This window comes from Hordeum vulgare, chromosome 7H (genome assembly GCF_904849725.1).
Source record: "Hordeum vulgare subsp. vulgare chromosome 7H, MorexV3_pseudomolecules_assembly, whole genome shotgun sequence".
Classification (NCBI taxonomy): Eukaryota; Viridiplantae; Streptophyta; class Magnoliopsida; order Poales; family Poaceae; genus Hordeum; species Hordeum vulgare.
The window spans coordinates 608,826,786-608,898,874 of record NC_058524.1 but is presented as its reverse complement, the minus strand read 5'-3'; the positions used below and the strand labels follow the sequence as shown (position 1 = coordinate 608,898,874).

At 43.0% G+C, this 72,089-nt stretch overlaps 1 protein-coding gene, 1 non-coding gene and 1 pseudogene across 2 annotated transcripts; all 3 read left to right on the top strand.

Moving 5' to 3' along the window:
- Positions 1-951: 951 nt before the first annotated feature.
- Positions 952-1,024, top strand: TRNAE-CUC. Its single transcript has one exon. It is a non-coding gene; the product is annotated as a tRNA-Glu (tRNA).
- Positions 1,025-9,386: 8,362 nt separating this feature from the next.
- LOC123413200 lies at positions 9,387-10,705 on the top strand (annotated as a pseudogene).
- Positions 10,706-45,010: 34,305 nt separating this feature from the next.
- LOC123413199 (two-component response regulator ORR24-like) lies at positions 45,011-49,358 on the top strand. The gene is made up of 7 exons (XM_045106146.1): positions 45,011-45,169; positions 45,289-45,457; positions 45,551-45,703; positions 46,923-47,282; positions 47,377-47,453; positions 47,775-49,028; positions 49,122-49,358. Exons 2-7 carry the CDS (start codon positions 45,310-45,312, stop codon positions 49,155-49,157), a joined length of 2,028 nt encoding a protein of 675 aa, XP_044962081.1. The 5' UTR covers positions 45,011-45,169; positions 45,289-45,309; the 3' UTR covers positions 49,158-49,358.
- The last annotated feature ends 22,731 nt before the right edge of the window (positions 49,359-72,089 follow it).

Genomic DNA, 72,089 nt, shown 5'->3' with positions numbered 1-72,089 from the left:
CTGATAATGTGCTATCACATGGAAGCTCATTCTCTTTACATGCTCACTGTTTTATCCAGAATACGAAATGCACTACCTGACCATTTGGACTCTCCTAGTTGATATAGGAACGACAGTTTCATCCTGAACCTAAATCTCATTCATCTGTTCGGTGTTGTTGAGGCTCGAGGATGGTTCAGCCAGTGATGGACATTTATATCCATTTTGAGTTTGCTTCCAGCTAATTTTTTGTTTCTGGGTCAAAGCAAATGCGTGTAAAAGCTACTCCCTCTATCCCAGTGGCGAATCTTGAACGGAAATGAAGGGCAGGCTCAACTTCTCATTACAAGGGTTCGAATGGGTAAATAATAGTTAGACACTAGATAATGTGCTGAGATGGGCTAGAAACTAGTAATAAATTTTCATTCTTAAAATTTAGAGGGCAGGCTTGAGCCTGTTGAAGCATGCCCACTCGAACCGCCACTGCTCTATCCCATAATATAAAAGGTTTGTGTCAAAAATGCAGTGTCGAAAACGTTCTTATATTATGGAACGGAGGAAGTAAAACTTAGCAAGCTAGATGCTTGAGAGCTGATTGAAGGCCAACTTTCAGGTGTTTTTGTCTGGATCAAGAAAATCTGCGGTTCGGTTTGTGCCCACTAGCAGTGGCGGTGCCAGGATCCGAACCCTGTGTTGTCAAAAATTATACATGGAAAATTTTGTGGATTACGAACCTGTTTTCTTAGCGGCAGAAGATACACAGACGACGTGGTGGTCTTCGACGACCTGCCAAATTGTTGTGTAGTCATTTGATTACTCAGATATAGCGTGGCTTCGCCACTGCCCACTAGATGTTTTGTGGTGGAAAGACTTAAGACTGGCTGGCCTCCCAGTCCAAGTGACGTGCAGTTTTCTCTGGATTGTGTACCGCGTACGAGTCAGCTAAGCTAATATGTCTTTCGTGCCGTCGTTTCCGTCGTAGTCTAGGTGGTTAGGATACTCGGCTCTCACCCGAGAGACCCGGGTTCAAGTCCCGGCGACGGAGTTTCTTTTTGGAAATTTTTGACCGACCTACATGTCTGAATCTGATGCAGTTTCAGTTGATTCTGACCATCCGGGATGAAGACGTAATGAAACAAATTGATCTGATCAAATTCATGAAGATTCTCACACGTGGATAGCTAACTTTTAAGTACTTCTGCCCATGGCTAGTTATTTGATGACATTTCAGTTGTTTAGATTTCGCGTAACGGATTCCTTTCATGTTAAGTTTTGTCTACCCTAATTATTTTTAGGAAAACGTTTGTTTTCTACCGGATGAAAACATCTTGACGTAAACCGGGTTCCCTATGCGGCACGTGTCTTCTGCATCAACAAGTCCACCGCATCTCCCCCGATCCTTATCTCTTTCACACGGCTGCTTGGCCACTCGTTCTTCCTTTCGTCTTTTTTTTCCTCTTTCCATTGCATCTGGAAGGGAGGACGATGGTCGCCGGTGCACATGACAACGTTGATCACCAGCAGCCCCTGCGGCGAGCCAGGAGGGAGGAAGACGGCCGTCGGTGTTGCATCACAGCACAGGGACCCGAGATGGGCCTCACTCGCCACCGGTGTTGTTGCTGTTGCATCCTCACCATGGTTGTTTCTTTTGTGACGGGGCATCGCCGTCAACTTCGACTACAGTGGAGCACCATTGGTGTTGCCGGTGCTGCGTCGGAGCTTCGCTACGTGCACGGTGCAGGCAATTGAGCTCCATCTGTGCTGCATTGCAGCGCCGTTGGTGCTGCAACGAAGCCTCGTCGGCGCATCATCAGGATCGTTAGGCTGCAATGGAGCTCCGCTGGTGCTGCATTGGAGCCTCGTCGGCGCATCCTCGGGGTTGTTAGGCTGCAATGGAGCTCCGACGTTGCTGCACCGGAGCGCCGTTGGTGCTACAATGGAGCTTTCGCCGGCGTCGCCGGCAGCATTGCAGATTTGTCTCACCGTCAGTGGTTGAAATGGAGCTTCCCCGGGGGGAGGAGGGGGTCCTCTGCTGCAGTCTTCTGTTTTTGCAGCGGGGTGAATGTCATAGGAAGAAGGAAAAAGACCGCTGAGCAGGATGGATGCGAGAGAAAGCAGAATAAAGACTGTTGCGTTTGGTGGGATCGGACGACCTACTTATGTCCAATCAGACGGCTGGACAGGCGGCTGATCTTTCCCTAAAATCATTCGGCTGATACGTAGCAGCCGCCTTATTTTTAACATTATCAACAGATTTTAACTATCCACCATGTAGTTTTTTGAAAAGAACACTGATGCATTCCATTACATAAGTTTGTTGGAGAAGTCGCTAGCTACACAATCGTTTACAATATCTTGGAATTGGACAAGCCAACATTCAAAGGTGCCTACATACATGACTGTGCCGTGCGCAACTTGGTTATGCGACCTTGAAACATGCTTGATACATACTCCCTCCTTTCCTAAATACTCCCTCCGTCTCAAAATTATTGTCTGGAATTTGTCTAGATATGGATATATCTAGTCACTTTTTAGTATTTAAATGGATTCATATCTAAAAACATCTAAGACAAGAATTTTGGGACGGAGGGAGTATAAGTCTTTTTAGAGGTTCCACTAAAAGACTACATATGGATGTATATAGATATATTTTAGAGTACAGATTTACTCATTTTGTTTCGTATGTAGTTCCCTAATAAAATCTCTAAAAAAACTTATATTTAAAAACGAAGGGAGTACATCATACACCGACTTGTAATTGAAACTTGATCTTACTAAACACAACACTAAGGCTGATAGGTTGTAGGCTTCAGATGTGATAGCCTCGAAGGAATCATTTTCAAGAATCACTCGATCACATCCCAACTGAATTGCTACAGTGCGGCATGGAGCATAGCTAGTGCTTCTGAATGCAGAGGCTCAACCACATGCTCCGAATTATCTGCTCCCGCTGCGAGAAGCTCGCCTCTATGTATTGACAGTTCTGGAGGCATGTGTTGTATATGTTAAACCATCTTACATGATGTTGGAAAAACTTTTTTTTAATCGATGCTATCCCAACTCTATAATATATATCATTATTCCAGACTCGATCATTCCTTGTGTAGACACATATCAATCTCAATACATGCATCTCTCCTACACCTAACTGTTAAATATGTCGCTTTTTAGTTGGGAAACATTCAGCGCCATGCAACATCACAAGTTGAATCATCATCCCATATAACCTGCCTTTTAATTTTTGTGGCATTCTCCGGATAATAGAAGTTTGGCTCCACTTCATCCATTCATTTTGATTTGATGACTAACATCTTCATCGATATCACAATCCTTCGACAACATTGATCCTAAATATCAAAAGATGTCCCTCCGAGGTACTACTTGCTCAACAAGGCTAAACTCCTTCTCATGCCCAAGAATACAAAAACCACACTTCATGTAGTCATTTTTAGAAAATGAACTGTCTATATAGCTTGGACTTTTCATTAATCACTATATGACTATCATCGACTAACACCACATCATATGCAAAGAGCATACACCATGAATATCTCCTTGTATATCCTCCGCGTCCTCATCCATCACCAAAGCAAAAAAAGATAAGTCTCAAAGTTGACCCTTGGTGAAGTTTTGTTTTAACCGAGAAGTCATCAATATCACTATCACTTGTTCGAATACTTGTCACAACATTATTCTACATGTTCTTGATGAGGGTAATGTACTTTGTTGGGACTTTATGTTTCTTCAAAGCCCTCACATGACATTTTGTGGTATCTTATCGCATGCCTTCTCCAAGTCAATGAACACAATATGAAGGTCCTTCTTTTTCTTCCCGCATCTCTTCATAAATTGTTGTACCAAGAAGATGGCTTCCATGGTCCACCTCCGATGCTGAGGCATGCAACCAAACTTATTTTTGGTCATGCTTGTCATTTTTCTTAAGCGATGCTCAATGACTATATCCCATGGCTTCATTATATGGCTCATCAGCCTAATTCCACGATAGTTAGTACAACTTTAAACACCCCCTTGTTTTTAAAGATTGGTACTAAAATACTTCACCTCCATTCTTCAAGCATCTTGTTTGACCAAAAAATGATGTTGAAAAGCTGAGTTAGGATCTCGTAGGAACAAGCAAGGCCAAAATAGATGAAGAATCACGGAAGTTAGTGTGATTCCCGTCTCGTAGAACATCTAGTGTGACCGTGTGCCATTGTACCACACTTTGTCTTCTCTTTTGGAGGTTGCGCATCAAGTTTAGTATTTTGGTCGTTATGTGCTCATACAAACTCCGATTTGATCGTTCTTGGGCTCATTGGATTTGTATGGAGTAGCCCGATAACCTTTTGGTATTGGTTCTTCTGTTTTGGCTTGATGAAAAATCTTCTTTTGAAAATAATCCATGAAATACCTCTATGTGGTGCTTATAATTCCGTCATATTGACCCCAACCTTGGTCCTTTCATCGTGCTAAGTCCATGGGAGTTCCAAATCATCTGCAAAAGTGCTCCTACCCACCATGGGGCATCATAGCATGCCGGGAATAGGGTGACATGTTGGACGTCACTGCACCTATCAGTTGGGGGCTCTGTTGCACTGCCTTTTGATCTATTAGTTTATCACTTGAAACAAAATCATGGATTTTCAGGATACTTCCTTCATTGAATAGGAATTGGATCCTTGAGTGATCTACTTTTATTGTTGCTTTATAAGAGTGCTACCGATCATCGCCTCAGTAAAATATTGCCACACCAACTTCCTAATCAGACATGAGCCCCTCCTTGGGCAGATTTCTTCTTTTGCTCCTCAGCCAATGGTATATTATCAATTGTTTCTAGTAGTTGTGACCAATCATAAGAAAGCAAACTAATACCAACTAAAGACTATGCAATGCTCACGAGGAAATGAGTGCAAACCGAAAATCGTGCATAAATGAAATTGGATCAATTAGACATGATATAATGAATTTTGATGCTAGAAATGAGCTCTAAAATGGGTCAAAAAATAGAGGCATCACATGGTAGTAGGGGCACGGGAACATGCCGAGGCACACACGGAGACGAGGTACACGTAGCGCTATGCTTCTTCGCTGTGGTGGCGGGGCATGAAGTACAGTGACGCTCGGCTGCATGCTACCACACACGGTGACGGCTCGCGGTCAGGCTTGGCTGGACGGTGACCAGCAGGGTCATGATGACGGGCTTAGCAAAGCAGTGGTGGCAAATAGGGCGCGACTATGGTTCCTCTAGGCATGCAAACACATTAAGAGATGCGTCATATGGATGCCATGTTTGATCGAATATCAACGTGTGCACATAGAGTAGATCATGGCGACGTGGTGCTCATTCGAAACACTAGCATTGTGTCCTTAGGGTGTAGTCAACAAATTTCTCGTGAAGCGAGACTGATCCACATTATGCCGGCAACATCAATTCCACAGTGTTCTCATAAGAAAAATCCACACTAGGTAAAAAAAATAAAAAAAATATACTAAACACAAAAATGAAATCATAATAACATGAGGAATTTATTTTTATAAGAAAAGGAATCGAATTTTTATACCTCCACAGGATCGCCAAATCCTTCTTTATGCAGGCTCGAAGGAGAGATAGTGAAGCGGACATGCTTATAACGTTCCGCAAACTTTGCCGACGAGTCCAGTGTAAGGGTTGCGGAGTGGTAGTTGCTTAGACATGGAAGAAGTAGTTTATCAACGCAAAGTACCAAAACTAAAATGGACACGTAGAAGTAGGGGTAGAGACATATAGCGTTGTTTATTAATCATTCATCAATTATACATACAATCAAAAGCTCTTCTCTTTATATAACTATTATGGGGTGGGAGGATTACATCCCACTTTAACATTATGTGGTAAAACGTTCAGCCAACATAGGAGAGGTGGGGCGAGTTGGGACCCATCCACCTTAATGGGTTGTCGTTTTTCCAACATACACATCATGAAAAACATACATGCTCCATGTCTCTTATTGGTTGATTGTTTTATTCATGTAAAAAAACTAAAAATAAGATGAAAATTAATGAACCGTGTCTAAACATTTTGGAATTATTTGATTTTCGTAAAAGACTTATGCACCAGGACGGAGGGAGTAGTGATGTTTGGCTTCGTGAAGGACTCGATCACGTCACTGCCATATTCAAGCAACATGTCATCATTAGCGGTTGTTATGTTTTTTCGATTGCGCTGCTCCATGGGCTCGTGCTTGAAGGTCTCGGTGGATACCGTGCCGACGTATCCTCTGTTGGAGTTAATCACGTCTTGTGATTCCCTAGCCGGGTCGGACTAGGACACACTCATCGTATAGGAATTGTATTGGTTGTAGCTAACTAATATATATATCTATGTACCCTTACCCCTTGTAACACCAGATCATGAGGAAGCAATAAAATTATTCATCGGACACGATACGTGCCCGTGGCAAACTATTGTTTCGAGTGTTTCGCGTACGTGAGCTACTAGCAAGAATCGATCAACCTGATCGTTTACCTAGGCTAGCTTCAGCCGTAGTCCAGTTAGTACTGGTACGTCTCTGTATCAAAAGAATCGATCAGGGGGCATGTGGCGCTAGCTTGCTACGTGCGCGTCGAGCCGACTTGGGGGAGGAACCAAGTCAACCAACGTTGCTTCGTTCGTCGTCGGTCGTGACGTGTCGTTGGAAAGTACTCAGTGACGGGGTTTGGGCCAACATCCTCTAATAATCTCACATATGTTCTTGATCTGGAGAATTACTTACTCCTTGTCCAAATCTTGAGTTGCCATCATGGTGATGGGACTAGAGAAAGGTGTGAGACAAAAGAAGAGGTGTTGGTTATTGTTCTTTGTGTTCGTGATGGAGCCTGGCGCCCGGTTAATGGCCTACATTCATTGACTTTCTAGTGGACCCTTTGGCCAAAGGGTGGCCTAAGAGCGTGGTTAATAGTATAGCCAACTATTGGTTATAAGACATTGTCATGTCATATATAATCCATCTTATAGCTAACATGTACAATAGTTGATTACAAAAGTGTATTACTTTTTACTATATGGTCCATCTTTCACTCTCATAAAGTGCTTAGGAGCACGTGTTAGAGCTGTCTTTTAATGGCCTTAGGCTGGTTGTAGTGGGTAGTATCATATACTAGTATCATGCATATGATACTAGTGTATGATACCACGTACGTGATGCATAGTATCATATGTTAGTATCATAGAGTAGTTCATTTATTGTCATGCAAGACACATGGTAGAACATCATTTAATATGATACGGTATCATGATATGATACTCAACCCTCTCTTTCTTCATTTAATTGTATGCCACCTCATCGAAATTGCCTAGTTGGCATGCATGATACTAGTTATGATACTCCCATTACAGGTAGCCTAAGGGCATCTTCAATGGTTGTAAGATAGTTGTTGGTAAATTTTGATACATAGGATTTTTTATGATGTGTCATGCAATAAATGGGAAAAGAGAGCAAGGTTGTATGTAAATTAACCAACACCCTTGCATTAGCTCCAATGTAAAATGAGAGAGCACCTTATTTATTATCTCACATTTTATTGGACAAACTAGATACAACATATTGGAGTAGTTGTATGTTAAGGTGTTGGTTGATGACATGACATATTTTTTCCAACAAGCTTTTTTTTTAGAAAAGGAGGATGACCCCCGGCCTCTGCATCTGGGAGATGTATGCGGCCATTTTATTGATTATTCTCGAGGACCTTACAAAGCAGTACAACAATATGCCTGAATCCACCATCTTGGCAACATCTGCCGCTACTCCTATTCATATGATGAAGGGGTGCAAGCTGGACCAAATACCCAGACCTCTCACCTAAGCCTAACATCTAAAGCCGGAGACCCTGACCGAGCCACATACCGGGTCCGGGGCACAAACCGGTCCGACGCACTCACATGTGTCGTCGCCGCCATCTTTTGCTGGTTCATCTTCAGATCAGATTGAGGTACCAGCCTTGGCAGGTGCCTCCGCCATCGACGCCATCAATGACGTCAAACGACGACCTCCACCTACGCGAGTCCATCTCCAAGCAACGGACGGAGATCCATGCTAGGATAGGGCCGCACCACCGCCGTCGCCCACCACCCACAAGCGCCACCCAGCCCCAAGGTTCCCAAAGCTAACCAACAAACGGTTGGAGATGCCCTAAGAGCCCACTTAACTCTTTTGTTTCCTTCAAGTAAGCAAAAATATAGTACTTTATTTCTTATAACCAACTGACTCAGCTCTATTGTACTTGCTCTAATGAAGCTTTGGCATCTTGAAAACTCCATTTCTTCATCCTCGTCAATGTGCCAAAAGGGAGGCAATGCTTACTTCTCTTTTCTCTGGCTGTCCTACGTAGCTGCTCAAGATGCACTTGTGGCGGTCCTATGGTCCTAAGTGGTGTCATCCCCAGCAATGGCATGGTTGGATCTGCAACGGAGATGCAATTTGGAGCCAATTATGTTTTCTATTCTCATTTTGGGTTCCTCCTTCATAATGTGAGGGACTGAATCATAATTTCCTTTTTCCACGTCCTTGTTTGAGCTTTGTAATGAAACCAGTTTCATCTATGAAGGTTTCCGGGGATTTGTGCCTCTATCTGTTACAAGAATGACATAAGCTAATTCATAGTACATGTAAGTGTGCAAATGCCAAAGGATATGCAAATATATCCACGAGAGATATTTTTTTCATAATAAATGTAACGATATCCTCTTCTACATGATGGTGTGGTGTGGTGTGGTGTGGAAGGGATATGTAAATGTTAACAAGGGATTTTGGATTCATATTAAATGTAGCTAAACCCTCATTTATATGGAGGGTTTCAAGGTATTCACCGTAATGCAGCCAAACCCTCATCTACATCAAAGTGCGAGGGATATGCATATCCCAGGAGAGCATTTTGGTTCATAATAGATGCAACCAATCCCTTCTCTACATGGAAGTGTGCAAGGGGTATGCAAATCCTAAGGCTGCTCATAGTGGAGAGTAACATATAGTACTATCATGCATATGTTACTATTGTATGATACTATCTTCATAGTGCATAGTATCATAAACTAGTATCATAGGTGATTTCATTTATTGACATGCATGACACATAGTAACATATCATTTAACATGTTATGATATCTACCTATGTTACTCTAATCCCCTCTCTCTTCTTTAATTATTTGTCACATCACCACGTTTGCTAGTCCCAAGACTATGTTATTAGCTATGATACCCCCACTATGGCTAGCCTAACAGAGGTTTATGGTTCATCATAAATGCAGCCAAACCCTCCTCCAACAGTTGAATTCACCGTCTACAAAAGGGTACTTCTCGTACTCATTGTTGCATATCAACACAAGTTTATTGGCCAGTTGCTGTGTTTGCATTGCTACATCATATACATCCATGGAGCTCGCCGCTCATGCTCTCATCCCTCTGGTGCTTGCGGCGCTCCTCCACCCCGCCACCGCCGTCACTGTTGTTGACGATGCCACACCAGGCCTCAGCGGCGGCTTCAGCCTGCGCATGGTTGCCAGCCCCACCTGGAACAACACCATCCATGTTGATGACGAGGGCTTCCTACACCTGAAGGAGCCAGTTGAGCACGACACCACCGCACTTCGGCCGCATGTACGCGCCCTCTCCAAGGGAAGTACAGCGTCGTCACCAGCGTTGGGACGGGCCATGGCCGCCGCACGTACACCCTCGCGATGGACACGACGAGCAGCCTGACGTGGATGCAGTGCGCGCCGATCCAACACCCGTTTCAGCAGGTGCCGCCACCCTTCAAGCCGCGGACATCGCCTTCATTCCGCGCCCTCGCACCCACGAACCACCTTTGCTCGCCCCCAGGGCACGACGTGTGCAGGTTCCGCGTCACCCCCATCCGCCCCGGTGGCGCACAGGCAAGCGGCGTGCTCGGCGACGAGACCCTATCCTTCACGGGATCCACGCCGACGGTCTTTCCCACCGTCATCATCGAATGCGCGCACAGCAGCATGGGTTTCAACAGCCACGGCGTGCTCGCCGGCGTCCTCGGCCTGGGCAAGACGTACCCGTCGCTCATCCCGGTGTTGCTCCAGCGTCACGGCTTGCATCGCTTCTCCTACCGCCTCTTCGTTCCCGGGTCGTCGGCGAACCAGCACGGCTTCCTCCGGTTCGGCAACGACATCCCGGTCGACACGAGGCACATGAAGAGCACGAGGATCCTCTTCCCCGAGGAAAGCTCCTACTTTGTCAGCCTCAACGGCATCAGCGTCGCCGGGACGCGGCTGGGCGGCAACCTGGCGGAGGTGTTCAGGCGCCGACAGCTCGCCGATGGCAAGTGGCACAGCGGGACCGTGATCGACGCCGGGACGCCCCGGAGTGTGATGCTTCAGGGTGCGTACAATGTCCTGGAGCAGGCCCTGGCGGAGCATGGCAGGAGGCTCGGTGTTGCGTGCGTGCGCCGCACAAACTTCGGCCTCTGCTTCCGCGCGACACGCGCCCAATTATCGCATTTGCCGGCGGTGACGCTGCACTTAGAGCAGGACCACGTGCTCATGCCGAATAAGTTGTTTATCGTGCAGGAGCAAGACATTTGCCTCACCGCGTCACCTAGCACCGACATCACCGTCCTCGGGGCAATGCAGCAAGTGGGCACGCGCTTCGTGTACGACCTCGCCGCTAGCACAGTCTACTTCGAGCCCGAGAACTGCAATGACGACACCGGCAGGCATGATTGATTTTGATGAGGTCAATTGTCTATTTTATTAAATAGAAAGAAAAAAATATATTTGTATGGCCATATTTTGCACAAAGATCTCTAGTACTCCCTCCGTTTCTTAATATAAGTATTTATAGAGATTTTACTATACTACATATGGAATAAAATGAGTGAACCTACACTCTGAAATATGTCTATACACTATAAGAAATTTGTCAACTAGTGACCTTTTGACAGTGACGCTAGCAGAAATGGTAGTAAATCTAAGACCATTTGAGGCCAATTGATCGTAAAAGATCCGGAGGGGTCCTAACCCTAAAAACTAACAACCATTTTCATTAGCAAGGTTGTAACTTGCTTAGTGGAAATGGTCGTAAAGCGGACAGAACCGGCCACTGCCTTATTTCTAGCTGATAATGACCAATATAAATGGTCATTACTAATTAGTTCGAATGCATTAGGATGGCATTATTTCTAGCTGATAATGACCAATATAAATGGTCATTACTAATTAGTTGGAATGCATTAGGATGACATTATTTATAGCTGATAATGACCAATATAAATGGTCATTGCCATCCACCTCTACAACCTCATCTTACCTGTCATTTTTTGCTTACTTCTCGTTCAACATGGATCGCACACGGACAGGTGGGACCCATTTGACAGCAGAAGCACACACGAGCGCCAAATCCGTTGGGTAAAATTTTTACCCGAGCGGGGACTCGAACCCATGACCACTGGGTTGTGGCTGCTTGTTGACTACCACTGGACTAGAGAGGGATTGATGCCCATCTACCGGAATGACTTTATATATTACTAGGAAAAGGGCCCGTGCGTTGCAACGGAAGAAAAATAATTATAATCTTGAAGGATGCTGATCATATTACGTCCTTAAAATTTTAGGACATTTCTTGAAAGGCTTGAACATTTTTTGAATTAGCACACTTTTTTTTTTTCAATTGCACTAAAAAATAATACACACACTTTTTTCTCAAAATCATGGAATTTTATTGTTTTCACCAATATTGTTCTCAAAATTATGAACATTTTTCTTAATATGGGAATACTTTTACAAATATCCCGAGCTTTTTTGAATTCACAAACATTTTATGTTTTCTTCAAAATTCTATTTCAAAATTCTCAGTTTTATAAGTTGCAAAAGTTTTTCAAAAGTCGATATTATTTAAATTTTAAAAAATGGAATAGAAAATGAAAATAGAAAATGAGACTAAAAACACAGGCATGAATTGTTTTTAAGATTTTTACACAGACTTTTGTTTAAAATTATTGACTTTTTTCATTTTACAGAAATTTTCTAAATATTTAAACTTTTTTTGTATATGCAAACATTTTTCAAAACTCGTGAGTAGTTTTTGAATTCTCAAAAAAATTATGTTTTTTTAATATTTTATTTTAAAATTCTGAGTTTCTTAAATTTAAGAAAAGTTATTTAAAGTTCTAAATTATTTAAAGTAGAAAAAATGGAACTGAAAAGTAAAATAAAAAAACTAAACTAAAAGAACAGGCGGTCACGCATGGGGCGACCCAAATAGGTGTGGTGCATCTTTTTTCAATGCCCAGAGCGTAATATAGGAGGTGTCTACATGGGCCGGCCCAGTCTGGAGATTTTCCTGTTTAAAACGTTTCTATGACTTATAAGTGGCAATTGTGGGTAATTTTCATCAACTTTATGGGCAATGTTAATGAGGGACGACAGAAACACTAATTGCTTTATTAGTATTAGTAGGTAAAGATATAAAACAACGGTTGTCTCTTGCCAATTCTAAGTCATTGACAAGTGGGACCAATTACCAAGATCGGACAGAGCCAACACTTAGCCAAAATTTCTAGGTCTTCCACGACAAGGGAGACGACGAAGGCGACGGCGGGGGCAACCAACGCGGGCCAGCAGTGGAAGCAACCGGCACGGGCGTAGGAGGCGACTGGCGGTGGTGGTGTCGGGGCCGCTCGCCTCGCCCACCACAGGAACGGCAACCTCGCCGCTCGCCTCGCCCACGACAGGAACGACGACCTCGCCGCTCGCCTCGCCCATGACAGGAATGGCGACCTCGCCCACGCATGGGGGACTCAACGTCGCCGAGCATGGGGGAGTCGTCGCTGCCGCAAGCAGACCTTGCCCATGTATGCACCCCTCTTCCCCCTCTCCTCTCCCCCCTTTCCTCTCTGTTGATGTCATTGATTTGATGTAGATTTGTTAGGAGAATCTTCACACACACACACACACACTGATTTGATGTAGGTTTGTTGTAAGCTTGGAAAAATCTCTTGGAGATGTCATTAATGAATTTGGTAGAAATTGTGAAGAGAATTTTTGTTGATGAAATTGTTAGGAGAATTGCTTTTGATGAAATTGTTACACCTGTGAATATTAGGGAGTTGATGTAGATTTGATGTTACACCTCTGAAATTTCAGCCTCATATCTATTAAAGAACATCAATATTGATGTAGATTTGATGTAAACTAGAAAAAAACAATAGTTCTTTATGGTAGCATATGTTGTTATTGTTGGTGGTTTAACCACACTAGTTGTTTGTAAACCACCTCTGTTTTTTTGTGAAGCACCATGTTTTTTGTTAGCTTTTTTTTCTCCCATGTGAAATATGAATTTCCATTTGAACTGATTTATTGCTCCCATGTGAAATCAGTAAACCATGTACGCAGTTAGCATATAAAGTTGGGTGCCGACCTTATTTTATGGATTTTTAACTGCTATTACGGCCATCCATTTTCATTAATTAATATTGATGCACTTAGATAGATTTGCTAAGTTGCAACAATTGCTGTCTTTGGCAGATGGACAGAAGCTGGATTAGAAAAGGAGTTAGAATGTTTTCGAAAGAACATATGAAAGGAGTTGATGAATTCTTACAATTTGTTCGGGCAAATTTTGCCAAGGATGCTGTCATTGTTTGCCCATGCTGTGATTGCCAAGGACAAAAGCTCAAGGAGTAGTGGAAGATCATCTGCTTCTTAATGGGCTGGTGATACATCCCAAACGTATCTATAATTTCTGCTTGTTCCATGATTTTTTGGGTGACATTGTTATATGTTTTGCTACACTTTTATATCATTTTACACATATTTGGACTAACTTACTAACTCAGTGCACCCAGTGCCAGTTTCTGTCTGCTGATGTCTTTTTGCAGGGGCTTTTACCCAATTTTCCGGAGCCCCAAAACTCCCGAGAAAAATATATAAAAAATCAGCGTAACGGAAGCTTCCACATCACCGAAGATGGGCCAGAGGGGGGCCAGGGAACGCCCACATGTCGCCTGGGTGGGTCCCACCTCCTCCGGAGCCCTCCTTCGGCCTATATTTACCTCTCCGAGAGGAAACCCTTCCAAGGATACAGAATCATGAATTTCTCCATCGTTCCGCAGCCGCAGCGCTTCCGAGATCGGGAGCGTGAGGAGACCTCTTCCCGGCACCCTGCCGGAGGGAGGATTAACCTTAGGGAGGCGGGAGCTTTTCCACCACCATGGACGCTTCCGGGACCTGTCGTGAGTAGTCCTTCTTGGACCATGGGTCTATGACCAGTAGCTATGTGATGTCTTCTCTCCAATCTTGTGCTTCAATGGTTAGTCCTTGTGAGCTGCCCTACATGATCAATGCATCTATGTAATTCTCTTGCTATTGCTATGCTCAGTTTGTTGGGATCCGATGGATTATGAGATTATGCTCAGATTGGTATGAGTTATATATTTGATTATCCTTTTATATTATGTTCCTTAGTGATTCGTGCATGTTCTCCGTTGCTATTTATTGCTTTGGCCGAGTAGTAGATTGTAACTCGAAGAGGGAGCGTGATGCATGATTGTGGGTTCATGCCCCTCGATGTCTAGCTTGAGTGACAGAAATATGAGACTAGGGGATGTGTTGTTGCCACCAGGGAGAAAACAACGGTGCTTGTGACCACGGTTGTAAGGATTGTCTACCTTATGTATAGTTCGTTAATGCAGTTGTTTGTTGCTTGGAGTTTACACTTTGGGTGGGGCTCGCAACTTAATACCGATGAGATGTTCTAGATAGATATCTCAAGGTGGATGATTAGTAAGTACATGCTGATGAATAAACGGTTTACTTGCCTTGGCGTACTGCCCATTACTATTGAACCTCTAACTATCAACTAGCATAATTAGCATTGTGGTGCGTTCATAATTCTGTCAATTGCCCAACTGTAATTTCTTTACCCAAACATAGTTGTTTATCGTCTTTTGGGAGAGAGACGTCACTAGTGAACATCATGTGACTCCGGTCCATATCACCATCATTGTTTACACCTCCACCATTTACTGCTTTCAGTTACTTTTTCGTTGCAATAATTATTACTTTTCCCGCTTGTGTTTTGATCCTTTGCAAACTACAAGGCCGGAAAGATTGACAACCTCTCTGTACTCATTGGGAGCAAAGTTATTTGTGTGTGTGCAGGTCCACGTCTTCCACTAGTAGAAAACATGGCTATCGTTCGGCCCTGGCCAGCCCATGAGTCCCGGTTCTTCAAGAACCAGGACCAATGGGGGGTATTAGACCCGGTTCGTGAGCCCAGGGTGCCAGCCGGGGCCTCGTGGGCATTGGTCCCGGTTCGTGTGGAACCATTTGTCCCGGTTCGAGCCACGAACCGGGACCAATGGTCCTCGCTCCTGTCCCACAACCTTTAGTCCCGGTTCATGCCACGAACCGGGACAAATAACTTGCCTACATATATACCCACCGCCGCGGCAGAGCACTCCACAATGCTCTGTTTTTGTCGAGCCGGCGAGGGGAGGGCATTTGGGTGCTCTAGTTCACCTCCTATGCACATGAGGTGTTCGATGAAATGCCCGAGCCACACTAGTTAAGCTTTCTCCTCTCGAAACTCGACCTCCGAGCTCCATTTTCAACGAAACTTGTCTAGATTTAGCGGTCCATCACGCCCCGTTCCCGCCACGTCTTTACCGCCATCGATCGCCCGTGCCGATCTCGTCGCCGGCACCACCGTGGTGAGCCTGTTGTTCTTATATTCTTTCTGAAATTTTTTTTTTGACTTCAGATAGATACTTGTCTAATTTTCTTAATTTTATTATTCCTTGTTATTATATAGTGCGATGGTTTTGGTATCCGCCCCCGTCGGCCCTCGTCCTATCTATGATTCAGATGTGGTATATATTATCTTTTCATAATTATTTGGTTCATTTATTGTTTATGACAATTATGATGACCAACGTGACATATATTTTTAATCTAGGAGGTATGTGAACCGGAAATTCCAACCCACCTAGAAATGCTTCTCGAGAAGTTAACTTCGGTTGAAAAAGAAAACAAATACTTGAAGGAAAAATTAAAAATAATTGAGGATAGGAATATGGAAATGGAGTTGCATGTTGCCGAGGTCATTGACGATCGCAAGATGAAGATCGATGCGTTGCGGTTGAAGATGGATGCAATGCGCTTGAAGATGGATGAAAGGCGCTTGAAGATTAGGAATATTAGAAAATATGCCATTGATAAAGAGGCTTGGTATCATTATGCTGTTGGATCAATTGTTACCTTACTTGCGATTTTGATCGCGTTTGTTGTTGCATTTAAATGTTTTACATAGTTGTATGTTGTTTTATGAGAGAACTTTATGTATTTATTTTTCAATAATAACATTTTATCACTATTGTGCTTTGGTTTTAACGTGATGATGAACTTGTATTAATTTGATCATTTCTCTATTCATTTTGTTCTGCAATGGTTTTTTGATATATACTTAATTTCAAAAAAATGGTTTTTTGAATGGTGCATTTTGAACACACAGAAAAACTATGGAGTTCAAATAAGTTTTAAAAAATGAAATCCCTTTGTAACAGACGAGTTTCCGTATGAAACCCTGATACTTCGAAAGAGATTGTCCGTTTTGTACACGAAGTGCATCCAGTTTTTGCCGTAACCCTCTCAACTTTCTCGCACATGCTATGTGGGTGAAATAATGATACCATGCCAACTTGGAACCTTTTCAGAGTTCATTTCAAATGCTTTTCAATTTCATGGTCTTATAGCTCAAAATAATCAGTAAATGCATGAAAAATAACAAATGAAGTCAGAAAGGGTTGTAAATTGATTATGTGGCTTTGAATGGTGCATTTTGAACACAGAAAAACTATGGAGTTCAAATAAGTTTAAAAAAATGAAATCCCTTTGTAACAGACGAGTTTCCGTATGAAACCCTGATACTTCGAAAGAGATTGTCCGTTTTGTACACGAAGTGCATCCAGTTTTTGCCGTGACCCTCTCAACTTTCTCGCACATACTATGTGGGTGAAATGATGATACCATGCCAAATTGGAACCTTTTCAGAGTTCATTTCAAATGCTTTTCAATTTCATGGTCTTATAGCTCAAAATAATCAGTAAATGCATGAAAAATAACAAATGAAGTCAGAAAGGGTTGTAAATTGATGATGTGGCTTTGAATGGTGCATTTTGAACACATAAAAACTATTGAGTTCAAATAAGTTCAAAAAAATGAAATCCCTTTGTAACACACAAGTTTCCGTATGAAACCCTGATACTTTGAAAGAGATTGTCCGTTTTGTACACGAAGTGCATCCAGTTTTTGCCGTAACCCTCTCAACTTTCTCGCACATGCTATGTGGGCGAAATGATTATACCATGCCAACTTGGAACCTTTTCAGAGTTCATGTCAAATGCTTTTCAATTTCATGGTCTTATAGCTCAAAATAATCAGTAAATGCATGAAAAATAACAAATGAAGTGAGAAAGGGTTTTAAATTGATGATGTGGCTTTGAATGGTGCATTTTGAACATAGAAAAACTATGGAGTTCAAATAAGTTCAAAAAAATGAAATCCCTTTGTAAGAGATGAGTTTCCGTATGAAACCCTGATACTTCGAAAGAGATTGTCCGTTTTGTACACGAAGTGCATCCAGTTTTTGCCGTAACCCTCTCAACTTTTTCGCACATGCTATGTGGGTGAAATGATGGTACCATGCCAACTTGGAACCTTTTCAGAGTTCATTTCAAATGCTTTTCAATTTCCTGGTCTTATAGCTCAAAATAATCAGTAAATGCATGAAAAATAACAAATGAAGTCACAAAGGGTTGTAAATTGATGATGTGACTTTGAATGGTGCATTTTGAACACAGAAAAACTATGGAGTTCAAATAAGTTTTAAAAAATGAAATCCCTTTGTAAGAGACGAGTTTCCGTATGAAACCTTGATACTTCGAAAGAGATTGTCCGTTTTGTACACGAAGTGCATCCAGTTTTTGCCGTAACCCTCTCAGCTTTCTCGCACATGCTATGTGGGTGAAATGATGATACCATGCCCACTTGGAACCTTTTCAGAGTTCATTTCAAATGTTTTTCAATTTCATGGTCTTATAGCTCAAAATAATCAGTAAATGCATGAAAAATAACAAATGAAGTCAGAAAGGGTTGTAAATTGATGATGTGGCTTTGATGGTGCATTTTGAACATAGAAAAACTATGGAGTTCAAATAAGTTCAAAAAAATGAAATCCCTTTGTAGGAGACGAGTTTCCGTATGAACCCCTGATACTTCGAAAGAGATTGTCCGTTTTGTACACGAAGTGCATCCAGTTTTTGCCGTAACCCTCTCAACTTTCTCGCACATGCTATGTGGGTGAAATGATGATACCATGCCAACTTGGAACCTTTTCAGAGTTCATTTCAAATGCTTTTAAATTACATGGTCTTATAGCTCAAAATAATCAGTAAATGCATGAAAAATAACAAATGAAGTCAGAAAGGGTTGTAAATTGATGATCTGGCTTTGAATGGTGCATTTTGAACACAGAAAAACTATGGAGTTCAAATAAGTTTAAAAAAATGAAATCCCTTTGTAACAGACGAGTTTCCGTATGAAACCGTGATACTTCGAAAGAGATTGTCCGTTTTGTACACGAAGTGCATCCAGTTTTTGCCGTAACCCTCTCAACTTTCTCGCACATGCTATGTGGGTGAAATGATGATACCATGCCCACTTGGAACCTTTTTAGAGTTCATTTCAAATGCTTTTCAATTTCATGGTCTTATAGCTCAAAATAATCAGTAAATGCATGAAAAATAACAAATGAAGTCAGAAAGGGTTGTAAATTGATGATGTGGCTTTGAATGGTGCATTTTGAACACAGAAAAACTATGGAGTTCAAATAAGTTCAAAAATAAAATTCCTTTGTAACAGACGAGTTTCCGTATGAAACCCTGATACTTCGAAAGAGATTGTCCGTTTTGTACACGAAGTGGATCTAGTTTTTTCCGTAACCCTCTCAACTTTCTCGCACATGCTACATGGGCGAAATGATGATACCATGCCAACTTGGAACTTTTCAGAGTTCATTTCAAAAGCTTTTCAATTTCATGGTCTTATAGCTCAAAATAATCTGTAAATGCATGAAAAATAACAAATGAAGTCAGAAAGGGTTGTAAATTGATGATGTGGCTTTGAATGGTGCATTTTGAACACAGAAAAACTATGGAGTTTAAATAAGTTCAAAAAAAAATGAAATCCCTTTGTAAGTGACGAGTTTCCGTATGAAACCCTGATACTTCGAAAGAGATTGTCCGTTTTGTACACGAAGTGCATCCAGTTTTTGCCGTAACCCTCTCAACTTTCTCGCACATGTTATGTTGGCGAAATGATGGTACCATGCCAACATGGAAACTTTTCAGAGTTCATTTCAAATGCTTTTCAATTTCATTGTCTTATAGCTCAAAATAATCAGTAAATGCATGAAAAATAACAAATGAAGTCAGAAAGGGTTTTAAATTGATGATGTGGCTTTGAATGGTGCATTTTGAACACAGAAAAACTATGGAGTTCAAATAAGTTTTAAAAATGAAATCCCTTTGTAACAGACGAGTTTCCATATGAGAACCTGATACTTCGAAAGAGATTCTCCGTTTTGTACACGAAGTGCTTCCTGTTTTTGCCGTAACCCTCTCAACTTTCTCGCACATGCTATGTGGGTGAAATGATGATACCATGCCCACTTGGAACCTTTTCAGAGTTGATTTCAAATGCTTTTCAATTTCGTGGTCTTATAGCTCAAAATAATCAATAAATGCATGAAAAATAACAAATGAAGTCAGAAAGGGTTGTAAATTGATGATGTGGCTTTGAATGGTGCAGTTTGAACACAGAAAAACTATGGAGTTCAAATAAGTTCAAAAAAATGAAATCCCTTTGTAACAGACGAGTTTTCGTATGAAACCCTGATACTTCGAAAGAGATTGTCCGTTTTGTACACGAAGTGCATCCAGTTTTTGCCGTATCCCTCTCAACTTTCTCGCACATGCTATGTGGGTCAAATGATGATACCATGCCAACTTGGAACCTTTTCAGGGTTCATTTCAAATGCTTTTCAATTTCATGGTCTTATAGCTCAAAATAATCAGTAAATGCATGAAAAATAACAAATGAAGTCAGAAAGGGTTGTAAATTAATGATGTGGCTTTGAATGGTGCATTTTGAACACAGAAAAACTATGGAGTTCAAATAAGTTCAAAAAAATGAAATCCCTTTGTAAGAGACAAGTTTCCGTATGAAACCCTGATACTTCGAAAGAGATTGTCCGTTTTGTACACGAAGTGCATCCAGTTTTTGCCGTAACCCTCTCAACTTTCTCGCTCATGCTATGTGGGCGAAATGATGATACCATGCCAACTTGGAACCTTTTCAGAGTTCATTTCAAATGCTTTTCAATTTCATGGTCTTATAGCTCAAAATAATCAGTAAATGCATGAAAAATAACAAATGAAGTCAGAAAGGGTTGTAAATTGATGATATGTCTTTGAATGGTGCATTTTGAACACAGAAAAACTATGGAGTTTAAATAAGTTCAAAAAAAATGAAATCCCTTTGTAACAGACTAGTTTCCGTATGAAACCGTGATACTTCGAAAGAGATTGTCCGTTTTGTACACGAAGTACATCCAGTTTTGGCCGTAACCCTCTCAACTTTCTCGCACATGCTATGTGGGTGAAATGATGGTACCATGCCAACTTGGAACCTTTTCAGAGTTCATTTCAAATGCTTTTCAATTTCATGGTCTTATAGCTCAAAATAATGAGTAAATGCATGAAAAATAACAAATGAAGTCAGAAAGGGTTTTAAATTGATGATGCGGCTTTGAATGGTGCATTTTGAACATAGAAAAACTATGGAGTTCAAATAAGTTTAAAAAAATGAAATCCCTTTGTAACAGACAAGTTTCCGTATGAAACCGTGATACTTCGAAAGCGATTCTCCGTTTTGTACACGAAGTGCATCCAGTTTTTGCCGTAACCCTCTCAACTTTCTCGCACATGCTATGTCGGTGAAATGATGATACCATGCCCACTTGGAACCTTTTCAGAGTTGATTTCAAAGGCTTTTCAATTTCATGGTCTTATAGCTCAAAATAATCAATAAATGCATGAAAAATAACAAATGAAGTCAGAAAGGGTTGTAAATTGATGATGTGGCTTTGAATGGTGCAGTTTGAACACACGAGAACTATGGAGTTCAAATAAGTTCAAAAAAATGAAATCCCTTTGTGACAGACGAGTTTCCGTATGAAACCCTGATACTTCGAAAGAGATTGTCCGTTTTGTACACGAAGTGCATCCAGTTTTTGCAGTATCCCTCTCAACTTTCTCGCACATGCTATGTGGGTGAAATGATGATACCATGCCAACTTGGAACCTTTTCAGAGTTCATTTTAAATGCTTTTCAATTTCATTGTCTTATAGCTCAAAATAATCAGTAAATGCATGAAAAATAACAAATGAAGTCTGAAAGGGTTGTAAATTGATGATGTGGCTTTGAATGGTGCTTTTCGAACACAAAAAAACTATGGAGTTCAAATAAGTTCAAAAAAAAGAAATCCCTTTGTAACAGACGAGTTTCCGTATGAAACCCTGATACTTCGAAAGAGATTGTCCGTTTTGTACACGAAGTGCATCCAGTTTTTGCCGTAACCCTCTCAACTTTCTCGCACATGCTATGTGGGTGAAATGATGATACCATGCCAACTTGGAACCTTTTCAGAGTTCATTTCAAATGATTTTCAATTTCATGGTCTTAATGGCAAAAATAATTATCATAAAATAAAATAAATAAGTAATTAGAAACAAAAAAATAAGTATTTTATTGTAAGGAGAAACAAAACAAAATATGCTAACTAAAAAAGTAAACAAAACAAAAATAAAGCAAAAAACAAAACAAAAATAATGGAAAAAAATAAAAAATAGATGTTCCTCTCCACGTTGCAGCCGTGTCGGAGCTTATAAACAGGCTCGGAAGCCCTTCGCTTGGCGAGGTGGGACTAAACATTCCACCGCACCACGGCTGTGGCAGCCAACCGGTACCAATGCAAAAAAGAAATAAAATAAATAAAGCAAAAAGAAAAGAAAAAACTCGGAAAAAATAAAAAAATTGCCTCCAACTAGGCCAGCACGGCTTGAATATGACTAGAAACCCGTCCATGGGCTAGGATTCAGGCCCGGAGTAGGCCCAGAAGGCCCATCAGGCAAAGCATTAGCAAGTAGGCCCGTAAGCCTGCAGTGGAGAGGAGCTCGAGAGGGGTGCGACGTGTGGGGCTTATAAACCACTGCGCGCCCCTCTCAACTAGCAAGGTGGGACTAAACTTTGGCCGTGACGCGGGCAGTAAAGGGGCCTTTGGTACCGGTTCGTGGCACCAAGCGGTACCAATGCCCACCCTTTAGTCCCCGGTTAGTGCCACCAACCAGGACCAAAGTCCGCCGCGCTTCCCGCCCTTTGGGCTGCTGAAAAGTGACCTTTGGTCTTTGCTATATAAGCGTGCAGTTGTGAAAATTTTGTCAGTTTCTTCGATTCCTCCGACCACGCCGCTGTTGCCCGGCCCGACCACGCCATCGTCGCCCCTGCCCCCCGACCACGCCGCTCGCCCTCGCCGTGCCTCTACCGCGCCCTACCCGCCCCGTCGACGCCATCGCCGCTCTTTGCCCCATCGATCGCCGTCGCCCCTGCCCCGACCACGCCGCCGTCGCCCCTGCCCCGACCACGCCGCCGTCGCCTCCCTCTACACCAACGCCGGCGCCGTGTCTCTCCTTGGTCAGGCCGGCGCCGCCCACCCTGTCCTCTCCTTTGTTCATATAAATGATGATTTGTTTTTTGCATTTTTATAAAAATGTATATATGTATGTATGTTCTCTGTGCATATAAAAGTTAGATTTTTAGTACATTTGGGTACATTTTATGTTAGTTTTATCTATATATGTTCTCTGATTTAGTACATTTTAGGTTAGTTTCATTTTTAGAAAAGTTTTATATATTTAGGAAAAGAAAGGAAGAGAAGGAAGAAGGAAGAAGGAAGAAGAAGAAAAAGTTTTATATATGCAAAAGTTACATTTTTAGAAAAGTATTATATATAGCTAGGAAGATAACGAAGAAGAAGAAAAAGAATGAGAGGAGAAAAAGGAAAATAACAAGAGGAAGAAAGGAGAAGAAGAGGAGAGAAAGAAGAGGAGAAATAAATAAGAAGAGGAAAAAATAAGAAAAAGAAGAGGAGAAGAAGAAAGGAATAGAGGAGAAAGAAGAAAAAAAATAGAATTTTTCTATTTTTTTCTTCTTTCTCTTCTATTCCTTTCTTCTTCTCCTTTTTTTATTTTTTTTCTTCTATTGCTTCTCGTCTATTCCTTTCTTATTCTCCTCTTTTTATTTCTTCTTTTGTCTTCTAATTTTTTATCGGGTATGGCGTTGTCGATATACCCCCTCCCGATCGAACTTCAACACGAGGGGGGGGGTACCGATATACCCCCTCCCCGATAACATTATTTCCCCATGTATATGTATGTCGCGTCGTTGTCGATATAACCCCCTCTCGGGTAACTTCGACATGAGGGGCGGTCTATATATATACCCACTCTCGACCGTGATAACTTATACCACGGGAGCACCCCCCCGGCCCTCTCGCTCGACCAAAACTCTCGAGGACACCCAAACCCTAGAGAAAAAACGATGTCGGTCTCCTACCCCCTCCCTCCGCGCCCCTACCCGACAAAGTCCCTCGAGGCCACCCAAATTTACCAAGTTAAAAGAGCGTTGTCGTCGAGGCCACCCCAAACCCTTGAAGCGTTGTGTCGAGGCCATCCCAAACCCTTGAAGCGTTGTCTAGGCCACCCCAAACCCTAGAGAAGCAGCGTCGAGGCCACTAACATGATTCCTTATTGTGACTAGCTAGCTAGTTCTACGTTTGACACTAATATATATCCATCTGTACCATGTTTGAATAATAATTGACATGTTGTAAATATTTGCAGAAACTATGGATCACTCCTGAGACGAAGCAACATAAGCGATGTTGGGGGAGATAATCGCACAAGGGAGTGATGTCGTTACGTCATTTCTCAGAGACATCGATGGTTTGGAAGGACCGGGTGAAGAAGAGGGTTATGTTCATGATGATCTGGAAGGACCGGGTGAAGAAGAGGGCGTTCATGATGATCTGGAAGGACCGGGTGAAGAAGAGGGCGTTCATGACGGCTCCGTTGACCGAACCGAGTCTGGCCAGGTATATATATATTAGTTAAGCCCGTGCTGACTAGTTAATTGATGCATTCATTTTTTTCATATGTACACATATTAATTAACTCTCGTCTTTCTTCTTTTTTCTCTAGCCCTCCGGATCGACCTCAACTTCGGTAAAGAAACGAGGCCCGAGGAAAAAGTTGGGCTCGGATGAAAGGTTTGAGATCACAACAATCGCGCGCGATGGCAAGCCGATTGAACCCATCCGGACAAGGGATGCATTTCGTGCTCAGTGCGGGGTTCTTGTTAGGGACAAGATCCCGATCAGTATCCAGCAATGGTTAAAGCCAAAGAAGGAAGACATTGAGGTGTCGACGTCTTATGTCTCCGATATGCAGAAAGAAGATCTTTGGACAACGCTTAAGGCAAATTTCACCCTACCGCCAGAGGAGGACTCGGAGAAGCCAGTTATAGAGGAATTGATCAAGTCTCATGCTCTTAAGAAGATGGCAGAACTATTCAGGAGGTGGAAGAATGAGTTGAAAACGTTTGTTGACAAAGAAGAGACACCAAAATTCACCGGCCGGTTTGAGAAGATCAGAGATCAATGGCCCACATTTATGGCCCACAAGACATTGGAAAATAGTAAGAAGATGTCAGCGACAAACAAGATAAATGCTACGAAGAAGAAGCATCACCATCGCACGGGGTTAGGTGGTTACCTCAAAGCCCGACCTTTGTGGGACAAGGCTGAGAATGACCTGATTGCTAAAGGGGTCGAACCAGAGACATTGAGATGGCCAGACCGTTGCCGCACTTGGTTCTTCGGGGTTGGCGGAACCTTGGACCCTGTATCAGGGGAGTGCGTTTGGACGGAAGAGCAACTGCGAATACCCGTCAGGAAGATTCAACACTATATCGCCGCAGCACAGGAAGGGGCGTTCATTCCAGACAAAGAGAATGACGAGCTCACAATGGCCCTCGGGAATCCTGAGCACCCTGGACGGACATGAGGCACGCCAGGCTCCCTTCCGTGGAAGGCTGGGTTTCCAGACGCAGGGGGTTACAAAACCCACGAGAGGAGGAAGAAAGCGGAGCATAGCCAACTGCAGGCGCTGCACGAAAGGGTACAAGGGCTAGTGGAACAAGAAGTAGATCGCAGCAAACAACCTGCCGAAGCTTCCCATGAAGCTACCCCGCCATCTCAGCGGAGAAGCAGTGTGGCTTCCACCAAGAAGACTTGGCAGCTGGAGCCTGTCTTCACGTGCTACCCCGTGGATGCTATCACAGAGTCTCAACATTGCCACCTTATGACGCGATGGATGACATTTAAAGTCAAGGCGACTGTTGGCTCTGTTTTACCTAATGAACCTGGCTCAACCTACCACGGCCAGCCGATTCCAGAAGGATATGCTAGGGTGATGGTGGATCAAATAATGAAGGATTTGAGGAGCTTGAGCTTGACCACCCTACTGGTGAAGGGGAGATTCGGCTGGATTCTTCTCTGAAGACTCCATGCCTATGGCGGAAGGAGCTCATCAACCTTTCGAACTGGACGCCTCCGCCTCCTCCTCCTCCTCCGGCGAGTCAGGGCCCACCTCCTCCTCCGCCTCCTCCGGCGAGTGATCAGGGCACTCAGCCTCCTTCTCCGGCGCGTGACGGCATTCCGCCTCCTTCTCCGCCTGCGCGGGCGCGCCCGAGCAGCCAGCTGCCTCCTTCTTCTCCGCCTCGTCAACAAGGGATGAAGAGACCCGCCGCCGCTCCGGCTCCTGCGGCGCGTTGTCCTTCTCCTCGGCCTGGTAAGAAAGGAAAGACAGTCGCAGCCGCTCCGTCTGCTCCGGCATGTAGCAGTACAGCCAGAGGCAGGCAATACAAATACGGTCCTTCTCTGAAGCCTCTAGAGAAGTTACCATACGAGAGGAGCCCGGAGGAAAACGAGAAGATCGTGGAAGCCGAAGTGAAGAACTTCTTTGAAGGGGTGAAAGCAAAAAAACATCCACCTCCAGAGGAGAAGATAGATCCGGTAAATGCAAAGCGTACTCTGGCTGCCCTGAAGAAACCACCAAAGTCTCCGACGAAAGGCAACTATGAGCGCATTATTACAAAGTCATTTATCAAAGCGCAGCGGTCGGGAAGTACTGTGAGTGATCAAAGGTTAGCAGAACGACGAGCTAGGAAAAAAGTTGCCCAGCTCGGCGAACAAGCGAACCAATCGTCCCCCCCGCTCAAGGTGTCTAGCGATATCGTCGCTAATCATCCGGGGATCTTGTTGCCCGGTACTAATCCTGCAGATTACCTGCCCGATGATGCACATTTTGATTTATTGGAGGTGGACGAACACAAATACGTGTACGGGAAGCCTCTCGTCAAAGATGAAAGATCTCTAACGACGATGATGCAAAGATTCCTAGATTGGTACATGAAAACTTGCAAAGAGTCGGGGGGGGGGGGGTAATATTTTGAAGCTGGGAGTTAGAAAGGAGCATGATCTCGTTGGACTTGAACTGTTGATGGTTCCATTTGAGGATTTCATCACGTTTTTCAATCTAAAGGCCCTCGATAAATTAATGATCACTTGCTACTGCCTGTAAGTAGTACTACTTCTGTCATTAAGTCTCCATATATAGGTCAGCTCTTTCATTGCATGTATTTTTAATTATCCTCACTATATTATATGCAGATTGAAGATCGTCGAATTGAAGAAAAGACAAATCGGTAATATTGGGTTCATTAACACAAATCTCATAGATGCATTTATGATTAAATCTCAGGCCAAAGATACCGAGGCCAACCTACTACAATCGTTTGTATTGAATCAAAACAAAGCTATAATACTCTTCCCTTACGAATTCCAGTGAGTGTTACTGTCTTTTGCATATTCGGTTTCCGTTATTAGTAAAGGTTATAGTAATGTAATTGATGAGTTATGCATGCTTGCGCAGCTTCCACTATATTCTCCTAGAGATTAAGCTTGAGCCGGGACTAGTAACCGTCTTAGAGTCGAGACGAAAAGATCCCAACGAGTATGCGGACATGACTGAAATTTAAGAGAAGTAAGTTAAATCGATCATTATCGCACCATATTGGCAACTTTGTTCATTTCCTGATATCAAGTAATTATTTTCTTTGTCTGATAGGGTTTGGAAAAAAATCACTTCAAAATATCCGGGACTTCCGAAGAAGGTGCAATTTAAACACCCGAAAGTAAGTACTATAGTAACATGTTCCACCATCTCCTAGTGATTCAAGCGCTAGTTTCATCAATACCATTTAACATACTTGCTAACTATCAGTTTGATTGACCTCTATTTCTTGTAAAGTGGTTGTGACAGGAACCATGGAATGATTACTGTGGATACTACATTTGCGAGTCCAACCGCCACGTGACCTGTGAGCGGGGCTACTCTGACAAACAATATGACGTGCATAAATAATAATATTTACAATTTTATTTTATTACCATCATTTGTGGTCAGTTTCATTTATTAATATATATGTATTGACCCCCTTCTTCAAATTAGATATATCGGATGCGGAATGAACTCCTACCAGCAGATCGTATGCGAGGAATTCAAGAGGAATTGGCGGCATTCTTTCTTGACCACGTGATCCTTGAAGACGGAGAATACCATGTGAACCGTAATCAGTTGAATTTTAATTAGGAGATTATATTGTAAGAGATAATTATATTGTATATATGTAGCCAGTAGCGTCGGATAGATATACGAGAACTTGTTGTTCGACCAATCTCTCAGAGAAGGAGAGCTGGTCGATATCACTTCTCTTTGTATGCATATGTTCATGACGATCTTCTGTTTCCTTCATTTGCTTACTAGCTAGCGTGTCTAGTCCTCTCTATACGTATAGTATGTAGCGTCGACCAAGCACGGAGATAAGAGAGCACACTTCTCTCTATTCATTAGCTAGCTAACACAATATATGAAACACCTAAATTAACCCCCCTAAACCCCCTACCCCCTTTCAAAAAAAACCCCAGCACCTGAAATGCTGACGCGTGGATGCCTTTTGGTCCCGGTTGGTGTCACCAACCGGGACTAAAGGCCCCCCTGCCCGGGCTCGCCGCACCGGCCACGTGGAGGCCCATCTGTCCTGGTTCGTGTAAGAACCGGGAGTAAAGGCCAAGGGCATTAGTAACGACCTTTTTGTCCCGGTTCCGAAACCGGGACAGAAGGTCCTTACGAACCGGGACAAAAGACCCTTTTTCTACTAGTGTTCTGCTAGCGTCAGGGTGGGAGACACCTACTTGTTGATCCTAGGAGTCCTCCTGGTTCGATAAACCTTACAGTCTCTGTGTAAGGGAAAACTTGCTACTGACTACATCTCAACCTTCCACTTGGGGTAACCAACGAGGGTGCGAGAAGTATATACATCATCTCTTCATCAAGCAAAGTTTTGTGGCATAGTTGTCGGGGACTCCAGTCTTCAAGATAGTGGAGTTGCACACTATCTTTTACCTTTGCTTTTTAGTCTTTTTAGTTTTCTTATTAGTTTTAGCTTTAGAGTCTTATACCAAAAATCATTAAAAAATTAGTTGCTTTGTTCTTGCCTGTTGCTGCTGATATGGGCTCCACTGAGAACACTAAGTTGTGAGACTTCACTAGTTAGGCTTATGGAAAACTACACTCTTAGCTCGCTGCTTGGGGAAGGCCGCTTTACCACACCCGTGGTAGAGAAGTCTCCCCATCTACTGAATGTATCCCATTCAAAATACCACTTGGGATAATTGAAATAATTAGGAATGATTGTTATGCAGGAGATGGAACAGTCAATCCTAGTATTAATTTGTTGAAACTTACAGAACTTTGTGAGTTGTTTAAGATTTCAGGTTTGACAAGAGATGGAGTGATGAGGAAATTATTTGCCTTGTCACTCAAAGGAAAAGCATTGGAATGGTATAGGCTACTAGATGATTCTCACCTACGGGATTGGGAAGAGATTCGGTCTCTCTTTTACACTACTAGGGAAAACCTTATACACACAAGCGTACCAGTAGCGCTTTTTAAAAGGAGGCGCTGCTGCTACTTAGCACTAGCGCGTGTACAAAAACAACGCTACTAATAAACTCATATCAGTAGCGTGGTACTTATAAAACGCGCTACTACTATAATTGCCACACCATTCCCGACAGGCTAGGTATAGTAGTAGCGCCCTTCCTAAACCAGCGTTGCTGCTATTCTACTTAGCTGTAGCGCTTGGCACCAACCCGCGCTGCTACTATGCCCACCTTATCCACCCCATGCGCTCCCTCTCTCTTCCTCATTCCCGGCCCCTCAGTGCCCCCTCACACTGTCGCTCCATCTCTACCCCCCCCCTCGCCACCGCTGTCGCCTACCCCTCCTCCCTCTGCCGCCGTCACCTTCCCCTCCTCCCTGGACTCGGTAATCCCCCCTCCTCCCTCTACCGCCGTCACCTCCCCCTCCTCCGTGGACTCGGTAATCCCCCCTCCCCCCTCCTCCCCGCCTCACCTCCTCCGTCCTGCCTCCACTCCTCCATTCGCCGCTGGCCGACCCCTCCTCGCTCTGCCTTCCTCCTCCGTCCTCCTTCCTCCTTCAGTCGCGCTCCTTCTCCCTCCTCCCTCCTCCATCCACAACCCCTCCTCCCTGCTACATTTTGATTTCGTAGGCTAGTGAAAATTTTCTTGTTTATATGCAACATTCTGATTTACTTAATAGTTTGTAGTTGATATATAGCAATTTTGATTTAGTACGATTAACTGATTAGTAAAAATTTAGACATAGTTGATAGTTTTTAGTTGATATAAGCCCCTGTTCATATATAACACTTTGATTTAGGATAGTTTCTAGGGTTTAGTTGATAGTTTCTAGTTAACTGAATTATTACTAGGGTTTTAGTATATTATTTTTAGACATAGTTGATAGTTTCTAGTGATCCTGAAACTATTTACTCATTTGCTAGAATGAACATGTCATATTTGTTAATACTACTCAGTGCTACTACTAACACCTAGTAGTTAAGGTTTTTCCTAGTAGTTAGGGTTAGGCTTGAAAGATGATATATTTTATATGAGGTGGAACTTAATCCTATTAGATATGCTATTGAACTAGCGTCAATATAAGTATAATGTAGTTTTTTAGTGCGAAAATCACTAATTTCTTTGTTTATTTCCTTATGCTACCTTATATTTCAATATAAGTATAATGTAGTTTTTTTTACTGTTTTTAGTAAGTGTTTATTATAAATAGTTTATTTAGTAAGTGTTTAATAGAAATAGTTTAATCGTTGAGGGAGTGTCCATCATATATGAGAGAAGAAGAATGCCGACTGTTGTCGTGGGGGTCGTTTCTCCTTCTTCTCCTTGTCCTAGATATTTGTTATGCACTAGGGGAAGTAGGAGCAGCGACCATCATATACGGTCGAAAAATTGGTGAGGGAGTGTCCACCATATATGAGAGAAGAAGAATGCCGACTGTTGTTCTGGGGGTCTCTTCTCCTCCTTCTCCTTGTGCTAGATATTTGTTATGCACTAGGGGAAGTAAGAGTAGCGACCATCATCGACGGTCGAAATATTGGTGAGGGAGTGTCCACCATACATGAGAGAAGAGTGTCCATCATGTGTCGTTTATTTAAGTCCTCAACCATATTTATTAAGTAATTTATGTCGTTTATTTAAAAATATTTGACAACTAACTTCTTATTGTTTAATTTCTATTTATGTCATTCTCCTAGGGTTAGCGCCGCCACCTTCGGCCACCTCCAACGTCGCCCCCGCACGGTACTACCACGCTCTTGCTCCCCTCTAGTTCATACTACCACAAACTTGCAAACATGCACAATAATATTTGGTTCATTTGTCATATGATGTTTTCATGAGCATTGATGCCCTGAACATGACCTAATTAGTTTTTGTCATATGAACTTGGTTAATTTGTCATATGATGTTGCCATGTTCTCTTGAGATAGCCTATGTAATATTTGGTTAATTTGTCATATGGTGTTGCCATGTAATATTCGGTTCAAACATTAAACATGAGCTAAAAAAATTCAGAGGAATTTGTCTCGACGTTGATGATGCCCATCCCGCATCCTCGTCATCGACTCGGTGGCGGCCACCTGCTTGATAGGCGCAAGTATGTGCGGGAATGGGCTCCGCCGGGTTGGCACTGGGAGGTGCTACCTTCCGGAGGGCGCACCTTGGTGCGGAATCCGGGTCTCATCGTTGACCCAGAGCTTCTTTGGTGGCGGTCGCGTGGGACATTATCGGTGACGAGGGAGCCGGCCCCCACGGAGGTGGTACGTCATCGTGTCAGGGAGGAGTACGAGCACGTCTATCGCTACATGGCTGCGTTGGATGCCAGGTTCTCCAATACCTGGCAGGTTCTCCAGGGACATCACCCGAGCTATGATACGGTGATGGTTCCTTATCTTTGGGTTGCCACCGCCTGCACCGTGAGGCGTCAACTGGATTATTATTAGTGATATGAGTATGAGTTATATGAGTATGAGTTATATGAATATGAGCTATATGAGTATGAGCTATATGAGTATGAGCTTTATGAGTATGAGCTTTATGAGTATGAGTATGAGCTACCAGAGATATCAATCTCCCTCAGGTCCAGGCTCTCGATAATTGTGTTAAACATAAATGGCATCTGCCATCAAAATTATGGTTGTTCTTTTCATTAGCCCGCCGGATGATATTAGAATCACCCCCAACTAATAGTGGTAATTTCTCATCACAAATCCTAACCAGATCAGCGAGAAAATCGGGATTAAGCTCCTTCTGGGCTGCACAATGCACAACAACGAGAGCCCATTGAAACCCATCTGCGTTAGATAGAATCCTAAACTTGACTGCAAAATCCCCCAACACCACTTCTCGCACATGAAGTGTGTCACATCGAACTCCAAGTAAAATCTCATTAGACCTTCCTCTTGGAGGGAGAGAGTGCCAGTCAAAATAAACACCTGCTGATCAACTGCTTAGGAACTGTGATGTAAAATTATCCCGTCCTGTCTCCATCAGCGCGATACAATCAAGATTATGTTCTAAAGTAGCCTCTGCTAGGAATCTAATTTTAGCCAAGACTCTCACACCTCTGCTATTCCAAAAAATTCCTCTCATATTTCGTCATAGAATTTTTTTGCAGTCTTAAATCTGACACTTCTTCGTATTGCAGAAACTGGATACACTTTCCGTTTCCAAGGCTGTTTTGGTTTTTCACATCCAAACTCATGTTCCATATAACCAGGTATTTGTGAGCCTACATCAAGAAACTGCACATCGACCAAGCATTCATCCGGTAGATGATCATCTCCCTCCTCCTGATCATCCATGGGGGCAAGATTCTCACAAAGAGAATTCAGCCCCCAAGTTCAGTGACCTCAGAGTCTTTCATTGGTTTCACTGCAACTAAATTTCGTATGATGTCCAAAGCCCTATCGACTTCTAAGTCCAGTAGGTCATTAACAGATTTCGAAATTTCTTTACTCGTGTTACCCATAGAAACCCCAACAGAAACAACATTATCTATGATTTCATGCGGTGAGAAATGAAGAATGGAATGGTCTTTGTTAATTGACATACCTGTCGAAATTTCAGCATCCTTCATTTTTGCTGCCCGCATTGCACATCCCATCTGCAAGTCATTCGCATCTGGTTGGGTCTGGAACCGCTGACTGGACCTTCTATCCGAGGTCATCGGATTCGGAATGCCACCAAAAACTATGACTTCATCAACAGAAAAATGTGCATGACCCTGCTCGGGTCTCGCAACGGCTGTTTTACCTATTGTTGCCAAGTTATCCGTCATCACCATCAAATCAGGTTCGGATCCATCCACGGCGACCGGGTCTTGGGTCTTAGAGGAAAGGGCATTCGTGTTCAAACCGCAATCCAGCGCCATGGACCCTTCAGTTCTTGGACCAGCAAGGTAATCACCAAGAGAAACAACCGGCAGCTCCTCCTTAGGCTGCGAAAATTTTAGACTAGCATTACCCCGGGGATTCTTCCCTGGGAACTTGAGCTGCACAGGCCAAACCGGCCACTCCTTCTCCGTGTCCGCAGCCACTCGGGCTCCTCCAACCCTAGCCGGCGCAGATGCGGGTTCGAAAGAACCGAACTTGAGCTCATCCATAGGTGTGTTAACCGAGTGATTACCCCCTCCTTCTGTATTAGCTGATCGCTCCATCTCCTTAGCGGTTTCGGACGGATGATTCTTCTTTTCCGACTGCCTTGAACCAAGAGCATCATCTCCATCCATGGCGAAGGATTCCGTGAGTTCCATATACATTCCAGCCAATTCCGTGGCGGCGTGTCTGCTCTGACGAGGTTTGACCGGTTTACAGGCTAAACTGTAAATTGCCTTCAGAACTGTACATATAAAGGTTTCACAGATGGATTTACCGCGCCCCTTAAAAAGTTTAAGGATCGAACAAGTTTTACGGGGTTTGCTCCGCGCCTCTTTTTCGAATGAACTAGGAAGTGCAGGCATCGACACTATTCTTAATTGTAAAAATACAGTTACTAAAATGATCGCAATCTAATTAGTTCGCACTATAGAAGAATCACATGTCAGGTCCCCTTTCCAAGTCACCTCTCCCTGATGCTTCTCTCAAGTACATCAGTTCATCTGCAGCATTTCCTCCTATTAACATGATGTTTATGAATCCTTTAACTTCTGTTACAATTTACAAAAAGAAGTAGAACAAAAAATAGTTATAGGTTCCAGCTGGTAGATACTGTAAGCACTTACAAGAGGCAGTAGACACTATAAGCACTGTATATATATCTTTAATGATCTAAACGCTCTTATATTTATTTATGAAGGGAGTACTATATTAATGCTGCTAAGCAAGGAGTCTTCCCGTCTAATTGTTATTATTGTGAATGATGGCTCTTCTCGGCTGACAATGTGTATCCGGTTTTTATTCTAGTTCACTGCAGGTTGTTCGCTGGTCCTTGTGTTTTTGGGCCGTTCTTATTGCTTGGTAAGCGAATAATGTATATTTCATTTCATTATTTTTATACTTTTATTTTTTGCAACTTTATTTCCCTTATTCAAAAATTGTTAGTTTTTTTATAACACTACTATCTTTAAGAATTTGTTTATTTTTTTAGCAATGTTCTTGTTTCCAAATTTGATTCAGAAATTCTACCTTTTTGAGAAGTGTTACCTTCATATAAAAAAAATTTGGAAACCAAAGACGTCGTCTCTGTCACCAGTGGCCGTTAATTAAGACCTCTGCCAACGAAGCTGTGAGATGCCCGGCTACTGCTCTCCTGCTCACCTAGATGCCTCTTGCTCCTTCTACCATAGCCCTTCATTCTTCGTCCCTTACCCCACATGACGACATCAACATGCGCCACGGCCGGCCAGCCATGGCGCAACGATGGGATAGGAGACAGGAGACTATCCTGCGCTTGCAGCCGTGCAGCCGTACCCTGAGACCAAACATGAGTTTTCCTATGTCACGGGACTAACCAGGTTGTTTCCGTTTGGAATCACTCACTTGACGGTGAAAGAATTGAATGGAAATTCCTTTTCCTTACGTATGTGAACATCCTTTGCTATTTTTTCTTCAATTAACCGATATTTATTGTTTCGTTGATTTACTTGCTTCCATGGGTTCATGTGAGAATTGATTCATTCTTTATTTTTTTAAGCTTCTAAGGCAGCTATTAGCTATATAGCAGTCAACTTTCACTTGGAAAAAGTTTGTTTCTGCCATCTTATATGAGCGATCATGGCCCCTCAATTATCTAGGCATCGAGGTGGACAATTCTATTCGTGGTCACTCCTTCTTTGCACTTTTCTCCAAAGTTCCTTCTTTGTTTTTTTAATAAACACTATTTGTATATTTCGCTTCCACACATTGTGCACAATAAACGCAAGTATAGCATCTAAAGGCCGATCAACAGACCCAGCAAGATGATATCTAATGTGTACAACCTCTCACCTGCTCAATCCTCTGGGAAAAAACTAAACAGAAATACATGACAAAATTGGCAAATGTTATATTAATATTTATATAGGTGTAGATCCTAAATTAAGTCACTCTCTTCATAGATGTTAAAATTGTTTACATGTTGAGCCTGAGCATACACAGTTAAACCCAGTTAGTTATTGAAGTTCCTCAACCATATTTATTAAGTAATTTATGTCGTTTATTTAAAAATGTTTGACAACTAATTTCTAATTGTTTGATTTCTATTTATGTCATTCTCCCAGGGTTAGCGCCGCCACCTCCGGCCACCTCCAACGTCGCCCCCGCACGGTACTACCACGCTCTCGCTCCCCTCTAGTTCATACTACCACAAACTTACAAACATGCACAATCATATTTGGTTAATTTGTCATATGATGTTTTCATGAGCATTGATCCCCTGAACATGAGCTAATTAGTTTTTGTCATATGAACTTGGTTAATTTGTCATATGATGTTGCCATGTTCTCTTGAGATAGCCTATGTAATATTTGGTTAATTTGTCATATGATGTTGCCATGTAATATTCGGTTCAAACATTAAACATGAGCTCAAAAAATTTCACAAGAATTTGTCTCGACGTCGACGATGCCCATGCCACATCCTCGTCATCGACTCGGTGGAGGCCACCTACTTGATAGGCGCCAGCATGTGTGGGAATGGGCTCCGCCGGGCTGGCACTGGGAGGTACTACCTTCCAGGGGGCGCACCTTGGTGCGGAATCCGGGTCTCATCGTTGACCCGGAGCTTCTTTGGTGGCGGTCGCGTGGGCCATTATCGGTGACCAGGGAGCCGCCCCCCACGGAGGTGGTAAGTCGTCGTGTCAGGGAGGAGGACAAGCACGTCTATCACTACATGGCTGCGTTGGATGCCAGGTTCTCCAATACATGGCAGGTTCTCAAGGGACATAACCCGAGCTACGATCCGGTGATGGTTCCTTATCTTTGGGTTGCCACCGCCTGCACCGTGAGGCGTCAACTGGATTATTATGAGTTATATGAGTATGAGTTATATGAGTATGAGCTATATGAGTATGAGCTTTATGAGTATGAGCTTTATGAGTATGAGTTATATGAATATGAGTTATATGAGTATGAGTTGTATGAGTATGAGTTATATGAATATGAGTTATATGAGTTGTTAAATGAATATGAGTTATATGAGTTGTTAAATGAGTATGAGTTATATGAGTTAAATGAGTATGAGTTATATGAGTTATATGAATATGAGTTGTTATGTGAATATTCTGAATACTGCTAATATTGTCGATGTTGATGTTGCATTCTGATAGTAAATGTTAGCAGTAGCACTGGAAAATATTAGCAGTAGCGTTGCTTAGCAGCAGCGCTTTCTGTGAGCAGGCACTGTTATCTTTACTCTGAGTTTTTACTTTCAGTTTTAGTGGTCTTGATGTTTTTACTACTATAGCAACATCATTGTATCTTTATTTTCAAGCTTTGTGCCAAGTTTTGGACTCCGATTGCAAGAAAGTTCAAAAGTTGTGACATGCTGTCCAGAAAAAGATTTTGTCTGCTTGACGGAAAAATTCGCCAAAAATCACCAGATCATCTTTTTGATCTGAATTGTTTTGACATCATGCTCTATATAATTTCCTTTCTCGCATCTGTTGTGAGTTTTTTGATTTGAGTTGGAGAAGTACCTCGGAAAAAATTATTTACTACCTGTTGTTCTGTTTTTCACAGATTCTGCCACGTTTTGTGTTTTCATTATTTTGCAAATCGTAAACTTGCTTTTCCTTTGCAAAAACCTTTTGGAAATCATTAGAAACAATATATTTTCATGTAAATATTTATTTCCAGTAGGTAGTGAATTATTTTATCATGGGTACTAACCACTCTAATCAGCTTATGATGAATTTCTTATGAAGGGAGTTTCCAAGTATGCGATGGGAGATGATGAAAGAAGATACATGAGTGTCAAGCGCTCAAGCTTGGGGATGACCCCGTGCACCGCCAAGAAATATTCAAGGAGACTCAAGCATCTAAGCTTGGGAATGCCCCCGTGCATCCCCTTCTCTATCAACAATTATCAGTTCGTCCATCTCCGTGCTATACTTTTATCACTTCATATGTTATGTGCTATGCTTGGAGCGTCCCGCTCTTTACTTCTTTAGTTTGTTTTAGTTTTGCTTAATGTTCATAACAAGTCGGAACCTAGCCTACCTTGTTTGGGATAGAAACACGCTCCATTCCACTCTAGAACACAACATAGGTTTTCATGCTTATCTTTTATGTGTGTTCTTTATCTTTACATAGCTACTGTCATGCTTAGCTCTTATTATTCATGCTATATCTTTTTTAAGAGCTTTTAATAAGGTTGCTTTTGGAACTCTCTTGAGTTATCATACTTATCTTGTTTAGAGAGTTGGCCTGTTGCACTGAGTTGTGTGTCTTGCATGAGTAGGTAATTAAGATTGCTATTTAAGTATAGTAGTAACTTGCAATAGTTTAGAGGTATTGATTTGAGTAATGTTTGGACTATTGGTGCCGAGAGCTTGAGCCTATTAGTGATAGGTGTCGTATTTTGGGAAATCCGTGTGTTTTCAAAAAACTAAAAATTAGTTGAGAACTCTAGCTACTAGATTGATCGCTAACCTCTGGAGGGGTTGGAATATATAGAGTACCCTCACGTTACCATGAGTCTAGGATGCGCAAGGATAACCAAACCCCCAAACACTCCTCCTCGAGGTACTTGTCTCTTTGTGAATTTCCTAACTAGATACAGAGTTACCGATAATAAGTGTATGAGTTCTTCGGACTAATGTGAGTATTCGATTGTTGGCACTTCCACCATCCATATATTGCCAGCCTCTTCGGTACCGTGCATTGCCCTTTCTCACATTGAGAGTTGGTGCAAACTTCGTCGGTGCATCCAAACCCATGACATGATACGCTCTGTCATACATAAGCCTCATTATACCTTTTCTCAAAACAACCACCATACCTACCTATTAAGGCATTTCCATAGCCTTTCCGAGATACATTGCCATGCAACATCTACCATCTCATGACTTGATCTTCATGTCATACATTCTTTTGCTTGATCGAGGAGCCGCATGATAGTTGGGCCTTGCCCATATTATTGCTACATGACGCGCTAGTATCATTGCATATCCTGCTACGCTGGCAGAGGCATACATTTGCATACATCATGATAGTTTTCACTTGTCTTGATGTTGAGTACTTCTTATGAAGTGTGATGATCTTATCTTTATTCATGTAAAACATAGAGTGTTGCCCTTAAGTGGGGGAAAGATTCCAAAGAGGACAAAACGAAAGATCCCAAAGAGAACAAATGAGAGATTAATAGAAAGAGCCAAAGAGGCCACAAAAAAATAAAAAAGAGAGAAAATTAAAAAGAAATAAAAAGAGAGAAGGGGGCAACACTACTATTCCATTTGAAAGATCCACACTTGTACTCTATTGCTATATTTGTACTACATAGACATTATCATTCATGCATAACTATGTGGGAACCCTTACACTATAGAACTTGGTTTGCATATTGAAATGATGAGCCTCCTCAAATGAGCTCTAGGTCTTCATGAGCAAACAAGTTGGATGCACCCCCACTAGTTCCATTGAAGAGCTTACCTTAGCTCATATGTGCATCGGTTACATGACAATCCCTACTCCTCACATCATATCTATCATTTGACTTTCTCTTGCCTATGGTTGTCCTCATTGATGTGAGCGTTTCACACCTTTTTGTCTTCCTTCCGCATCATTATTCTATTTGCCATCCTAAGTGCCAACATATCTTGCTTACGCTCATCCATTGCATGAGTGCTCAAAGTCGAAAGGGAGAGAATCATTTTGACTTGTGCCTGACTAGTGGTCCCGGGATGAGCCAAAATAAGATTCCGAAGGAGACCAAGTGTGAGGTTTAGTAGATTGAGTTATCGATTAAAATATATATTTTATATCTCAACCCATCTCCCACTTCTTGCACGCAAACACAATTTGGAGACATTTGAGTCACGGACAACGAGAGCTCTTGCACCTTTATGTTCTTACTTTGCTAATTTCAATACTAGATATAGACTCTTGCATGTTATTATCTTGAGTTGAATTGCATATCTTACTTGCTTTACTTTGAAGTTCTTATATGTGTGTTAGCATGTCACCACATAAATTATTTGTGTTATCATTTATCTACTCGAAGACGAGCAGAAATTAAGCTTGGGGATGTTGATACGTCCAAAACGTATCTATAATTTCTGCTTGTTCCATGATCTTTTGGGTGACATTGTTATATGTTTTGCTACACTTTTATATCATTTTACACATATTTGGACTAACCTAGTAACTCTATGCACCCAGTGCGAGTTTTTGTCCGATGATGTCTTTTTGCAGGGGATTTTACCCAATTTTCCGGAGCCCCAAAAATCCCGAGAAAAATATATAAAAAGTCAGCGTAACGGAAGCTTCCAGATCATCGAAGATGGGCCATAGGGGGGCCAGGGGCCGTCCAGGCGACCTCCTGGCGCGACCTACCCCCTAGTCGCGCCCACAGGCCTCCTGTGTGGGTCCCACCTCCTCCGTACCCTCCTTCGGCCTATATTTACCTCTCCGAGAGGAAACCCTTCCAGGTGATCCAAAATCACGGATTTTTCCATCGTTCCTCCACCGCAGTGCTTCCGAGATCGGGAGCGTCAGGAGACCTCTTCCTGGCACCCTGTCGGAGGGAGGATTGACCTCCAAGAGCGTCTCGACCTCCATGGACGCTTCCCGGACCTGCCATGAGTAGTCCTTCTTGGACCATGGGTCCATGACCAGTAGGTATTTGATTTCTTCTCTCCATTCTTGTGCTTCAATGGTTAGTCCTTATGAGCTACCCTACATGATCAAGGCATCTATGTAATTCTCTTGCTATTGCTATGCTCGGTTTGATGGGATCCGATGGATTATGAGATTATGTTCAGATTGGTATGAGTTATGTATTTGATTATCCTTTTATATTATGTTCCTTAGTGATTCATGCATGTTCTCCATTGCTATTTATTGCTTTGGCCGAGTAGTACATTGTAACTCCAAGAGGGAGTGTTATGCATGATTGTGGGTTCATGCCCCTCGATGTCTAGCGTGAGTGATAGAAACATGAGACTAGGGGATGTGATGTTGCCACGAGGGAGAAAACAACGGTGCTTGTGACCATGATTGCAAGGATCGTTTACCTTACGCATAGTTTGTTAATGCAGTTGTCCGTTGCTTTGACTTTACACTTTGGGTGGGGCTCGCAACTTAATACCGGTGAGATATTCTCGATAGATATCTTGAGGTGGATGATTAGTAAGTAGTTGCTGATGAATAAACGGTCTACTTGTCTTGGCGTACTGCCCATCACTATTGAACCTCTAACTATCAAGTAGCATAATTAGCATTGAGGTGCGTTCATAATTCTGTCAATTGCCCAATTGTAATTTGTTTACCCAAGCATAGTTGTTTATCGTCTTTTGGGAGAGAGACATCACTATTGAACATCATGTGACTCCGGTCCATATCACCATCATTGTTTACACCTCCACCATTTACTTCTTTCATTTACTTTTCCGTTGCAATTGTTATTCCTTTTCCCGCTTGTGTTTTGATGCTTTGCAAACTACAAGGCCGGAGAGATTGACAACCTCTCTGTACTCGTTGGGAGCAAAGTTATTCGTGTGTGTGTAGGTCCTACTTGCTGATCCTAGGAGTCCTCCTGGTTCGTTAAACCTTACAGTCTCCGTGTAAGGGAAAACTTGTTGCTGACTAAATCTCAACCTTCCACTTGGGGTAACCAACAAGGTGCGAGAAGTATATACATCATCTCGTCATCATATGGCCAACACATATGATAGATGGATATATCATGGGGAACCTTCAGACAGACAACCTCAACATATTCAAACTGATACACATGCCCCTCATATGATGCGCGGTGGTGATGCTGGCATTAATTTTATGGAGAAGATTTTGTGAGAAAATGCTGGTTTGGAGGAAGAGGATTGGCATGAAGATGATAGGATTCCTGACCTATTGAAGGATCTGTACGATGCTGAAGATCGTGCTGATGGACAGAAGTCGATGTTTCCTGAGGTGTTAGAGGAGGCAAAGCGCATGGTTACTCCCCGTCAAGTCTTTCTACTAGATTAGCAATGCTGCATTCAACGCAATACTCCGCCTTTTGACCTTGCAATTACGTGATAGTTGTGTTCCCAAGTCTTATGATGAAGCATTGAGCATAATCTGCAGGCGGGGGCTAGGTTATGTTTCCATACATGTGTGCCCAAATAATTGTGTCTTGTTTCGGAAGGATTTAGCGAAGCATGACAACCGTACAAAATGCAATGCCTCTAGGTGGAAAGATGCTGATGGGAAGAAGTCAATATAAGAGAAGGTACTGAGGCACTTTCCGTTGATACCACGGTTGCAACGAATGTTTATCTCGAAGAAATCATCGCTGGATGTACAATGGCACAAGCTTCAGCGGCAACCTGTGGACAATGAGTTGAGCCATCCAGCGGACGGAGAGGCATGGGAAGAATTTGACAGTGAACATGAAGATTTTGCTGCAAATCCAAGGAATATAAAACTCGACATTGCCACAGATGGTTTTATTCCGTTTGGGAACATGAGCACGTCTTATAGCATGTGGCCCGTTTTTGTGGTGTCGTACAACCCGCCACCATGGGCATGCATGGATCAGTCCAACTTCATGATGTCATTTCTTATCCCGGGTCCAGAGTCTCTAGGAAAGGATTTTGGTGTCTTTATGGAGCCCCTCGTAGAAGAACTGCTCCAGCTCTGGACTGGTGTACCTACATACGATGCCTCGAGTCCGGAAGAAAAGTTCAATCTACGTGCTGCAATCATATGGTGCATCCATGATTTCCCGGCGCTGCACACTCTGTGTGGGAGGATCACGGCGGGTTATCAGGCATGTGTCCATTGTGACAAAGACCCTTGCTCAAAGAGAATAAGGAGCAAGATATGATATATTGGGCACTGCAGCTTTCTTCCCCGAAACCATCGCTGGCAAAGAAGCAAATATTTTAATGGTGAGAATGAAACCTGTGACAAGCCAGCTGAATTCACTAAGGAAGAGCTAGAGCAACAACTTGAAAAGGTGAAGGATGTGAGATCAGGAAAGCTTACAAAGAAAATGAAGCGTGAGGAAGGTCAATGTTGGGACTGGAAGTCTTGTTTGTGGGACGTGCCATACTGGGCTGGTCTGAAATTAAGGCATAATCTCTATTTGCTTTGGCATGATTACCGGATAAGCGAGTGAGAGTGTATTCAGCATGCATTGCTGACGGTGTTCGGTACCACACCGTTGATCGTGAGGAAAAAAGGAAGACACAGAATAGTGGAATCGCCACTAAGGGGTCACATGATGGTGAGAACATTGACTTCTATGGTCAGCTGAGAAGCATCGTAGAGTTGCAGTACAACTCTAGTGGAGGCATCCATCACTCGGTTGTCTTACTTCGTTGTGACTGGTTTGATCTTGGTAGCAAGAAGAAGAGACGCTCTTGTGTCAAATATGATGGCCACTTCAAAAGCATCAACACTTCAAGGTGCTGGTATAAGAGTGATCCCTTTATTCTAACATCACAAGCAACAATGGTGTTTCACCTGCGAGACACTCTTTTTCACGGAAAATGGTGAGTTGTGCAAAACTTTGAGCACAGACACTTGTGGAGTGTGACTGAAACTGAAACTAAAGTGGAAAAGGGCCCCGGTGGTAGTGGCCTAACATATGAGGATGATGACTCTACAGAAGTTCCAGCGCAAGCTGATGATGACTCTACGGAAGTTCTGTTGCAAAGTAGAGTGCGAAGGGACCGGGAACGTGTGCTCGTTCATGCTGTAACAGTTGAAGGCATCAAGAAAAGAAGAAAGGTGGTAGTGGATGGACATGAGAGCGAGGATGAGGAAAACAGGACTGATCATGCTATGCTGCAATATTGTAGTGACGATGAGGAAAACAGGAGTGGACATAGAGTTCCTTGTTTTGGTATCGACGACAATGAGTAGCGAATGGACATGAAGGTAAATTTTGTCTCCTTGGTGATCCTTCTAACTCTTTGTAGTTTTCCTTGCAATTCTCTGTAGTTTTCCTTCTTGTGCATATGCATGGTGATCCTGATGTACTACAATTCTCTCCAGGTAGCAAAATGCTTGAAGATCCTGATGGCTGTAGTGATGTGATGGTTGTAGTAATAAAATGATCCTGATGGCTGTAGTGATAAAATGATCCTGATGGCTGTAGTGATAAAATGATCCTGATGGCTGCAGTGGCAAAACATTTGATTTCCTGTTGTAAATATTTGGTGTGATCCTGATGGTTGTAGTATTTTGTAAGCATCAACATTTTGGATGCAAAACAGTTGTTGTGATTGTTATGATGCTGGTGCATTTTGGATGCTTATTGTTATGCAAAAATGTTGTCTTGTAATGCTTGAAGATTGCAAAATATTTTTCATGAAGTTTTCTTGAACTGAATTGAGACATATGCGGCTCCATCAGACATTGAGCAAAAAAATATTTTTCATGAAGTAATATTTGAGATGTAATTTTAATTTTATTTTTTTGGGACATACAAATATAGATGTGATCTCTTGAACCTATAAATTTTAATGTACTACATGTTTTCACATATAGGTACACAAAAGAACCAATACCAAAAGAAGCAAACAACACATGCATAGAAATACACATACATGGTAAAGTATATTTTAAATGAAGTCTATACATATGTAAAATACATAAATTTCAGATTTTATTAAAAAAATTAGACAAAATTTCCTATTATTATTTAAAAAATATGGGCTTATCGGCCTCATCTTCCAAATCGCTTCACTCATTCAACGAACCATCTGTGTGGTGTCATGAGATGGTTGGTGCGGATATTGTCAAGTTTGCCAATCGTGGACCTGATCCCTTTAAGGGGACTTTCTCTCCTATGCACAGCTTTGGTCTTATATGACTCCTGTATTTCATGTGTGCTTCCTAGCTATGCATAGGTCGGGTGTGTGCTTTTTGTGTTTGTATCCTCTTGATGCTACATTTTAAACAAATAAAATCCACCTTTTTTCAAAAATTACTTTATATATATGACATGATACAATTAGTGAGACAATGAACATACTATTTCGGTGCATATAGGAACAATTTTGTGAGAACTGAGGTGAAGGCATTTATTTGAGATATGGCCTACGGTGAAGGCATTTATTTGAGATATGGCCTAAGGTGAAGGCATTAATCTGAGATATGACCGGAACCACACCAAGAGCCTCGTTTGAAATACAAATGATATCATGTAGCTCCAAAATTAGGTGAGAAAACAAAGAACATAGACTCGGATACAGGGTCATGGGCCATGCCAAAAACAAGACATGTTGACATTTGACAATGGAATGGAAACAAAACGATAAATTTGGTGGAAGGGAATGAAAAAAAGCAGAATGACATTTCTTTCTATCTTTTCAAACGATGCTACTTATTTCTTGAATACTCTCTCGCATTTCTTCACCCTTGAGACGATGAAGACACACACACTCTCTCTCTCTCCGTTACGGGTCAAAGGAAGTAAAAAAGACACTCTCTCAATGGTCATGCAAACGAAAAAGCAAGAGAGACTACTATCCTTTGTAATTCAGATGATATCTCCGTGCTCCAACATTTACTGATGAAACAACAAAGCAAAAAACAGAAACACGGCCCATGGTTTTGCTCTCCTCTAATGGAAGGAACCATGGGCCGATAGCACAAGCAGACACAAACATTGATATTATGGAGTAGCTGCAGAAATTATTGAGTAAGAAAGTATTTGACCTCTGGACCGCAAGACTTCCACTCCTTCCCGTCGACCCCTCGACCCCTACAAATAGCAGTCGTGCATCCTCTAGCCCTTCTCACCAGTCACAATTGCAGTCCTGCTCTCCTCTGAAATCCACATTCTTCTATTTCAGCTGCAACAAGGAAGCCATAGTAGGAGGTGGGAAAGTAGGGATCTACTAATATAATGGTGGTTTTTGGGTTGTGTTCTTAGATTGCTGTGGGTTTCGGGTTTCTTAACCAGTGTTTTGTTGATGGTCATGGTGTTTGCTTTGTCAGGTGGGAGGAAGCTCGAAAAACATGGGCACGATGGAAGAGGACCAAAGGCAGATGATGGAGGATGCGACGGTGGACAAGTTCCCGGAGGGGTTGCGCGTGCTCGCGGTCGACGACGACTGCGTCTGCCTCAAGGTACTAGAGGCTCTCTTGCGCCGCTGCAAATACCACCGTGAGTCTCTTGATCGCTCCACTTTGACATGGCCCATTATAATTTAGAATTGGGCCTTTTTTGTTTGCCTGAATAATGCTCGCTGCTATGCAGCAACGGTGGCCATGGATGCCAAGACGGCGCTGAAGATTCTCAGGGCGGGGAAAGTGCAGTTCGACCTGGTCATCACCGATGTGCGCATGCCGGACATGGACGGCTTCAAGCTCCTCGACCTTATCATCCTCGAGATGGATCTGCCCGTCATGAGTACACTCACTACTCAACCCGAAGTCCTAATTTTATTTTTGCATGTAAAATTGTTTTAAGGAGTACATTTACTCCCGAATCTTGAAGATACACCAAAAGGGTATTTATTCCTTTCCACCATGTAAGATGCTATATACGTCTTACATTAATATGTAATGCAAAAGTCTAGAGTTTAGTATCATGTATACAATATATATGGTTAATCTATCTTAGAAAGAACATGTATCGCTCTAATGCAATGTAGACCCCACTATGTACAAGTTTGACGGGTGCATTTATGGACATAATTTAATTTTGTATCCTCTTAATTTTAAAATCCTAGTCATAAGAACTAAATCTGTAATATATTTATTTTTTGTGATATGACCAAATTATTTTTAGTTTTTTTCTAAACTAATATTAAATTTCTAGTCATTGAATTACAAAAAGTGTACAAATGCAGCACACCTGTTCTCTACGGTGGCATGAGTAATACAATTCCAAAACTTGATATGTGGTATTGACATTATTAAGGGATTATTCATCTTTAATCTCCTTGAGATAGTTCATATTTAAAAATATTTACTCCTAAGAATAGCATATAAAGTAGGAGTGTCACTTTTAAGAAGATACATTGAGTAGCTTACCCATGTATCATACGAAAATCATGCCGATTTGTTGACTCTAAACTACAAAACTATTTTGTATTCACGTTATTTTTGACAGAATATGCAACCACAAATATTTATTTTCCTAAATTGTAATGAACCTCCGTTGGTGATAGCTGTTACCATATAAAGATAATTTGTGTGTGACCGCTTAACATGCTGAGAACATTGATTGGGCCGAAAACTATTATCTAGTAGACCAAAGGAACATGGCCAACAAATAGCAATTGATCTTCTCGTTCACTAATATTTAAACGTGATGATATGATTTATCTAGTTGGAACATGTTGTCATGATGTTTTAAGCATTGTATTATGGTTATTTTCTAGGCATTGTATTGAGTTTGTGAATGTTCTCCTGTTTAGTTTGCATTGAAACACGGAAGTTATCATAGCCATGATATCATTTGAAAACATGTGCAAAATACTTGCTTCCCTAGTTGCGCGACCCATTTGGAAAAAATCAAACTCTTTTTTGTCTATAAGCATTTGGACCAAAAAATTATGTTCGCTTGATCGATTATTGTGATGTTATTAATTTCAAAGCTAAGTCACTGCTTATACGACATGCAGTGCTATCAGTGGATTGTGACAAGAAGGTCGTGTTGAAGGCGATAAATCACGGGGCATGCGACTATTTGGTGAAGCCGTTGTGCACCAATGATCTAAAAAACATATGGCAACATGTTGAAAGTAGGAGAAGATCCCAAGCAATAAGCCACATGAGTAGGGACAATGCTGAGGATCAGAGAGTACATCCCGGTAATCTTGGCAGTTGTAAGGACTCAAAGAATAAGAGAAATGATGAGTATTATTCTAACAAGGACAAAGAGGGCACTCACTCATCCACTACCCAAAAGAAGCCAAGGGTGGCATGGACAACTGAGCTTCATAACAAGTTTCTAGAAGCTATCAACCAGATCGGCCTCGAGGGTAAGACAACATATTTTGTGCTTCATTCATTGACACAACACTTGTGGTTATCATGTAATTTTCATTAACAAATATTTTGATGACATTTCTATAGAGGCTTCCCCAAACAAGATACTGGAGCTGATGAATGTGGATTACCTCACTAGAAATAATATCGCTAGTCATCTACAGGTTTATTTTTGTCCCTTATGCTTAATTTTGATGGTTGCATTCCTATTGTTCATAGTCCAACATTTTTCGTATATAAGTGCAAGCTTTTATTTTGTGGGAACCTAGCAAACAAAACTTAGTAATGCAAGGAGCATGAAGATGTGTGTGATTTTAATTCATTTTTGTCCCAAAAAATGTGAGGCATATCTTATACAACACACGGCCACATATTTTGTTTGAACTATAAAACACTTTCAGTTATTTTTGTCCCCAAATGTACTATTACTTTTCCAGTGAGCATGTATCTCATACATGGTTGTTTTTTCTATGTTCTTATTTCAGAAGCATAGGTCGTACCTGAATACAGTCAACCCAAATTCACCTGGTGATGCGAGTGAAAGACAAAACTCATCCATAAACAAACAGAGGAATTTTATGCATGAGCATGATCATGAAAGATGGAATGTATCCTCTGGTGGCAACCCCTACTGGAATCCAAACTATTTTGGTGCAACTAGTCAACTAGGACAACTGACGAACAAACAGAGCAACTTGTGCATGGGATCATTGATCGATGGTGGTAGAATGTCGAGGTATTTCCTTCCACACACACCAGATTCAAGAAGATTTGCTGATTCCGATGACCCTCCCATCAGCCTAGACAATGGAATACCAGATGGCATAATGTTAGATGAATTTTCCTCATATAACTCTGGTACGTCCTATCTTGACTCCATGTGTGGAAAGCTGATGAAGACAAGTAAAGGCGAAAGCCCATCCAATCTTCGAAGTTACTTCACAAACACATCAAGTGGTGGCGGGATGTCGACGCTAGCAAATGAGTACCAGGTGGAACCTCTAAAGAGTATTAACAAATATCATATCAACATGAATGAACCTTCTACACATGTGGTCCATACAGTTGGCAGACCTTCCAAGTTTCCAGGTTTTGCTGGAACCTATAACAACCCTCGATGGTCCTCAATGACTGCTATTCACCATAGGTCTGGAACATCTCATGTCCCACCACGTGTGAACATACCAAGGATCAACCAACTAACGAGCTACAAAACATCATCTAGCAAGATGTTGCTACAAAATAAAATGCAACCCTTCATTGGCAACACCACATCAATGGCAGGTTTAACTGAGCAGATAGTTCCATTCAACATACCAACCAACTCAAGCTATGTAGGGATGTTGAATGGCCAGAACAGTGCTCCAATGGAACCATCTCAGATGGTTAATGGAGGGAGCATCACTACATTACCAATAATCTTGAATGATCAAATATCGCCATTCAACATAGCGAACAACACAAGCTTGGTAGGGACGATGTTGAATGACAATTCTGCACTTGGTACTGGAAGGCCTTCAATGACCGACATTAATACTGTTAATTGTGGAAGAACTATTTCTACACATTCCAACCTTCAAACAGCTGGTTTCTCCGAATTGACTCAGATGCTTGATGACGGGGATGCAGATGGCATTCTCCCTGTGCAAGAAAGTATGGTTAATCAACAAGATCATAATGATATACTGAAAGGCATTAGTGCCTTCTTATCGGACGATATTGTCAACCTTCTAGATGACGTAAGAACTTTTATCATTAGCTTGTATCAAGTCTTTACATATGAATTTTTGAGCTAGACAAGTGTATTTAAATATATATTTTCCTCGTTGTAGGATTTCATTGGAGAACATGGCGTCATTGATGGATAATTATAGTTATACCGGTTAGCTCGACCTACACGCGAGATGTTTTTGCATGTGTGCTGGAGATTATTTTTATTGACCACTGATTTATTCTTGCACAATGTACCATGAAATTATTTGAATTACTGTTATCTAGTTAGAAGCACAGTCATGTTGGAGCTTCTATTTATATTTACTTTTAAATTTTGTTGAGACAAAAAACAATGGTTTGTTCTATGATGCCAGATGTAAACAATTTTCTTCTATATGGTATCAATGTGATGTTGCATCTTTCCCTGAGAAACGTATAGCGTCCCAAGATAGGCATTATACAGATCTAGCACCTCCGCGAGCACCCGCATAGTATCATTCCCAAGACGTCCTCCAAAACCAACATGCATGTGACAAGCAATTTATGCACGTAGATGTATCACAACACAATTTTATAACAAATCCTCAACATCATATCTATACAGCAACTATGGAAGTCAAATTTTATGAATCAATACATACAAGAGTCTCGACCAAGATACGACTCACAATAGAAAATTTAGGAAATGCCTTAAGAAGGCTTAAATAAAATAAGATGGCATTCATGTCGCCAGAGTGAGCTTTGCGTCATGCATTTAGTATTGGTGTGCCGCGGACACCTACCAAGGGCTCTCTGCGGCGTCCGATTTGTCCGGGCGATGCGCACCCGAGTGGATTGCCCCTGGCATATATAACGGGTGTCGCATGCGTGATGGGGGTCATCGTAATGTGGTGATTTCGGTCACGCCCGCTCGCATGTGACGGCGCTGGTTGATCCTTGCCGATGGCCTTTGTCCATGGATGGGGTGCCTCGCTCACGCTAGCTGGACCGACCCGTGCGAATGTTGGGTGAGGAGGCCCTCTGCGCCGTAAGTTTTGCACAAGCCTCCCCCAGTTGGATCCTTGGAGCTCTCCGCATTATCCAATCTTCCCTGGCGGCGCACACTCGTCTCGGTTACATGACTTGTGGATCACGCGAGTTCTGTGGTGATTTCTATCCCGTCTGTGTTGTGCCCCACATGCGAGGGGAGGGGCGGGTCAGCCTGTCAGCGTCCGCTAGTGGCAAGGCGTCCGGTGGACCTATTTTGGTTGCACGAGTTGCGTAGGTGTATTTTCCCATGCTTGACTGTGTGTGCATGCACGAGGTCTCACGACACATAGTTGTTCGGTTACTTGTCGAACGTCACGCCGTTCATTTTGCTAGGTAGGCTGCCCGGATGTCCTAGTGCCCTTCCAATCTTGTGTGCTGACTACGCTCATGTGTCCGGTCGTTCATGGGGTGTGCCTATGCTGCAGGGCATGTCCTACTTATGTCCATGCGTCTGAGCGGAGGTTGGGAGTTGGGACACCCCGTTACACTTTCGTTCATTTTTTTTTAAGTTGTTACACTTTCGTTCATGTGCGTCGGCTGCACCCGTGGGATGGTTGCGCCCATGTCTTGTCTTGGGTTGCCCTTGTCCGGGTATCTTATTTGTATGGTGTCAGCTTTGCGTGGGCCTGTTGCATTCTGTGTCGGTGGAAGTGTGTGTCTGGGGTCATAGATGGGGGTCTTATATACTCTCTCACTCTTCCTCTCCTTTCACATTGTTCTCTTTGTGTTGTGGCTAGGGTTTCTTCCAGATTCCTTGACGTTGGGGATTCATTTGCCGTCCACGTCTATGAACGTGTCGCTTGTCCGTCATTTTTAGGTTTCTTTGTGGTCGGAGTCCGCGGTGAGTTGTTTGTTCGTTGTTCTGATTGAGGTTCGTGTTCTTCTGCTTCTTCTGTTTCTTCACGCAAGCCATTCTTTGTTAAGTTATAGACACATATTGTCGTAGATTTTTCTTATTCTTGACGTTTGTGCTTGTTTTTATTACTTGACTGTTGTTTGACGTAAGTTCTTCGCTATGATGCTTCTACTGTCTTTTCCTTTTTTCTGTGGGGTTTGTTACGTCTCATTTATTTTGGGCTTCTTCTCTTCACTCGTTGTCTTTTTTTTCTCCTTGTCTTGGTTGTAGGTCCTTTTTGCAATTTTTATTCGTCCTTTTGCACGATTCCTGGCCCGGGGTGCTTATCTGTTTTTGTTCTTGTTGGATGTTTGCTATTCACCAGTGTTGTTTTGCAACCAATTACAACTTGACAAATGCCCTTGTACATTGTGTGTCAGCTTAACAGACTCACGAAAACAGGTTTTTACATTAACCAAATTTTGAACCCGTTTAGAACCAGGACGGGAGAATCAAGCTTCCCCTTTATAAGAGTTAGTAGACCCAGTAAAAGTCAAACCTTTAAAATGCGTATAAGAGACACTGTAAATCATTTTTACGATGTGAAATTGCCTCAAACAGAGCAGATCCAGTAAATTAAATTGTATCCCACAATAGCTCTTTTTTTTCTTTTTTTCCTTTCCGTCCCGGCGAGCCGTCTCCGGCCACGGCATGCCTCCCCCCGGCGTCCCGGCTTGCCCCGGTGCCGTCCGCCTCGCCCTAGCCTTGTTCCGGCACCGCCCTTTCTGGGCTACGCATGCAGTGGAGGAGCCCTACGCCGCCCAACATGACCGCACGCTCCCTGGCCATGCGAGCACCCCCAGCACTGCCTCGCTCTTCTTCGGTGTCGCCCAGCCCTGATTCAGGCCGCCGATGGCCTGCTCCGCCCTTCCCGTGGACAGCCTCCCTCGGTAGTGGAGGTCGAACCGGTCGCAATTCGGACCAGCGGCGGTAAATTCTCGCGTGCATCGGCTTCTTCCGACGTGCGGCGAAGGATTCCGTTTTTTAGAAAAGGAGGCATGGCCACGGCCTCTGCATCGAGTGAAGCATGCTGCCTTTTATTAAATCATAACGAAATCAGTCTCAACAAAGTACATTTAGGTCTTAGAAAATAAATAAAAGATAAAAGGCGTCTGTCGCGCCACAACCGGGAATAATAATAGGCCTAAATGACTAACCACCTATCCTATTAATATGTCGCCATCCAAACCGGTTGAAGATATCCTTAGATACCATCTCTTAGCGGGAACCTGACGTCAGCTGTGCTTCCCTGGCAATGGTTCCAGAAAAGTGTTGATCCTGCAATCTCTAGTGTTAGCTAGACGAATGCTTATAACAACTAACCTTCTCCTGCAACGGCACCAGAAGAATGCTGATAGCACTCCCCGACAATGAAACTGGAAGAATGTTGTTGATGGCCCACCAGCGCATGGGTTCGCAACAGTTTTCGAGGGTAGAGTAATCGACCCAATTTGTAGATCGCCGAAAGGAGGTGAGAGAATACTCTCGAGTATTAGCAGCTGAATTTGTCGGATTCAACCACACCTAAAAGATTAGTATCTGCATGCACAGTAGTAATAGCAAAGTAACGAGCAATAGCAGTGGCAAGGAACAGCAGTAGTGACAGCAGTAGCAAGTAGCAACAGTAGCAGCAACAGTAGAGCAAGACAAGTAACAACAATAGCAACAGCAATAGCAGTAGCAGAGAAAGACAAGTAACATCAGTAGTAGGACAAACTCGTAGGCAATGGGTCCGTGATTTGTTTGGATGATATTCATCATGCAACAGCTATAACACGGAGAGATAAGTGGCTAGCTCCCGTTCGTCAATGTGATGTAGGCATGCATTCCGTGTGTCGTCATACGTGCTTAGGGAAAACAACTTGCATGACATCTATTGTCCATCCCTCCCGTGGCAGCGGGGTCCGAAAGGAAACTACGGGATATTAAGGTTCTCCTTTTAATAAAGAACCGGACCAACGCATTAGCACTTGGTGAACACATGAACTCCTCAAACTATGATCATCACCGGAAGTGGTTCCGGTTATTGTCACTCTGGGGTTGCCGGATCATAACACATAGTAGGTAACTACAACTTGCAAGATCGGATCAAAACACACATATATTGGTGACAACATAATAATTCCAGATCTGAAATCATGGCACTCGGGCCCTAGTGACAAGCATTAAGCATGGCAAAGTAGTAGCAACATCAGATCTCAGAACATAGTGGATACTAGGGATCAATCCCCATCAAAACTAACTCGATTACATGATAGATCTCGTCCTACTCATCACCGCCCAGCGAGCCTACGAATAGATTACTCACGAACGACGAAGAGCTTCATGGAATTGGAGAGGGAAGAAGGTTGATGATGACGATGGCGACGATTTCCCCTCTCCTGAGCCCAAGACGGACTCCAGATATGCCCTCCAGATGATGAATAGGTGGTGGCGGCGCCTCCATATCGAAAATGCGACGAAAATTTCTCTTTTTATTTTTTCTGGGACGAAAGACAACTTATAGAGCTGGAGTTGGGGGCGGCAGGTGCGTGTGGGCCCCACAAGCCTGCCCACCGCCACCAGGGGGTGGTGGCGGAGCAGGGGCTTGTGGACCATTGGCCCACCCCCTGAGGTGGAACTTTGCGCAAGTATTTTTGATATTTTCCAAAACTGCTCCCCGTAAATTTTCAGGACGTCAGTCCAGGTTAGTTCCATTCAAATCATGCAAACAAGGGCAAAAGAGTTTGGAAAAGTAGATACGTTGGAGACGTATCAACTCCCCCAAGCTTAAAACCTTGCTTGTCCTCAAGCAACTCAGTTGACAAACTGAGAGAGAAAGAAAAACTTTGACAAACTCTGTTTGATCTTGTTGTTGCAACTATGTCTAACTCATAACCAGAATTTCAGCAAGATCGCAAGTTAACCACATAAGCAAATGACACAAAGGTCTCATGGTAAACTAATATCAATGGCATAATCAGCTAACGAGCAAATAATAATGAGTTTCAAATACCAACACTTCAATCAAAACAAGCATGAAGCAATGTGAATAGGTGGTATCTCGTTAGCTCTTTCTGAGACCGCAAAACATAAATGCAGAGCTCTTTCAAAGATCAAGGGCTGACTAAACATTGTAATTCATAGCAACGAAGATCCTGTCATAGTCATACTCAATATCAATCAAAAGCAAAGCATAAAAATGACAGAGGTGCTCTCTAATTGGTGCTTATATAAGAGGAGGATGACTCGACAGGAAAATAAATAGACAGGCCCTTCGTAGAGGGAAGCATTGATTTGCAGAGGTGCGAGAGCTCAAGCTTTGAAAACAGAGATAATAATTTTGGGTGGCATGCTTTCATTGTCAATGCAATGACCAAGAGTTATCAATATCTTCCATGCTACTCATGCTATAGGCGGTTCCCAAATAGAAAAGTAAAGTTTTAACTCCCCCACCACCAATCAATCACACTCCACGGTTAGCCGAATCCTCGGGTACCGTCCATACTAAAATCAATCCCGGGGGGGTCTTGTTTTACAGTTATGTTTTCGATTTAAGCATGGAACTGGGCATCCCAAATACCTGCCCCTTTCTCGTGAAGGACTGTGAATAAACACATGTCGAGGATAACACTCCTAGCATGGAAGATACCAATAGCCCTCTGTCACCACATGAGCGGTTCGGGCATGCAAAACAGATTTATTTCTTGAAGGTTTAGAGAATGGCACATGCAAATTTACTTGGAACGACACGTAGATACCGCAAATAGGTAGGTATCATGGACTCTCATGGAAAAACTTTTGGGTTTATGGGAGTGGATGCACAAGCAGTATTCCCGCTTAGTACAAGTGAAGGCTAGCAAAAGACTGGGAAGTGACCAACTAGAGAGCGACAACAGTCATCAAGATGCAATGAGTTTGACTAACATTGAATGCAAGCATGAACAGGATATAAATCACCATGAACACGAACATCATAGAGGCTATGTTGATTTTGTTTCAACTACATGCATGAACATGCGCCAAGTCAAGCCACTTGAAACATTCAAAGGAGAATACCATCCCATCATACTACATCATAGTCATCTCAAAATCTATGTTGGCAATCAAGACAAACCATTATAAGCTCAGCATGGCATCAGAAACTATGATCTCTAAGTTGTCATTGCAAACATGGTTCTCTCACAACAAAGCTAAATCTGGGTCGACAAGCTAGTCATATTTACAAAAACAAAATAGATAGAGTTCATACCAGCTTTTCAGTCTCAGTCACTTCATCATATATCATCATTGTTGCCTTTCATTTGCACGATCGAACGATGAAAACGATAATAAGCGCATTGGACTAAGCTGAATCTGCAGGCAAAAACAAAGGAGAAGACAAAATAATATGGCTCTTTGAAAGCTAAATAGGTAAGCATGTAAGAACCACTAGGCATTGTAACCAATATCTTCTACCTTGACACAAAGAAAAAGAAAACTATATACACGGGAAAGCTCCCAGCAAGCAAAAGAAGAAAGAAAAATCTTTTTGGGTTTTCTGAAAAGGACACAAAACAAGAAAACAAGAAAACAAAAAGAAACTAGCATGGATAATACAGTGGCAAAGTGTAAACACCGGCTAACAGAGTGAAAGCATAAGCATGAATGTAAAGTCGGTGAGAACACGTACTCCCCCAAGCTTAGGATTTTGGCCTAGCTTGGTCTACTCCCATGGTGGGAAATAACCAGCTCCACGATACTCCAAAGCATACTGTGGATGCCACTGCTGTGTGAGCTCCTCCGGCTCCCATTGATAAACTGGCGTCTAGTACTCGACTGGCGGCTCGGGCACGGGCGCCTATGGTTGGGCCAAGCCCCAATATGCGTAGATGTCTGCGGCCATAATAGTGTACCTGCCTGCATGAAGATCAAACAAAGAAGGAGCAGGCAAAGTAATAGTCTCTCGAGTACCCTGACTAAACACCAGGTTACAAATCATCCGTCTACTAGCATCTCTATCCAGAAAATCATGGCGAACCATGCTATCATAATCCAGATATCTCTCAGGGAGAAGCATCTCTCCTTCCTCTCCCAGTCAAATGGGTATCTCAAAGTGTCTGGCAAGACGGGTAGCGTAGATACCTCCATAGACGACACCCTTGGAACGGTTCAGGTTCAACCGTTGAGCTACTATAGCGCCCAAACTATAAGTCTTATCATTATAAAGGCCTTCGCGCAGAACCGCAAGGTCTGAAGAACTAAGTGATCCAGCCTCCCCACGGCCAATCAAACATTTTCCCACAAATAGTGAGAAGTACCGAAGCACAGGAAAATGTATGCAAGCAATTCTAGCGCGAGACACACCTCTCTCCTCTCCAACAGCAATAGAACCAATGAAATCCTCCAAGTCCCGTGGACGAGGATCATGAATATCCCCAACATAAGGTAATTTGCATACATTGCAAAAATCCTGTAGTGTCATGCACTGGGGAACATCATATGTCATGAACTCAACCATGGGAGGATTCTTCCTCGGGTAAAAGTTGAAGCTTTGAACGAGAATGTTGGTGAGGAGGAGGTATTGTGGGCACTTATCTTCAACGAACGCAGTAAGACTTGCGTTCTCCACCAAGTAATAGAAGTCTTCATAAAGTCCGGCGGCGCGCAAAAATTCATCACTTGGCCACTCGCACGCTCGAATTTCTGTGACTCGAGGGACTGCGTACTTGGGGTGGTTCTTCTTATCCTCCTTGGGGTTACGGCTTGAAGAGCCTCTCAAGAACCTCCTCATCTTTTCCTTTTTCTAACTTTGAAAATTTCTAAAATTTTTAGAGACTTCGAAAGAAAAGCGAATAAACATTAACCCAACTTGTAGCAACTACTTCTACTAGTGCCTAGAGACCGTATCACGCGCTAAAACTACTTGGGACCAGCTAAAATCAACTTTTCAAGCTCAAGAACAGGGTCACCAAGGTAGCAAGAATTCGCGAAGGATAAAGCAGTAGAGCAAAAACTAATTGGACCAAAGGAGGAGTCACTTACCAAGGAGCAATTTCCCCAAAACAGTTCGGAGAATGGTGCTTTGAGCAAGGAGATCGAAAATCACAGCCAAATGAGCAAGAACACGGGTTTGAGCTGCGAAACAATTTTTTCTGGAGGTGGAAGAAGAGGCTGGGAGCTGGAATGAGTCGAGGGGGTGCTTGTGGGCCCCACAAGCTTGCACCCCGCCACCAGGGGGTAGGTGGCGGTGGGGGGGCTTGTGGCCCACTGGTGAGTCCCCCTGACCAGCTCTCAGGCCCAGAAATTTTCAAAAATTTCAGAAAAATCATACTAAATTTTCAGGACCATCGGAGAACTTTTATTTTCGAGGTATTTTTCTCCGGGACGCTAAAACAGAAAACAGGAAAAGCTAAACTAATTCTATCACTTTTCTTCTAAGCAACACAAAATGAAAACTCAAAACAGAGGTATGTGACTCTCTGATTCATCCGTTTCATGGTCATCGGAAGAAATTTGTCAAAGGGGTTGATCAAGTCCTTATGACAAAACCTTCTCGAATCGCAAGAGAGAACAGAGAATTTTCGAATAGCCACTAAGTCACCTCAATGGGGATATGAATCTCCCCAACAAGCAAATCATACTTCATCTTGACACGAGGAATAGGGCATTCAAAACTCCCAATAAGAATTGATGAAGTCTTTCCAATAGCATTGATGCAATGTAATGGATATCGTTTCTTCGAAAAGTGCACTGTGTGCTCGTTACCGTTGACATAGAAAGTGACATTGCCTTTGTTGCAATCTATAACAGCCCCTGCAGTGTTTAAAAAGGGTCTTCCGAGGATGATATCCATGGCATCGTCCTCGGGAATATCCAAGATAACAAAGTCTGTTAAGATAGTGGTGTTAGCAACCACAACAAGCACATCCTCGCAAATGCCGATAGGGAAAGCGGTTGATTTGTCGGCTATTTGCAGAGAAATTTCACTGATTGTCAACTTATCCAACTCAAGTCTACGATAAAGAGAAATCGGCATAACACTAACACCGGCTCCAAGGTCACATAAGGCAGTTCTTACGTAGTTTCCTTTAATGGAGCAAGGTATAGTGGGCACTCCGGGATCACCAAGTTTCTTAGGAGTTCCACCTTTGAAAGTGTAATTGGCAAGCATGGTGGAGATCTCAAGATCTGGTATCTTCCGTTTATTAGTCACGATATCTTTCATGTACTTGGCATACGGAGACATCTTGAGCATATCAGTTAACCGCATCTGCAGAAATACGGGTCTTATCATCTCAACGAAGCGCTCAAAATCCTCATCATCCTTTTTCTTGGATGGCTTAGGAGGAAAGGGCATAGGTCTCTGAACCCATGGCTCTCTTTCTTTACCATGCTTCCTAGCAGTGAAGTCATTCTTGTCGTATCTCTTAGGTTGTGGATTATCAGGATTAACAGTAGGTTCAATCTCCACATCCTCGTCATGGCTAGGTTGAGCATTATTATGAACATCACTGTCCACATTGTCACCAGGTTCATGTTCATCACCTAATTGTGTTTCTGCATCAGACGCAGAAATATCATTAGGTTCTTCAGGTGTGATAGTATTTGGTGAACTGACGTGCAGGTTTCTATCATCCTTGTTCTTCTACTTAGGATGACTAGGTGTATCAGCATTGATTCCTTGAGAATCTTGATCAATTCTCTTAGGATGACCTTCAGGATACAAAGGTTCCTGAGTCATTTTGCCTCCTCTAGTAATGACTCTGACAGAATTCTCATTTAATTCATTGAGCAGGTCATTCTGAGCTTTAAGTACTTGTTCTACCCGAGTAGTAATCATAGAGGCATGTTTACTCAGAAGCTTCAGAGCATTGACATTTCTGTCTACACAAGCACTTAGATGGCTAAGCATACGGGCACTTTGTTCCAAATGTCTGCTAACATAATCATTGAAACTCTGTTGTTTGGCAACAAAGTTGTCAAATTCATCAAAGCATAGGCTAGCAGGTTTATCAAAAGGAATGTCACTCTCATCAAACCTACATAGAGAATTCACTTCTACTACCTATACCGGGTTATCGAGACCATGGATCTCTTTGATAGGTGGTAGATTTCTGACATCTTTAGCTCTAATGCCTTTCTCTTGCATAGGTTTCTTGGCTTCTTGCATATCTTCGGGACTGAGGAATATAATACCTCTTTTCTTAGGAGTTGGCTTAGGAGGTGGTTCGGGAACAATCCAAGCATTATCGTTGATCAAGAGGTTATTCATTAGAGTCTCAGCTTGTTCTACAGTTCGTTCCCTAAAAACACAACCGACACAACTATCTAGGTGGTCTCTAGAGGCATCGGTAAGTCCTTTATAGAGGATATCAAGTATCTCGTTCTTCTTGAGAGGCTGATCAGGCAAAGCATTCTGTAGCTGGACAAGCCTCCCCCAAGCTTGTAGAAGACTCTCTTCTTGGAGTTGAGCAAAGTTGTATATTTCCTGCAAGGCAGCTTGCTTCTTATGGGCAGTGAAATATTTCTCACAGAAGTAATAGACCATCTCCTGGGGACTACGCACACATCCAGGAGAAAGAGAGGTGAACCAGGGTTTAGCGTCATCCTTTAGAGAGAAAGGAAACAACTTAAGGATATAGTAGTGGCGGATCTTCTCCTCGTTAGTGAAAAGGTTGGCTATTTCGGATTGTTTGGCAAGATGGGCTATGACCGTCTCAGACTCATAACCGTTAAAAGGATCAGATTCGACTAGAGAGATTATCTTAGTGTCGACAAAGAATTCATAATCCTTATCGGTGACAAAGATAGGCGAATTGGCAAACTTCGGATCAGTTTTCATCCTAACTTCCCAAGATTTTTCCTTCCACTTGAGAATTAATTTCTCAGCGTCATAGGCATCCTTACACGCAAGAAAATCCTCAGCTATCTCTCCCTCCATAACGTAACCCTCAGGTATATCAGGCAATTCATATCTAGGAGAGCTAGATCTAGCTGGAGCAAAAGCAGGTTCTATCTCAATAGCATCAGCAATATCAGAAGCATCACGAGCATTGGTAGTAACTCTAGCAATATGAGCATCAAGGAACACTCCTAGTGGAACAGGCAAAGGAGCATCTCTAGCAGTATCAAGCATAGCATCATCAGGCAAAATAGCATCTCTAGCATCATCAGGCAAAGCAGTATCAAGCATAGCATCTCTAGCAGTATCAGGCACAGTATCAAGCATAGCATCATCAGGCATAGCATCTCTAGCAGTATCAAGCATAGCATCATCAGGCATAGTATCAGGCATAGTATCAAGCATAGCATCTCTAGCAGTAGTATCACAAGCATAATCAAGCACAGGCGACAAATCAAGATTTCTAGCAGGAGGTGATGTCGCAAACTTACTTATAACTGAAGGTGAATCAAGTGAACAGCTAGATGGCAATTCCTTACCTCCCCTCGTAGTTGAAGGCAAGACTTTGGTCTTCGGATCCTTCATATTCTTCATAGTGATCAGCAGATATAAATCCCAAGTGACTCAGAGAATATAGCAATACCTCCCCAGCAACGGCGCCAGAAAAATGTTGACGTGAGTTGTGCTTCCCCGGCAACGGCGCCAGAAAAATGCTCACGTCAGCTATGCTTCCCTGGCAATGGCTCCAGAAAAGTGCCGCTCCTGCAATTTTTAGTGTTAGCTAGACGAATGCTTATAACAACTAACCTTCCCCTGCAACGACACCAGAAGAATGCTGATAGCACTCCCCGACAATGAAACTGGAAGAATGTTGTTGATGGCCCACCAGCGCGTGGGTTCGCAGCAGTTTTCGAGGGTAGAGTATTCGACCCAATTTGTAGATCACTGAAAGGAGGTGAGAGAATACTCTCGAGTATTAGCAGCTGAATTTGTCGGATTCAACCACACCTGAAAGATTAGTATCTGCACGCATAGTAGTAACAGCAAAGTAACGAGCAATAGCAGTGGCAAGGAACAGCAGTAGTGACAGCAGTAGCAAGTAGCAACAGTAGTAGCAGCAGCAGAGCAAGACAAGTAACAGCAGTAGCAACAGTAGTAGCAGCAGCAGAGCAAGACAAGTAACAGCAGTAGTAGGACAAACTCGTAGGCAATGGGTCGGTGATTTGTTTGGATGATATTCATCATGCAACAGCTATAACACGGAGAGATAAGTGGCTAGCTCCCGTTCGTCAATGTGATGTAGGCATGCATTCCGTGTGTCGTCATACATGCTTAGGGAAAACAACTTGCAAGACATCTATTGTCCATCCCTCCCGTGGCAGCGGGGTCCAAAAGGAAACTACGGGATATTAAGGTTCTCCTTTTAATAAAGAACCGGACCAACGCATTAGCACTTGGTGAACACATGAACTCCTCAAACTATGATCATCACCGGGAGTGGTTCCGGTTATTGACACTCCAGGGTTGCCGGATCATAACACATAGTAGGTAACTACAACTTGCAAGATCGGATCTAAAACACACATATATTGGTGACAACATAATAATTTCAGATCTGAAATCATGGCACTCGGGCCCTAGTGAAAAGCATTAAGCATGGAAAGTAGTAGCAACATCAAATCTCAGAACATAATGGATACTAGGGATCAATCCCCATCAAAACTAACTCGATTACATGATAGATCTCATCCTACTCATCACCGCCCAGCGAGCCTACGAATAGATTACTCACGAACGACGAAGAGCTTCATGGAATTGGAGAGGAAGAAGGTTGATGATGACGATGGCGACGATTTCCCCTCTCCGGAGCCCAAGACGGACTCCACATCAGCCCTCCAGATGAAGAACAGGTGGTGGCGGTGCCTCCGTATCGAAAACGCGACAAAAACTTCTCTTTTTATTTTTTCTGGGACGAAAGACAACTTATAGAGAGTTGGGGGCGGCAGGTGCCTGTGGGCCCCACAAGACTGCCCACCGCCACCAGGGGGGTGGTGGCGGAGCAGGGGCTTGTGGCCCACTGGCCCACACCCTGAGGTGGAACTTGGCGCAGGTATTTTTATATTTTCCAAAACTGCTCCCCGTAAATTTTCAGGACGTTTGGAGAACTTTGATTTCTGCACAAAAATAACACCAAGGCAATTCTGTTGAAAACAGCGTCAGTCTAGGTTAGTTCCATTCAAATCATGCAAATTATAGTCCAAAACAAGGGTAAAAGAGTTTGGAAAAGTAGATACGTTGGAGACGTATCAGAACCCAGTAACCAAAGGCTCCCTGGCTTCTGCAGGAGTGAGTAAGGACCACGTGCGGATCAAGGCAGTAGCCCGGAAGATAACGTGTAAAATGTGAATATAGCTTTGTATGTTAAACACTACATCATTTTTGCAGTTCCATGCAGCCCAAAATAGTGCACAGGTTCCTATACGAGTAAGTTGCGTAGATTCAACATCAACCCCCTTTAACCACGCCCCAAATAATGTGTTTATGCTATTAGGTGGACTGATGTTGAAAGCAATGTGAATCAAGCGCCATAAAAGATTAGCCATAGGACAATCGAGAAAGAGGTGATTAATAGTTTCTTTATTCTAATAGAAGTTGCATCTTTGATTGCCTTTCCAATTACGCTTGGCCAAATTGTCCTTTGTTAGAATAACTCCTTTGTGAACAAACCACATGGAGATCTTTATTTTTAGTGGAACTTTGACCTTTCATATATGCATGCATTTTGGAATAGGCATGGAATCTATGAGGTGCAAGTACATAGATTTTACAGTAAATACTCCATTGACGGTCAACATCCATTGAACACTATGAGGGCAATCAGAGAAGCTAATGTCCATCAACCTTCTGACTAGTTGCAGCCAGCTAATCCATCTGTCACCAATCAAGGCTCTACAGAACTGAATATTTAAAGGAGTCTCACGTAATATTGTCGCAACAGACGCCTGTCGATGTTGGGCAATATTGTAAAGCTGCGGATACTGAAGAGCTAAGGGCGACCCCCTAGCCACGTATCTTCCCATAATCTAGTTAATTCACCATTTTCAATGATAAACCTAGTCCTGTTGAAAAATGTAGTTTTAGACCTCATCAAACCCTTCCAGAAAGGAGAGTCACTTGGTCTTGCGGTAACCTGAGCAAAGGTCTTGTTTTGTAAGTACTTGTTCGTAAGAATTTGTACCCACATACCTTCTATTTCCATAGATAGTCTGAACAGCCATTTACTGAGCAGACATCTATGTTTAACCTCTAAATTTTCAATCCCTAAACCCCCATGCTCCTTTGGTCTGCAAATGATGTCCCATCTAGTAAGCCCTATACTTGGTCTTGACATCATCACTCTGCCAGAAAAACCGAGACAGATAGAAATCCAACCATTTTCGCACCCCAACTGGTACTTCAAAAAAAGGTAGGAGAAACATGGGCATGCTTGATAATACAGAATTAACAAGTACCAGACGTCCTCCATAGGATAAAAGCTTGCCTTTCCAGCAGCTTAACTTTTGTTCAAATCGATCCTCGATACATTTCCACTCCTTATTTGATAACTTTCGGTGGTGAATAGGAATCCCTAAATACGTGAAAGGTAAATTCCTGCTTTCGCAACCGAACAGTTGGTTATAAGTGTGTTGTTCTGTTTTGGCCTTTCCAAAGCAAAACAATTCACTTTTATTAAAATTAATCTTCAGTCCAGATAGCTGCTCAAATAAGCATAAGATGAGTTTCATGTTTCTGGCCTTGTTAAGATCATGCTCCATAAAAAGAATCATGTCATTTGCATACTATAGAATAGAGACACCCCCATCTACTAGATGCGGTACTAGTCCCCCTACAAGGTCTTTCTCAGTGGCTCGCCTGGTCATTAATGCCAACATATATGCAACAATGTTGAATAGAATAGGAGACATAGGGTCTCCTTGTCTGAGACCCTTCAGTGTCTGGAAGAAATGAACCACGTCGTCATTTACTTTGATACCGACACTTTCTTTTTTTATAAAGCAATCGACATGCTTCAGCCAGAGCTCGTCGAACCCCTTCATACGTAGGGTTTGTTGCAGGAAAGACCATTTGACTTTATCGTATGCTTTTTCAAAATCCACTTTGAAGATAACTCCATCAACTTTCTTTGAGTGAATATCATGTAAAGTTTCATGTAAGATCACGGCCCCTTCTAGAATGTTACGTCCAGACATGAAAGCCGCCTGCGTAGATTGCACCACCGAATGGGCCACCTTAGTTAGCCTATCCGTTCCCACCTTTGTGAAAATCATGAAGCTAACATTTAACAGACATATAGGACGAAATTGTTCAACACGCGTCGCCCCCTCCTTCGTTGGTAACAGTGTTATGGTACCAAAATTCAGATGAAAGAGTTGTAGGTGACCAGAGAACAGATCATGAAACATTGGCATAAGGTCTTTTTTAATTATATGCCAACACTTCTTATAAAACTCGGTCGGACACCCATCTGGAACGAGAGCTTTGCTGTTCTTCATTTCCCCAATAGCATGCAGCACCTCTTTCTCCGTAAAAGGAGCGGATAAAATCTCATTATCGGCCTCTCCGACTTGAGGAATATCCGCTACCCTATGCTCATCCATAGAAACAAAACTATGATCAGGAGCACCGAACAACTGTTTATAATAATTTGAGATGTACAATTTTGGATTCTCGTGACCTAGTATTGTACCCTCATCTTGCTTGAGCTGCAAAATTCTCTTTTTCCTATGCTTCCATTTGCAATCAAGTGGAAAAAATTAGTGTTATTGTCACCATGAATGATTGCCCGCACTTTGGCTCTAAGTGCCCATTTCATTTCCTCCTCTCTAAGGAGTACACGTACTCTTTGTTCAACCTTGTTTTTATGACCGTTCGTTCACATCCAAAAGACAGGTCTCTGCCTTGCGATCAATATCATCTATAAGTTTGAGAAGCATGTCCTGCTCATCCTTATAAATCCCGGATACATTCTTAGCCCAACCCCGTAGGAACTGTCTAAGATGTCGGATCTTGTTTTGCCATCTTTCAATGTTAGACATCCCACCCAACTCCTTGTTCCATTCCCTAGCAATCATATCTGTGAATCCCTCACGCGTGAACCAACTAGATTCGAAAGAGAAATCGTTCTTCTTCCCCATATGATTTGTGTTACCAGAGTCAAGCAAAAGTGGAGTATGGTCAGAGATCGCTCTTTGTAGCGGTCGTACAGTTACTAGCGGGGACTTCTGTTCCCATTCGATACTAGTAAGGACCCGATCCAGCTTTTCAAAAGTCTGGTTTTGTAAGGAATTAGCCCAGGTAAATTTCCTACCAGAGAGATCAATCTCCCTGAGGTCCAGGCTCTCGATAATTGTGTTGAACATAAATGGCCATCTGCCATCAAAATTATCGTTGTTCTTTTCATCAGCCCGCCGGATGATATTAAAATCACCCCCAACTAATAGTGGTAATTTCTCATCACAAATCCTAACCAGATCAGCGAAAAAATTGGGCTTAAGCTCCGTCTGGGCTGCACAATGCACAGCAACGAGAGCCCATTGAAACCCATCTGCGTTAGATCGAATCCTAAACTTGACCGCAAAATCCCCCAACACCACTTCTCGCACCTGAAGTGTGTCACATCGAACTCCAAGTAAAATCCCACCGGACCTTCCTCTTGGAGGGAGAGAGTGGCAGTCAAAATCAACACCTGCTGATGAAGTGCTTAGGAACTGGGATGTAAAATTATCCCGTCCTGTCTCCATCAGCGTGATACAATCAAGATTATGTTCTAAAGTAGCCTCTGCCAGGAATCTAATTTTAGCCAAGACTCTCACACCTCTGCTATTCCAAAAAATTCCTCTCAAATTTCGTCATAGAATTTTTTTGCAGTCTCAAATCTGGCACTTCTTCGTACTGGAGAAACCGGATACACTTTCCGTTTCCAAGGCCGTTTTAGTTTTTCACATCCAAACTCATGTTCCATATAACCAGGTATTTGTGAGCCTACATCAAGAAACTGCACATCGGCCAAGCATTCATCTGGTAGATGATCATCTCCCTCCTCCTGATCGTCCATGGGGGCAAGATTCTCACAAAGAGAATTCAGCCCCCCAAGTTCAGTGACCTCAGAGTCTTTCATTGGTTTCACTGCAACTAAATTCCGTATGATGTCCAAAGCCCTATCGACTTCTAAGTCCAATAGGTCATTAACAGATTTCGAAATTTCTTTACTCGTGTTACCCACAAAAACCCCAACAGAAACAACATTATCTATGATTTCATGCGGTGAGAAATGAAGAATGGAATGGTCTTTGTTAATTGACATACCTGTCGAAATTTCAGCATCCTTCATTTTTGCTGCCCGCATTTCACATCCCATCTGCAAGTCATCCGCATATGGTTGGGTCTGGATCCCCTGACTGGACCTTCTATCCGGGGTCATCGGATTCGAAATGCCACCAAAAGCTATGACTTCATCAACAGAAAAATGTGCATGACCCTGCTCGGGTCTCGCAACGGCTGTTTTACCTGTTGTTGCCAACTTATCCGTCACCACCGTCAAATCAGGTTCGGATCCATCCACGGCGACCGGGTCTTGGGTCTTAGAAGAAAGGGCATTCGTGTTCAAACCAAAATCCAGCGCCATGGACTCTTCGGTTCTTGCACCAGCAAGGTAATCACCAAGAGAAACAGCCGCCAGCTCCTCCTTAGGCTACGAAAATTTGAGACTAGCATTACCCCGGGGATTCTTCCCTGGGAACTTGAGCTGCACAGACCAAACCGGCCACTCCGTGTCCGCAGCCACTCGGGCTCCTCGAACCCTAGCCGGCGCAGATGCGGGTTCGAAAGAACCGAACTTGAGCTCATCCATAGGTGCGTTAACCGAGTGATTACTCCCTCCTCCTGTATTAGCTGATCGCTCCATCTCCTTAGTGGTCTCGGACGGTTGATTCTTCTTTTCCGACTACCTTGAACCAACAGCATCATCTCCATCCGTGGCGAAGGATTCCGTGAGTTCCAGATACATTCCAGCCAATTCCGTGGCGGCGTGTCTGCTCTGACGATGTTTGACCGGTTTACAGATTAAACTGTATATTGCCTTCAGAACAGTACATACAAAGTTTTCACAGATGGATTTACCGCGCCCTTTAAAAAGTTTAAGGGTCGAACAAGTTTTACGGGGTCTGCTCCGCGCCTCTTTTCCGACTGAACTAGGAAGTGCAGGCATCGGCACTATTCTTAATTGTAAAAATACAGTTACTAAAATGATCGCAATCTAATTAGTTCGCACTATAGAAGAATCACATGTCAGGTCCCCTTTCCAAGTCACCTCTCCCTGATGCTTCTCTCAAATACATCAGTTCATCTGCAGCATTTCCTCGTATTAACATTATGTTTATGAATCCTTTAATTTCTGTTAGAATTCAGAAAAAGAAGTAGAACAAAAAATAGTTATAGGTTCCAGCTGGTAGATACTGTAAGCACTTTCAAGAGCCAGTAGACACTATAAGCACTATATATATATATATATATATATATATATATATATATATATATATATATATATATATATCTTTAGTGATCTAAACGCTCTTATATTTATTTATGAAGGGAGTACTATATTAATGCTGCTAAGCAAGGAGTCTTCCCGTCTAATTGTTATTATTGTGAATGATGGCTCTTCTCGCTGACAATGTGTATCCGGTTTTTATTCTAGTTCACTGCAGAGGCGATCAGAATGGTACCCGAATCCATTTACGATCCCGAGTTTCCAGACACATCGCACTTCCGCACGGGTCGAGGCTGCCACTCGGCCCTCAGACGGATCAAAGAAGAGTGGGGAACCTCTCGCTGGTTTTTGGAATTCGACAGGTTGTTCGCTGGTCCTTGTGTTTTTAGGCCGTTCTTATTGCTTGGTAAGCGAATAATATATATTTCATTTCATTATTTTTATACTTTTATTTTTTGCAACTTTATTTCCCTTATTCAAAAATTGTTAGTTTTTTTATAAAACTACTAACTTTAAGAATTTGTTTATTTTTTTAACAACGTTCTTGTTTCCAAATTTGATTCAGAAATTCTACCTTTTTGAGAAGTGTTACCTTCATATAAAAAAAAATTGGAAACCAAAGACGTCGTCTCTGTCACCAGTGGCCGCTAATTAAGACCTCTGCCAACGAAGCTGTGAGATGCCCAGCTACTGCTCTCCTGCTCACCTAGATGCCTCTTGCTCCTTCTGCCATAGCCCTTCATTCTTCGTCCCTTACCCCACATGACGACATCAACATGCGCCACGGACGGCCAGCGGTAAAATTGACAAAAATGACCCCTGGGGGGAAAGAACTCACGGAGTGACCCCTCGGGGAAAATATTTCACCCGCCTCACACTTTTGTGTGCCGCCCGACACCTAGGCGCCACACTACATTGTGTGACGCCTAGCCGTTCGGCGCCACACCCCCCGACCACCTGGCAGGGAGGGCCCACCCCCCAGGCCGTGTGACGCCTAAGCCTCAGGCGTCACACATTGTAATGTGTGTCGCCGAACGCTTAGGCGCCACACATTGACTTAACTGGCCACGGACCAGCCCCCCTCCCCACCCCCTCCCCACCCCCTCCTCATTCCCCTCCCCCAGCCCCCTCTCCCAGCCACTGCCCTCTCCCTCAAATCCTTCTCTAAATCACCAAATCTGAAGGTTTGGACCGGGCATTTGTTGTCCAATCACTCCCCTGAGGTAATCCCCACCTCTCCCCTCATTCTCATCCAAAGAAAAATCTTTTGTGGTCTTTTTTTTTTTGCAAATTTGAGGAAACCCTAGTTTTTCATGAAATGTGGGATGTATATGATATTGTTGTATTTGTTTGTATGTTAGGATAAGGGGTATGATGGGGTTAGGATTAGGGTTGTTTGGATGTTTGCATTATGGTTGTTTTAGGGTTAGGCTAGGGTTAGGCTATGGTTAGGCTAGGGTTAGGGATGTTTGGTTGTGTTAGGGTTATGATGGGGTTAGGGTTATTTGGAAGTTAGGCTAGGGTTATTGTAATTGTATGATTGCTTATAAAAAAGGTTCTATGTTTTGTTGTTTAGGTATGGGAAGAACATGTGTTTATGTTCATCACGTGGACAAGGATGCCTTTTTAAAAGGCAATATTGATCCGGACCCGGATGAGCTTGACATGGTGTTCGATTTGTGTCCTAGCTATGGTGAATTGTTGGAACAAGTCCGAAAGGATTTGAATTGGATGGACCCTAGTGATGTAGTTGAGTTTGATGGTAGGCATAATATGGGATTCGGAATGCACATTCGTTGGAAGACCATGCGTGTCAACTCCGAGCAACGTTGGCTTGCATACAAGGATACGGTGGCCGAATCATTAGACAAGGCTCTAGAGTTATTTGCCATAAAAACAAATGTTCCTAACTTGTTGGATTTGAACCGGGTTGCCTCTTCGATTGTTGAAGCTATTCCTGCACCCATCAACGAAGAGGCCAACATTGAACCTCTTTCTTGTGTCGATGAGGCCAACGAAGAGGTCAACATTGAACATGAACCATTGGTAGAGGCTAATGATGAGCACGATGATGATGAGAATGATGATAATGTTCTTCATGACAACAATCTTGGTGATAGGAGACAGGAGACTATCCTGCGCTTGCAGCCGTGCAGCCGTACCCAGAGACCAAACATGAGTTTTCCTATGTCACGGGACTAACCAGGTTGTTTCCGTTTGGAATCACTCACTTGACGGTGAAAGAATTGAATGGAAATTCCTTTTCCTTAGGTATGTGAACATCCTTTGCTATTTTTTCTTCAATTAACCGATATTTATTGCTTCGTTGATTTACTTGCTTCCATGGGTTTATGTGAGAATTGGTTCATTCTTTATTTTTATTTTAAGCTTCTAAGGCAGCTATTAGCTATATAGCAGTCAACTTCCATTTGGAAAAAGTTTGTTTCTGCCATCTTATATGAGCGATCATGGCCCCGCAATTATCTAGGCATCGAGGTGGACAATTCTATTCGTGGTCACTCCTTCTTTGCACTTTTCTCCAAAGTTCCTTTTTTTTTAATAAACACTATTTATATCTTTCCGCTTCCACATATTGTGCACAATAAACGCAAGTATAGCATCTAAAGGCCGATCAACAAACCCAGCAAGATGATATCTAATGTGTACAACCTCTCACCTGCTCAATCCTCTGGAAAAAAAACTAAACAGAAATACATGACAAAATTGGCAAATGTTATATTAATATTTGTATAGGTGTAGATCCTAAATTAAGTCACTCTCTTCATAGATGTTAAAATTGTTTACATGTTGAGCCTGAGCATACACAGTTAAACCCAGTTAGTTTTCCAGGAACATGATCTCTTCAGTAGTGTCAAGGCTTCAGGATGGTTCAGTCGACGATGCACACTTATCTACATTTTGAGTTTGCTTCCTGCTAGTTTTTTTTTTTGGTAAAAGCAAAAGCCTGTAAAAGCTAAGCCTTGGCAAGCCATCAATTGCTCGATGAGCTAATTGATGATTCCAGACTTTGAGAAGTTGTAGGGTCAGCTTCTACTGCCGATCAATTGCTCGAATTTTCTCGGGATTGAGCATGGGATTCCATGACGTGTCGCCGTGGGAAATTCTGATGTGCTATGTATCAAAGAGAGCTACAGCGAGTAAATATAACTGCTGCTCGGTTCAGGGATGTTGCCAGCCATGTGTTTTTTTTTTTATTTTTAGAAAAGGAGGTTAAGACCCCCGGCCTATGCATCAATCGATGCATACAGCCATCTTCATTACTTATTCAACAAAGGTCTGACAAGAACATACATCAAACCACCCAAAGCCCCCTCTCACACCTACAAACCGTGATAATGTGGAGTGCTCTCACTCCCCATATCTAAATCCGGTGTCGTCTCCGATCCAACCACGTCTCCGATCCAACCACATGACGTATCGGAACTCACAACCGGTGCAGCAGACCTAAAGCGTACACCACATGCACACGTTTTAGAAGCCGCCATGATCATCGAACCGTTGAACCATCTTCAGGAGAGAGATTCGCCTAATCCTTGCCAGTTCGGCCATCCGTCGACGCCACCACGGCGCCCAACGGCACCGCCTCCCTGCGCTCGTCCATCCAGACACGAAGACTCAGTAAGATCTGTCGTGCGTAGCACCTGCCGACCAGACATGAAAAATCACAGCACCTGTCGGCCAGGCATGACCTGACATCACCAACGCAGCTCCATGCAGGACGAAGACGCTCCACCTCCTGCCTCCGTCTTCCAGCGCTGCTCCACAAACGATGCTCCATAGAGAGGAAGGACACCGCAATGCCGTCATCGCCCGATCTGGAAAACAAAATTCTAGGGTTTACCCCGGAGCAGCACGAGTGGATCAACAGTAGTTACAAAACGAAGCCTTCATCAAGGTAACGACGCAGAAGCCGCCATCTTCCGCCGTCGGCTCGGTTTTCACCGGCAACCATGTCTCCCCACCATCAGGCCCGTCATCCCCGGCGGACGGGACGACGCCACCACCATGGTCCCGGGTTAGCCATCGCCGTCGGCACCGCCAAGACCGGATTAGATCCAGCCAGAAAGCTCCAGGAGAAGGCACCTGGAACCGGTCGTTGGCGCGGTGGATCGGGCCGGATCGGCTACCACCGCTATACCGCCGCGCACAGGAAGACGTCCAGTAGTACCAGGCGACGCCGCGAGCCACCGGCCGGAGCGGCCACCCCGGGAGTCGAAGCCGCCGCCTCGGGAGCCAAAGCCGCCGTCGTCCAGGCCGTAGATCCCCGCCGCCACCGGGAGCCGCCGCCCCGGGAGCCGAAGCCACCACCACCGGTAGCTGCCGTCCCGGGAGCCGCCGCCGTCCAGGCGCTAGATCCCTGCCGCCCCGGGAACCACCGCCGTCCAGGCACTATATCCCCGGCGCCACCTTCATCAAGGCCACACGCGAGTGCCGTGGCGCCCTCTGGCATCGGCGGAGGGGAGGGGGAGAGGGGGGAAAACGCGGCGGCGGCACTAGGGTTGCCGTCGAGTCGCCAGGGAGGGGGCGACACGCGGGGGGGGGGGGGCATAAACAAATTTAAAAATGCCAGCCATGTCTGAATCAAGCAAAGCTGCGATTTGTAAGTGCATCTAGTGCCCCTTAGTAATTTTGGTGGTTTGAAGACTTATAGGTTATGTATCTAATGTGTTTGTGAGTGTACACATGATATATAAGTCATTGAGGAGTTTGAGATATTTGAAGAATATCGA

What these genes read in the sequence shown, in the direction of transcription:
- LOC123413199 (XM_045106146.1), top strand. Translation starts at nt 45,310, where the DNA reads ATGGGCACGATGGAAGAGGACCAAAGGCAGATGATGGAGGATGCGACG. An exon ending in GCGCCGCTGCAAATACCACC is followed by an intron (nt 45,458 to 45,550) that starts GTGAGTCTCTTG and finishes GCTGCTATGCAG; the next exon opens with CAACGGTGGCCATGGATGCC. An exon ending in TTGTCAACCTTCTAGATGAC is followed by an intron (nt 49,029 to 49,121) that starts GTAAGAACTTTT and finishes TCCTCGTTGTAG; the next exon opens with GATTTCATTGGAGAACATGG.